This window comes from Maylandia zebra, linkage group LG14 (assembly GCF_041146795.1).
Source record: "Maylandia zebra isolate NMK-2024a linkage group LG14, Mzebra_GT3a, whole genome shotgun sequence".
NCBI classification, from domain to species: domain Eukaryota; kingdom Metazoa; phylum Chordata; class Actinopteri; order Cichliformes; family Cichlidae; genus Maylandia; species Maylandia zebra.
The window spans coordinates 16,817,261-16,889,349 of NC_135180.1; the positions used below are offsets into that span (position 1 = coordinate 16,817,261).

Genomic DNA, 72,089 nt, shown 5'->3' on the forward strand with positions numbered 1-72,089 from the left:
TGTGACTGGGAATGCCAAACTCATTCATACATGTACAGGGAGTGCAGAATTATTAGGCAAAAGAGTATTTTGTCCACATCATCCTCTTCATGCATGTTGTCTTACTCCAAGCTGTATAGGCTCGAAAGCCTACTACCAATTAAGCATATTAGGTGATGTGCATCTCTGTAATGAGAAGGGGTGTGGTCTAATGACATCAACACCCTATATCAGGTGTGCATAATTATTAGGCAACGTGCTTTCCTTTGGCGAAATGGGTCAAAAGAAGGACTTGACAGGCTCAGAAAAGTCAAAAATAGTGAGATATCTTGCAGAGGGATGCAGCAGTCTCAAAATTGCAAAGCTTCTGAAGCGTGATCATCGAACAATCAAGTGTTTCATTCAAAATAGTCAACAAGCTCAACTCCCAGTCCTACTGCCAGTTTCTGGAAGACACCTTCTTCAAGCAGTGGTACAGGAAGAAGTCTGCATCCTTCAAGAAAAACATGATTTTCATGCAGGACAATGCTCCATCACACGCGTCCAAGTACTCCACAGCGTGGCTGGCAAGAAAGGGTATAAAAGAAGAAAAACTAATGACATGGCCTCCTTGTTCACCTGATCTGAACCCCATTGAGAACCTGTGGTCCATCATCAAATGTGAGATTTACAAGGAGGGAAAACGGTACACCTCTCTGAACAGTGTCTGGGAGGCTGTGGTTGCTGCTGCACGCAATGTTGATGGTGAACAGATCAAAACACTGACAGAATCCATGGATGGCAGGCTTTTGAATGTCCTTGCAAAGAAAGGTGGCTATATTGGTCGCTGATTTGTTTTTGTTTTGTTTTTGAATGTCAGAAATGTATATTTGTGAATGTGGAGATGTTATATTGGTTTCACTGGTAAAAATAAATAATTGAAATGGGTATATATTTGTTTTTTGTTAAGTTGCCTAATAATTATGCACAGTAATAGTCACCTGCACACACAGATATCCCCCTAAAATAGCTAAAACTAAAAACTACTTCCAAAAACATTCAGCTTTGATATTAATGAGTTTTTTGGGTTCATTGAGAACATGGTTGTTGTTCAATTATAAAATTATTCCTCAAAAATACAACTTGCCTAATAATTCTGCACTCCCTGTATTCCTTTCCATTATCTAAAATCAGAACAGGTTGGTTTTTATGTATGAACTTGTACCCTGGTCACGTTTTTAAAAAAGTCCCGAAAGCAAGCATTTATATATATCACTTAAAACTTAAAACTAAAACTAAAATGTATGCTGGCATACTAATGGATTCACAAACAGACCTATGTATGTGTGTCCTGCAGTTTGAGTGTTTAAGTGAGTGTTGGAAAAACATTCAAAACAAGGTAAGGCAAAGTAAGGTGCCAACACTATCAACATTAACCCAAGACACCCACTTTCAGTCTCTCTTCCACTCTTTATTTGAAAAAAAAAGGGTTTTTTTGTGCATGCAAGACAAAATCCTAATATCAGGAAGATGGCGCCGAGTATGGCAGCCTTGTCGCGAGCTCCCCCAAGCAACAGCTTTTTTCTGTGTTTAACCCTTGTATGGTGTTCGGGTCTGTGAGACCCGTGTTCAGTTTTTTTCAAAAGAAAAATTTAACAATTAATTATTTTTTCACGTGTAAATGTGTTGTGTCTTTCCACTCACTCCACTTGATTATAACTGATTTATTTATAACATTTTATATAAAAGAAAAACGAGAAGCACATTAATTCATAAATGTGATCTAACAAAGGTAAAGGGAAAAAATTAACCATGTTTGCTGTTCATATGTCTTGTAATTGGGATGAAGTAAACATCTGTTGAGTAATTTAACATAAGATTGTTTGATAGTGTTAATTTGGAAAGCCAAAACTCTAGCGGGTCCACCAGACCCATGAACACTGGCTGAGTAACAAAAATACGAACACCACACAAGGGTTAATTTTACTTTTCCTTCATTTTTTTCGCGAGTAGCACATGTCTCCTTGTGTACGACCGACAAACCTTACTGGACATAAAAGACGGTCTTTCTTATAACTTTCCGGAGTTCAAGTTTTGCAACACGGACGCTCCGTTTGCAGACCCCCCATTCACCTCACCTGAGACGCCTTTGTTCTCTGGCCCTGGAGGCCGCAAACGCCGACGCAGAGGGAGAAGATCTGGCGTTCTGGTTCGACTGAGACGGCACACTAACAGACCACTGTTACCCAGTTTATTACTGGCTAATGTGCAGTCTCTGGAGAACAAGCTGTGCGAGCTTCGAGCACGGATCTCATTCCAGCGAGAGATGCGGGACTGCTGCGTGATCTGCCTCACAGAAACCTGGCTATCGGACAAGGTACCGGACTCCGCAATACAACTACCGGGGTTCTCCGTGCATCGCGCGGACAGGTCACAGGATCTTACTGGGAAAAGCAGAGGCGGTGGTGTGTGTTTCATGATCAACAACAGCTGGTGTGATTATGCGAACGTGCACCCGGTCAAATCCTTCTGCTCACCGGACCTGGAGTACCTGATGATTAAGTGCCGGCCATTCTGGCTACCGAGGGAATTTACAGCAGTGATTATTACGGCTGTTTACATTCCCCCACAAGCCGACACTGACCGAGCACTCAAGGAACTGTACAGCGCGATCAGCAGCGAGGAAACCGCACACCCAGAGGCAGCGTTTATCACAGCCGGAGACTTTAATAAGGGAAACCTGAAGAAAGTCTCACCCAAACTCCACCAACACATCCATTTTAACACTCGTGGAGATCGGCTACTCGACCACTGCTACACCTCTTTCCGGGATGCGTACAAAGCCCTCCCCCGCGCCCCATTCGGCCAATCAGATCACCGCTCCATCCTGCTCCTGCCCGCCTACAGGCAGAAGCTGAAACAGGAAGCTCCAACCCGGAGGGCGGTGCACTGTTGGACGGACCAATCGGAGTCTGCGCTGCGGGACTGTTTTGATCACGCGGACTGGGAAATGCTTCACGTGGCTGCTAGGGACATTGATGAATACACAGACTCAGTCTGCGGATTTATCAGGAAATGCGTGGAAGATGTCGTCCCATCCAGAACAGTTAAATCCTTCCCAAATCAAAAACCCTGGATTAACGGAGATGTTCGCGCGGCACGGAGCACCGCCTTTGCCTCCGCGAACACATCGGACTACAAACACACACACATTACCAACTCCGGAAGACTATCAAAGCAGCCAAACGTGAGTACAGGGACAGGGTGGAGCAACAGTTTGACAACCCTCGGAGTATGTGGCAGGGACTAAACACGATCACAGACTTTAGAGGGAAAACCAGCACACCGCAGACCACGGCCTCTCTGTGTGAGGATCTAAACGTATTCTACGCTAGATTCGACACAGCGAACACCATGAGACCGGACAGTGTGCGCACCGCGGATGACGTCAGTGCGCACACTGTGTCTGAGGAGGATGTGCGGAGGTGCTTCAGGAAGGTGAACGCACGCAAAGCTACTGGTCCGGACGGGATTCCCGGCCGCGTCCTCAAGTCATGCGCGGCTCAGCTGGCTGGAGTGTTCACGCACATCTTCAACCTTTCCCTCTCTCTGTCTGTAGTCCCAGCCTGCTTCAAAATGGCCACCATCGTCCCTGTACCCAAATCCTCCACCATCTCCTCATTGAACGACTGGCGACCTGTAGCCCTGACCCCCATCGTAAGCAAATGCTTCGAGAAGCTGGTCAGGGACTTCATCTGCTCTGCACTACCTGACTCACTGGACCCTCTACAGTTCGCATACCGCCACAACAGGTCCACTGATGATGCCATAGCCCTGACACTACATACTGCCCTGTCACACCTGGAGAAGAGAGACACGTATGTGAGAATGCTGTTTGTAGATTACAGCTCAGCATTCAATACCATCGTTCCCTCGAAGCTGGACAGGAAACTGCAGGATCTAGGACTGAGCAGCTCCCTCTGCAGCTGGATCCTTAGCTTCCTGTCTGACAGACGCCAGGTGGTCAGACTGGGCAGCATCACCTCATCCCCCGTCACACTGAACACTGGTGCTCCACAGAGGTGTGTACTGAGCCCTCTCCTGTACTCACTCTACACCTACGACTGCACGGCCACTAACAACTCCAACATCATTGTGAAGTTTGCGGACGACACTACAGTGGTGGGTCTTATCACCAACAGTGATGAGACAGCTTACAGGGAGGAGGTCAGCGCCCTGACCCACTGGTGTCAAGACAACCATCTCACCCTCAACGTCGCAAAGACAAAGGAGTTGATAGTGGACTTCCGGAGGTGCAGAGAAGTACACACCCCCATCACCATCAACGGCGCTGCTGTGGAGAGAGTGAGCAGCTTCCGGTTCCTTGGTGTACAGCTGGCTGAGGATCTTACGTGGTCAGTACACACAAACAAAACAGTGAAGAAGGCCCAGCAGCGCCTCTTCTTTCTCAGGAGACTGAAAGGATTCGGCATGAGCCCCCGCATCCTCAGGACCTTCTATCGCTGTGCCATTGAGAGCATCCTCACTGGATGCATCACCACCTGGTATGGCAACAGCACCGCCTACAACTGCAAAGCTCTCCAGCGAGTAGTGCGGTGCTCTGAACGGATAATTGGAGGTGAGCTTCCCTCCCTCCAAGACATCTACAGGAAGCGGTGCCTGAGGAAAGCGGGGAGGATCATCAAGGACTCCAGTCACCCCAGCCATAAACTGTTCAGACTGCTTCCATCAGGAAGGAGGTTCTGCAGCATCCGGTCCCGTACCAGCAGACTGAGAGACAGCTTTTTTCCATCAGGCCATCAGACTGCTGAACACTTCATAGACACCTCAGCTTCACTACTGGAACTTTAACATTATGCACTCCATACTGTACAGTAACGCCACTGTTTTGCACATGTCTCACTCTGTATATTTTATTTTATATATTTTATTTATTGTTTACTCTATTTAATTTGTAAAATATGTGTACACACACACACACACACACACACACACACACACACACACACACACACACACACGTAGAAAAATATTTAGTATACACATCCAGAAATGCATATACTATTATATATTGTACATATATTTATTAGTTTCAGATGTAGCCATTTTGTATTTTGCTTGTTTACATTATTGTATTTTGCACAACTCTGTTGCTTGTGAAGCTCGCACACAAGAATTTCACTCACATGTGCTGTACCAATGTACCTGCACATGTGATGTGACAATAAAAGTGATTTGATTTGATTTGATTTATCCACATTCCATTATAGTTCCTTGATCAATCTTTGGGTCTTTGTTACAGGTGCAGCAGTCAAAGTAGAGAACTGTCTCTCCCAGGCCAATTCTGCATTTCCAAGTTAGCTAAGGCATGCAGGGTTGTCATTAGGTTCGGGGTCTGCCCTAGGGCCCCCCTTCCACACCTCATTTAGGAGGCATCAGTCATCCTAGTCAGATCCCTAAACAAACTAAGCTGGCTATTTTCAATTTGGAGGAGAAGCTGCCATGCTCTGACTTTCTCCAGAATAGCCAAACTCTACACCCTATCTCTGAGAGAGAGCCCAGAAGGGTGTCTGCCATTTATCTGTGATCTCATTCTTTTGGTCACTACCCAGAGTTCATGACCATAGGCGAATGTAGAAATTGTTTTATTTTTATATCAAAGGAATCTTTTAAATTGCACTTGGTCTCTCCCTTCACCTGGGACCAATTTGCCCCGGGGATACCACCAGTGGCAAACCTAGCCCCTGGAGGAGGTGGTGATTCACGGAGGGGACAGAGTTTGTGACCTATCAGATGCACAAGACTGACAGGTAATGATATAATCTGAGTTTTGAATAAAAAACCCAAACAGAACAATCTCTCAAGGCTTTTGTCGAGGATTCAGCTGTTTGCAGAATATTTCTTCTGGTTTACTCAAACTTGCAGCATCAGGGAGCAAAAACATCCATCCACAAGTGAGTTTGTTGCATGTATTTACACACATATCGCAACAGTACTGACTACACTCGTAAAAGATTATAGAGGTGCTGAGACAGAATCAGTGAAGATATAACAACAAATTACACCATGCACATCACTATGCTGACACAGAGTCACAGTTTATCAACTAGAGTTTAATAACTGTCTGACTGGTTGGTGTATTCCTGTAACTACATTTAGGTCCACTTTCAACAAAAGGAACTTAGATTATGTCACTTACTTTAAAGAATCAGTTAAATCTACTGAAAACAGCTTTTTGAATCACTTGCATCATTTACATCGTTTAGTGGAAAGTAAAGTGAGAACAAGGGAAAAGTTGTAGTTTTGTGGTTTTAAAGATTTACTTCATCATTTTTATTTTTCAATCTTTTCTTGGATGCCAGTGGATCCCCAATGCGACCTGTTTATTTATTTATTCTTATTAAAAAGGCGCTGACAAGGACTAGATCAACATTAAAACATTAAAGATAAAAAAGCCAAAGGTTGTGACATTGAAAGATTCATTTTTGACCTTATTTTAAGAAATTTCCCCCCAAACACTGTGAACCTATATTTACAAGCAAGCAATCTGGTGAATCAATCTATACATTTTAAACATTTCCCTTAATTGAATCACAGATGAACAAGATTAAACTGAAAGCTAATAAAACATGATTCAGTCATCGCATTTTCTCGGATTCATCGTCAAGTCGATTTGGCATCTGTACTTTGAGTGGTAATTTCTGTCTCACATCCATCACCGGCTCATCCCAATCCTAGGGAACCATCAAGGGAGTGTTTTAATTCACTGGTCTAATTAAAAGATAATGGTCAGCATTCACAGATGTCAATGAAGTTCATGTGCACACCTTAATCACAAGATAACTACTCTGATGTAGTGGAAGACAGTGAAAAAGCTACTTCTTGTTCGTTCTCTGCTTGCTGCCCAATAAGGAGCGAACAATGATGAACAGTGAAAGCTTCATGTTAACGAAAAAAACACTGACTACTCTTTATCCATTAGGATAGATTTTATCCATTAGGATAAAGATGTTTTGTTTGTTTGTTTTTTTAATAGAGAGAATAGGACTGTGCGCTATACTGTTAAGTACATACTAGTACAGTTTTGTATTTTTTCCATATTTCTTCAGTATTTTTTCATGTGTGATTGGACACATATTTTCCTCACTTGATCAGCTTCCAGATTTTCCAGCTTAAAAACAAAAACAACAATAACAAAAAAGATACAGACTGCCTTACATACCCATTAATTACACAAATATTCATGTAACATGAATTATGCACTAGGAATTAACAGTGTCTTTTCCTTTTCTTCATATGATTTGTTTTGTTTCTCACTGGCCAACACTTCGACTGTAAATTGTGCAAGACTCTTTTGATGTCCAAGTGAGGTGACCATTAGCCTAAGGCTTTCTTTCATTCACTGAGAAATTTGTATTGTGTTGCATGAACTTTGCAGAAAAAAAGTAGAAAATTGCTTGAAAATGTCACCTATTGCACAACACTGTGTCTTGGACTGAAAAGTTTGACAATGGCCATATGCTATTTCAGACATGTCACAGACATCAGGCCTCACCTCCAGCAGCTTTTCAATAAGCAATCACACCGTTTCTCCAGGCAACTGTTTTCCTCTTCTCTGTTTCTTTGATAGCTCTGTCAGTCATTCAAGCAGCGAGGGTAAGATGATTTTCCACATGCTTTTCCCCTGTGGGTCAAATGCAAGGGTCATTCAAAAGTCCAGAAATGGAAAATGTAGCACATCATTATTTTTTTTCTAGCAGGACCCAAATGAACTTAAATTATTTTGAGTCAACCACTGTCACAAACTAATAAAAGCTAGGCTATATAACATAAGTAGAAAGCTAACAACAAGCATAATATTGATAAAATCCACAAATAATTCACTGGCAATGAGTTTTAAAAGGTTTTAATTTACTGCCATATTTCACTTATCCATCATTCAATCTGATAATAGTACACTGTATTATATTTTTTAACCATTTTTCCAATGCTACTACTACTATTGATAATAATAACGAGCATATATTATATGATACAAATAGAAAATAAAGTACATATTGAAGACTCTCCCTTTGAAACTTGCTTCTAATTTACTTTTTTTTTTATATGTTACACCAAATATTTAAAAAGAATGGAAGAAAAGGCAAAAATTCCTCAAGTTTAAAGGCACAACAAAGTAACCATGTTTATTAAGTATGAAGCAGTGATGCACTGTCATGGCAAGCAATGCAAACAGTGCTTGTCCACAGAAATCTAAAAATAGGTATTCAATTTAAGTGAAGCTTCAGCTTTCTCTGTCCACTCCAAGATACATAATTGCGATGCAGATTCTCTGAGGTTGTTCCTCATAAAATATAAAATGTGTCTTGTAAAAGAAGTTAAAGCATCTCCTTTCATCTCAAGCAGCATTTTGCTGTAAAGCTTTTGGCTCACTTTCATCCATTCTTTAAATTATTACCACGCTGTGGCTGCAGTAGGCTATTGTTTCTGGAAGAAGTCCAGAGACAATAGCCAGCTGCTTGCCTCCAATTCCACTGAAATCTGTAGCATTTGTCAAGCCTCATGAACATGACTTTTTCACTTGATTTCTTTTCTGTAATATTGTGGGGTCTTTACACTAAAAGACTCATGTTGTATAAATATATCTGCTACCTATAATATTGGGAGCGGCAGAGAATATGTTTTGACTTTTAAAATATTGATCAATATAACACCGATGGAGTGTTATTTTTTCAGAAAACTGTATTTTCTCAATTTGTCAATGATATAGTTTCACATGTTCTAAGGTTTTTTTATAGCAGGCTATTGCTAATTTTACTTTTAAATTTTCTCCAGCATTCATCATTGTCAACGAATGCTAATTACTTTGATGACAAGTGAAAATGACCATGCAGAGTGGAACAAGATGCAAGACAGCCATCACAAAATCACAAAACCCGTAAGTTGTAATCTGATCCAATTTCTTGTTGTCAGGTTGTCATTGTATCTGCTTGTCATTCTGTAAAAGTCATAGCATGGAACCATTTTGAAAAGTTGCATTATGATGTAATCCTTAGAGCTGGCGATCAGAAGACCTCAGTGGTCACTCCCTCTGAAATTAGCTGCTGGAGTGAATCACAGACTCATTAATGAAGAGTGTTATCACATTCTTGCAGATCAAGATTAATGAGTTGTAATAATGATGCATACCAGTAAAGTGACATTCACTTCAAGGATATTTAATGAAGCTTCATCCTTCTCTGTCCACTGCGAAATACATAATTGGGATGCAGATTGTCTGGGATTGTTCCTCATAAAATATAAGATGTGTCTTGTAAAAGAAATCATATAAGCTAATAACAGTACGCTAGCACTAAATATTAATGTGATTTGCATTAATCTCCACTGCATTACCGAGTTGATGATAAAGGGGTTTGTATCAGAGAAAACGATCACCCACTAAAATCAAAGGCCTTTATGTATTGTTAATGTGATATTGGACTGAAATATTATTATGCTCTTATCATATATCAGCTCCCCCAAATGTAGCAGAAATACAATATATACTGGTGTTACTCAAAGTAAAAAATGTTGGGACTTACAATACATGACAGCTGGTTCTGTCATGCACGGGGTCCAATCTTTCCATGCTAATTAGCATATCACACAGGCTACTTATCTGAGCACACACACCCATATATATATATATATATATATATATATATATATATATATATATATATAAAAAACACCCAGCACGCCCCTGCGGGCGGTTTATCCTTCAAGCTCGGGTCCTCTACCAGAGGCCTGGGAGCTTGAGGGTCCTGCGCAGTATCTTAGCTGTTCCCAGGACTGCGCTCTTCTGGACAGAGATCTCCGATGTTGTTCCCGGGATCTGCTGGAGCCACTCGCCTATCTTGGGAGTCACCGCACCTAGTGCTCCGATTACCACGGGGACCACCGTTACCTTCACCCTCCACATCCTCTCGAGCTCTTCTCTGAGCCCTTGGTATTTCTCCAGCTTCTCGTGTTCCTTCTTCCTGATATTGCTGTCATTCGGAACCGCTACATCGATCACTACGGCCGTCTTCTTCTGTTTGTCTACCACCACTATGTCCGGTTGGTTAGCCACCACCATTTTGTCCGTCTGTATCTGGAAGTCCCACAGGATCTTAGCTCGGTCATTCTCCACCACCCTTGGGGGCATCTCCCATTTTGACCTCGGGACTTCCAGGTTATACTCCGCACAGATGTTCCTGTACACTATGCCGGCCACTTGGTTATGGCGTTCCATGTATGCCTTGCCTGCTAGCATCTTGCACCCTGCTGTTATGTGCTGGATTGTCTCTGGGGCATCTTTACACAGCCTGCACCTGGGGTCTTGCCTGGTGTGATAGACCCCAGCCTCTATGGATCTTGTGCTCAGAGCTTGTTCTTGTGCTGCCATGATTAGTGCCTCTGTGCTGTCTTTCAGTCCAGCTTTGTCCAGCCACTGGTAGGATTTCTGGATATCAGCCACCTCCTCTATCTGCCGGTGGTACATACCGTGCAGGGGCCTGTCCTTCCATGCTGGTTCCTCGTCTCCCTCCTCTTTCTTGGGTTTCTGCTGCCTGAGGTATTCACTGAGCACTCGGTCAGTTGGGGCCATCTTCCCAATGTATTCTTGGATGTTCGTTGTCTCATCCTGGACTGTGGTGCTGACACTCACCAGTCCCCGGCCCCCTTCCTTCCGCTTAGCGTACAGCCTCAGGGTGCTGGACTTGGGGTGAAACCCTCCATGCATGGTAAGGAGCTTTCTTGTCTTTATGTCAGTGGCTTCTATCTCCTCCTTTGGCCAGCCTATTACCCCAGCAGGGTACCTGATCACGGGCAGGGCGTACGTGTTGATGGCCCGGATCTTGTTCTTACCATTCAGCTGACTCCTCAGGACTTGCCTGACCCTCTGCAGGTACTTGGTGGTTGCAGCTTTTCTAGCGGCCTCTTCATGGTTCCCATTTGCCTGCGGGATCCCCAAGTACTTGTAACTGTCCTCTATGTCTGCAATGTTGCCTTCTGGTAGTTCAATCCCGTCAGTTCTGACTACCTTCCCTCTCTTTGTTACCATCCGACTACACTTCTCCAGTCCGAACGACATTCCAATGTCATTGCTGTATAGCCTGGTAGTGTGGATCAGTGAATCGATGTCTCGTTCACTCTTGGCATACAGCTTGATGTCATCCATGTACAGGAGGTGGCTGACAACTGCTCCGTTCCGTAGTCGGTATCCGTAGCCAGTCTTGTTAATGATCTCACTGAGGGGGTTCAGGCCTATGCAGAACAGCAGTGGGGACAGAGCATCTCCTTGGTAGATCCCGCACTTGATGGTGACTTGTGCTATGGGCTTGGAGTTGGCCTCTAGTGTTGTACGCCACATCCCCATTGAGTTCCTGATGAAGGCTCTTAGGGTCCCATTGATCTTGTACAATTCTAGGCATTCCAGTATCCAGCTGTGGGGCATTGAGTCATAGGCCTTCTTGTAATCAATCCAGGCAGTGCACAGGTTGGTCAGTCTGGTCTTGCAGTCTCGGCTGATTGTTCTGTCTACCAGTAGCTGGTGTTTTGCGCCTCTGGTATTCTTGCCAATTCCTTTCTGTGTCCCGCTCATGTATTGACCCATGTGCCTGTTCATCTTAGCCGATATGATGCCTGACAGGAGCTTCCATGTAGTACTGAGGCAGGTTATTGGTCGGTAGTTGGAGGGGACCGGTCCCTTCTTGGGGTCCTTGGGGATCAGGACCGTCCGGCCTTCAGTTAGCCATTCCGGGTGTCTCTCGTTAACTAGCAGCTGGTTCATTTGTGCTGCCAGACGCTCGTGGAGTGCAGTTAGCTTCTTCAGCCAGTAGGCGTGAACCATGTCGGGCCCTGGTGCTGTCCAACTCTTGATACTGGAGACCCTTTCTTGGATATCTGCCACTGTGATGGTTACTGGACCCTGTTCAGGGAGGTCGCTGTGGTCTGCCCTCAGATCCTCTAGCCACTGAGCATTGCCGTTATGGGTTGCATCCTTCTCCCATATGCTCTTCCAGTATTGCTCCGTCTCCAGCCTTGGTGGTGCTGTTCTCTTATTGTTCCCTTGCCACTGAGAGTACACCTTTGCCGGTTCTGTGGAGGTTTCAAGCTTGGCCATGATCCTATTTTTCAGGTCAGTTCCTCTCGCACTCAACGATCCTTCTCCTATCGCACTTGGGGCTACGTACCCAATCTCGGGTGGGGGTGATGATATCTCCCCCCTGACCTGGCGTCCTGACTCCTCCTTGCCGTAGCATTTGTGTTGTGTTAACAGAGCTTGAGAGGATCAGCAGGAAGGAATGACATACACTACCCATAGTCAGATGTAAGAAGTTCAATTCAGTTCAGTTTTTTTAATATAGTGCCAAATCACAACAGCAGTTGCCTTAAGCCATTTTATTTTGTAAGGTAAAAACCTTACAGTAATACAAAGAAAACAGAGAAAACCCCAACACTCATATGACCCCCAAGGAGTAAGCACTTTGGTGACAGTGGGAAGGAAAAACTCCCTTTTAACAGAAAGAAGACACCTCCAGCAGAAGCAGGCTCAGGTCATCTGCCATGACCGCTTGGGGGAAGTTTGTGTAGATATACCTAAAAGGCTTCAAATACATGAATGTTTCCAAAGAGGCTCTATGAGCTCTGCATTGAATGGGGGGAGGGGGGGGATCTATGTGTAAATGGACTATATTAATAATAAACTAATAAACTATTTTCAGCAAGAAAAAAGCATTTTTACAAATCATATTTGTACCAGTAGCACTCTTCAAGTAATGTGTTTCCAGCACTGACTGTGTTGTATTATTTGAAAATGAATTTGAATCCTTTCATGTAATTCTTTCATTTGGTTGACTGAACACTACATACTGCAGATTACACTGCACAACTCTAAAGTTGATTTCTCAGTTAACATTTGGTTTTATTTTATTTTATTTTTTTATTTATTATTTGTTTTTTAAATATAAAAAAAATATTAACTTTTCTATATCTTTTTTTTTTCAATTTTGATTTGATTGTTTTTTTGTTGTTGAGTCTACTATGTTATTTTGGCAACCTCTTGCATATTTGTGTTCTTTCCTGCAGGTGTGGTCAGACTTGACTTTGAGTTTCTCCTTAGTAATAAGTAAAACCATCTGTCTGTCAACCAGAGGGCAATAGCCTCTGGCAGTTATGTCTTAAGCAGGGCCGGACTGGATTTTCTAATTATATCACAGCCTCACATTTGATAATCTTCCATCACTCCAAGGACCTACAAAACCAGTTCCAGCTTTATTTTTGTATCAGGTAATGAGATATGATTATTATAACTTAGATTATGGTCTGAGGGAGTACCTGATTATACTGTAACTGGCTGTAGAGTGTCCCTTAAATCCTGAGGACAACTACAAAGTACTTCCATAAAAACTGACTGTTTATTGCTTTAAAGTAAGTTGCTTGCTCAGCCTGCATCAAAAGTAGGTAACCATAGCTACAGGGACATAGAAAAAAACTGTTCACACCCTAATGCAGAACATTAACAAGCTAACATCTTGCAAAACTTGTGACTAAGTGACTTTATATTAGGGCTGCATGATTATAGACAAAATGGTAATTACTATTATTTTGTGTAATATTGAGATCATGATTCCTAAAATTTAGTGACAAAAAATATTTTATTCCAGTGTGATGTAAACAGTGCAATAGTTTCAGGCTTTCACACCTTGACATCTGTTCAGATCTTCAGAATGAAATCGGTCCTGCTTATTCACTTTAATCCAGTTTCTTAGAAGAAATCATCAAGGCACTGCATTAATTTTTACATTGTGCTAGTTCATCTTTATAAATTAGTCTCTGCAGAGAAGTAATCTAATGTCTCTCACTTCATTCATACCTGATGATGGATGTGAATAAAACGTGTCGCAAAGCTACAAATTGCAAGGGGAAAATCTATCTATTGTTCAGCATGTTGATGATTTTTCAGAAACATTTGTAACTCACTGTGTTTCTTGGACACATCTTTGGTCAAATAATATGTGATCTCTATGGTCATTTGATGGTCGCATTTCAGTGCGATACAAGACCAAACAAGCTGTACGGGTTCACTTTTATGGATGTTTAAGTTCATGTTGAAGGATTCAAGTTAGCAACTATTGCATTGTTTTTCTTGGCCTTCATGTATTAAATATACTGCAGTTTGTGGTGTGGTTTCAGCAGTGTTGGGTAAGTTACTTTAAATTAGTAACTTAGTCACATTACTAGTTACTTCTATCAAAAGTAACTCAGTTACTTCAAGTTACTCGTTACTTTCAAAGTAATTAGTTACTAGGGAAAGTAACTTTGGTTTTACTCAGAATTCTCTTGTTAACGTGTTGCTTCCGTAACTGGATACCCAGCAAGATTGCCAGTCTTCTAGCTTGCTTACTTGCCACAAGTGCACTGTGCCACCTACCAATAGAAAGGAAAAGATAATGTGCATATTTCCACGAGAGAAATTCCACGCCTGGACCGTCGTTGACCGCCACCATGATTCTAGCCTGCTTTTTACATCCAACGCAAAACCTGCAGTCGTGGTGCTTTCGATTGTACTCAGAACTCGGAAATTCTGCCTTCTGAATAGGAAGATGTAGGTAACACCAGACTGCAGATGAGCTGCATACAGGGCTGGACTGGGACAAAAAATCGTCCCGGGCATTTTGACTAGAGACTGCCCACCATTATAGGAAAAATCATAAAGCCTTTGAATGAAAACAAACACTGTTGTGACAGTGATGTACACTGTCTTGATGGTATATATGTATCAATCTATCAATCGTTTGTTGTAAGACTCAGATAATTATTTTTTAAAAGCTAGACATTTGAAATGAGAATAAGAAAGAAAAGTATTTCTTTGTGCCCCCCTTTCCCTGTTAATGCCCTACCTGGCCCCCTGACAACACTTTGCTAGACCCGCCCCTGCACAGTTACCAGCTGTCAGCTCTGATGATTCAGTAAGGACATCTCCTGGTTTCATCCTCATGTTTCCCTCTCACCGGATAACCAAACCGACATAATGACCAGCAGCTTTTACAGCTGTGGCTCCAGCAAACATCAGCTGATAGTAGAAATTAATATTAAATAAATTCTAACAACAGCTGATCAAGCTTAAACGTGCTGCTGTTGTTTAACGCGACATCCGCTGGTTTCTGGCGCAAAGTGGGCGATAAACAAACAAGAGAGAAAAGCCGATCAGCTGATCATTGATCAGTTTAATGATTGAAGTAGAAACAGGAGAGGGAGGGTGAGAGAATGAGAAAAGAAGAGGCAGCTGTGCAGCAAAGACACAGAATAACTCCAGCTTTGTGTCTTTTTCATTGTAGCTGAAGTCCGGGACAAACTGTTCCTTTTCACCTCAATACCAAACGCGAAATATTTTCTCTGAATACAAGACGATTCCGTTTTTTAGGGCATGGTTGGAAACTCTACTAACTAACCTTATGAACAAAATAAAGTTCAACATCAGTAACATAGCACCCACCCAGCTGTATAGAAACTCCATCATGCTAGCTAGTACGCAGTACGAAAAAGTCAGCACAACGAAAATAAACTCCACCTAAACTTGGTTTATATCTGACCCAGATAGACTGCAGGTCATAACTTCTTACCTGAAGTTCAGTTCACCTGACACTCGGACCAGCGGCCACTTCGGGTCTCTCCTCTTGCCTCCCCTTTCCCTCATCCACCTGCTGGCCTCCACCACTTGCTAATGTTATTGAATCTATGGAAGCTGCGCGATAGCCACCACACGAAGTAACGAATAACGAGCCTATCTAAATCCCAGTAACGAGTAACGCGTTCCTGGTTTTGACATAAGAACTAGTTACCGTGCTCGTTACCACAATAATAACTTAGTTACTGTAACGCGTTACTTAATAACGTGTTAGTCCCAACACTGGGTTTCAGGCATTTGAACAGATTACTTGTGTTGATTTGAAGTGTAACTACAGCACTCTTTGCATATTATTTCTTTTTGGTTAACATCGTTTATGCTAAATTTGTGGTCATCTAGAGGAAACCTAAAGCAAGAGACAGCTGTAACTGGATCATAGTGAGGTGCTAATTTAGAGAGTGCTTGATTTGCTTTTCCTTTGCGTTTTAAATAGTGGTGCATTTTAAATATCGCTTGATCAGGCTCATTTAATTGTGAGAAGCCCAAGTTGCTGGGAGAGGTGCTGGTGAGCCAGGGAATTGATGAAGTTGTAACTATGGTAACCTGAGTAAAACTGGTAAACAAATTTTGCCAGTGTTGATGATTAAAGCATCTAAGTTTTGGTCGCTTGTCTGGCGTCAGCTGGCCAGAGTCTCTATCAGACTCAGACTCTGGTTTATTGTCAGTCTGTCTTTGTAGGCCATGTGACACAGACCATCAGCGGCTGATTGTGGCAAAGAGCATAAAAAGAGCAGAGCTGGAAAGTTTTCCCTTCCCCACAAACACACACACAGATATATGGCTCAGATATCCAAGTACACACCACATGACTTATTTCCTTGCAACTTCCCTGCAACATTTAAAGCAAAAAATAAAAAAATAAAAAAATCAGTAAACTTGTAATGTTCTTGTTCCTTTTCTGTTGCAAGTTTGAGCCATGGGAAATTATCACAAAAACAATCATCACACATCACATCCCTTTCACTATTCTGCTCGCTTTAGTACACATCTCTCATCAGCCGTTGGTGACAGTCATGAAATTGATTTGTCGGGGAAATGCCAATCTTCTTAAAATCCTGTTTAATTTCATTCATTGTTCGTCAACCAACCAGTGTTAGTGGCTTTGAATCTTGCTAGCATAACAGGATCTTTCTGGTGCATAGCTGAGCTGCAGAACTCTGTGCGCTCAGCAGATGTGGATACACGTCCCCAGGTTCACACTATTTACTGAGCCGTGTTTTCATTACATTATAATCTTATGACATGGCAATACTTGTTCCAGGTATTTGTGACAACACTCACAGGTGTCGCTAGGTTATGGTTTGTCCTGTTTTGATAGCAATTTTCATGGAAATATGCAAATCATCCCTGTTTGATATCCTGTTGGCTCATTAATCTCTAATAACGTGCACCTCATGGGACATTATTCCTTTGTTAACAAACCTAATTTTAAACTCGTTATTGCAAACTCATTATTATAATATTGTGATGTACAGGGTTTGTTATATGGGTATGTTACTAATATATGCATGTAGGACCCAGCTGAAACTCATATTATCTGAATTAGGAGATAATATGAAAGTCCTGATCTCAGCCACACATTTCCACATTTCAGGGATTTAATATATAATCTTCTACTAAATTGTAGGGAATGAAGGAAATATAAGGTAACAAATAGGACAGTATTTAGCATACCATTTTCATACTACCACTACTACAACTAAAAATAATAATAACCATAATATATAGAGCCAGATAGGAAATACAGATACCTAGTCTTTAAGTAATTTTAGGAATCCACAAAATTAATCAAAATATTGGTGAAAATATTGGCTAAAAATATATATGTCTATATATGTACATGCATGTATATTCTCATGTCTTTGATGTTTGATTCCACACCAGCAGCACAGTTGTTTACACCACGTTCCTAAAACTGAGTGAGTGTAAAAGAAATCCCAGAAAACAAGTTATTGTTAAAAAAGTGTATGCCCATATGAGGAAATTACAGAAATAAATGACTACATTCTTTTGATATTTAAGTTCCTCTAAAATGCCCGATTGTTTTTATGCCGGTCCTTGTTTATTTCCACTGTGCTTCAATCTTCAATTTCAGGTATCAAAAATAAATGCCAGTCTCTATGTTCTTGGTCCCCGACTGAACAGCAAAATTACAGTGTAAATTGTGGACCTGCGTCTTACAGCATTATAGTGTCCTCCAACCAAACTAGGTTCCTGATAATGATTGCACCTGCTTATGCAACAGCCCACATGAGTCAGATTCTCATCTGTTGAACCAGAAGAGAGAATACAGCTTCTCTAAACAGGAGCTCTAAGCATTTTAGATGTGTTCCACTCTGGTTTTCCATCTCTATACTGTGGGAGTTTAATCTCATTCCAACTGACATATCCCCAGGAACAGTTTTTTTCAGAAAAAAAGGAAACAAAAAAATTAGGACAGATTGAAGATTTTTCTCTCATTCAGGAGCACCAGGGTATTTGGGTATCTGTCTCTGCCTAACTGTCTGACAGTCCCTCTCCCTGTCTCTCAGACCACTTTTACAGAGATTATTTTATCTTATTTGTGGGGGTTGTGGCCATGCTGGCCACAGGGCTGAGGGGGCTTTTATGGAATAATCCCCCACAAAGCCAGTAATAACCTGTCAGTTCATCCCCAGCCAACCTCTTACCCCAGCACCTCCTAGTACATCCCCTCCCTCTCCATCAAAGTTCAACTAACCAACCACAAAGATATCAGAAAGGCACGGGTGGGTGGGGGTAATGCCAAGCTTGAGGCACAGGTCCACGCATCCCAACTGAACCGTAAACTTTTATTTTTTATTTTTTTTACAGGAAATGGACAGATATCTCTCCACAATGAAGCATGACAGCAGAGAGCAGGTCTTCAAACGAGCACTCTTTCTGATGTTGGTTTTCTGCCTACAGTCTGGTGAGATGATAAGAACTCATGGAAGAGAGAAGAGACATGGGCGGAGCTCTATATTTGGGTTCTCAAAAGAACAGCTTCACGGGACCACAAAAGCAATCAGGATTAACACGTTTAAAGATATGTGTGAAAGACAAGCAGCTTTCAAAAAGGAAAAAAAAGAATTTTCCACTGTAAGATTCAGTTCATGCAATCTTAAAATAAACTTTGCTATATTGGTTTTCTTAAAATGGTTCTCAGTTACATTTGATGGCAGTTACATTTGATGGCATTTGATGGCCATTACCTTTTCTGCTTTAAATAACAAAAATAGGCGATTTTTTTATAACCAAAAAAAGGAAGCCATAATTGTGAGACTGTCTTTGATCCCCCTCAAAATGAAAGATTAGATATTAATCCGGGCTGCTTTATGAAAATGCCATTCATATGTCCCTCCAACATGATGATATTGTTTGAGCTGATGGAAAAAGCTGTGAAAAGTCACATGTATGGCACTATTAGTTCTCTGAATTGACAAGTGGATTAGCTTTTGCTACACATGTCATGTATATTATTCGAATAGGCGTCACTGTTGGGATAACATTTTCATTGAACTTTATTCTGTCTGAATAAAACAAAACAAATTAATAAAGTTCCTTTGCTCATTCTAGGCTGGTGTACAGTTCTGCTTCAATGGCAGCCGACTACCATGCTTGCATGCTTTCATGTTGTCTTTCTGCGACACCTTCTCTGTTGGTTATTTTTAAACTCCCTTCCTTTGCTCTCATTTTGGGCCAGATGGAGTCTACCCTGAAGCATGTGTTTGGGGCTAAGGCGCACTCCTGGTTAGCCTCGCTCACTAGTGGAATGAGGCCTGTCAGAAGGCATCAGGGTGACTCATCTCAGGAGGATGTGCTAACACATCATTGCCCCAGACTTTTCAGCAAGGGTTGATCGTCCATGAACAATGCAGTTCCCGTCACATGCTCACACTTGGCCAATTCATCATCTAGCCTTCAACGTAGGGCAGGAATGGAGAGAGTGAGAGAGGAATAAGTTTTAATTCATGAATTGAGAAATATTTGGTTTGGTTTGCCCCCAGAGACAGACAGCAGCACTCAATTTGAACTGAGTCTTTTTCTGCTTGTTGCAACTATACAGCATGACCTTTCAGTTTATATTTAGTTTTTACTTATCTATAGGAGTAGGTAAATATGCATCCTTTTCTTCAGCAAAGCATTGTTTTACATACAAAGTATAAGCTCAGCTATGCTTCATGTGGCCTCAGTGGGGGTTGTGCATATTTGTTGGGGCACCTGTGGCTTTTGCAGTGAATTTTATGCCAGTTTCTGGTTTACCTCCTCCCCAATCTATTACACTGATGAGATTGTGTGATTGTGATTTGTACAGTCTCTGTGTCCCTGCAGAGTTTCAATTTAGCGCCGCTGCAGAGAGGCCAGAGCGGACCCTGATGAAAGCATTGCAAAATCTCTGTGCTTTCCACTCAAACACTCCAAACCACATGTCAGGTATATGTTGCTACATAGCCTTGATCTTATTTGGAAACAGATACACTTAACCTATACTTACTAATTGAGAGTCGATTGTCACAAGGCTTTGCTAACCAAATACAAATACTATTGCATTTTATACAGTGGCTTGCAAAAGTATTCGGCCCCCTTTAACTTTTCCACATTTTGTCACATTACAGCCACAAACATGAATCAATTTTATTGTAATTCCACGTGAAAGACCAACACAAAGTGGTGTACACGTGAGAAGTGGAACGAAAATCATACATGATTCCAAACATTTTTTACAAATAAATAACTGAAAAATGGGGTGTGCGTAATTATTCAGCCTCCTGAGTCAATACTTTGTAGAACCACCTTTTTCTGCAATTCCAGCTGCCAGTCTTTTAGGGTATGTCTCTACCAGCTTTGCACATCTAGAGACTGAAATCCTTGCCCATTCTTCTTTGCAAAACAGCTCCAGCTCAGTCAGATTAGATGGACAGCGTTTGTGAACAGCAGTTTTCAGATCTTGCCACAGATTCTCGATTGGATTTAGACACCAGACAGGTCAGGGATAAAGTTATTGAGAAATTTAAAGCAGGCTTAGGCTACAAAAAGATTTCTCAAGCCTTGAACATCCCACGGAGCACTGTTCAAGCGATCATTCAGAAATGGAAGGAGTATGGCACAACTGTAGACCTACCAAGACAAGGCCTTCCACCTAAACTCACAGGCTGAACAAGGAGAGCGCTGATCAGAAATGCAGCCAAGAGGCCCATGGTGACTCTGGACGAGCTGCAGAGATCTACAGCTCAGGTGGGGGAATCTGTCCATAGGACAACTATTAGCCATTGTTAACAGAAAACCATAAGAAGTCCCGTTTGCAGTTTGCCACAAGCCATGTCGGGGACACAGCAAACATATGGAAGAAGATGCTCTGGTCAGATGAAACCAAAATGGAACTTTTTTGCCAAAATTCAGTTATTTATTTGTAAATAAATGTTTGGAATCATGTATGATTTTCGTTCCACTTCTCACGTGCACACTACTTTGTATTGGTCTTTCATGTGGAAATCCAATAAAATTGATTCATATTTGTGGCTGTAATGTGACAAAATGTGGAAAAGTTCAAGGGGGCCGAATATTTTTGCAGGCCACTGTATATATGTATATAAATGGCATGAATTTACAATTTATATTTACAATTTAAATTGCATTATGTAAGAATCTTTTAGGTTTTATGCACCAGGACATGAAATTTCAACATCCCATCATGACATTTCAGTCTGAAGTCTGGACTGAGTGGGCCATTATCATGATTTCTTCTTTTTTTTCAGTCATTTGATTTTGTGCATATGATAATTATCCTCTTGCATGATGCAATTTGGCCCAAAATCTGTCAGATGGCCTCACAATTGATTTGAAAACAGTCTGGTGCACAGAGCAGTTCACGGTCAGTTCAATGACAGCAAGGTGCCCAGGTCCTGTGGATGCAAAACAAGCCCAAATCATTACCCCACCATCACCATGCGTGACAGTTTATGTGAGCTGTCTGTGATGATATGCTGTGTTTGTTTTGTTGTGATACATCACATCTGTGGATTATGGCTAAACACGTCCACTTTGATACCATCTGTCCGACAGACATTCTACGAGAAGTCTTGTTGTTTGTTCAGATTTGAATCTACGTCTTGCTGTCATGTTATTTTTACAGAGAAGAGGCTTTCTCCTGGCAATACAAACAAGCCATATTGTTCAGTCTTTTTTCTAATTTTATCGTCATGAACTTTAACATTTAACATGCCAACTGCAGTCTACATAGTTTCTCTTGCACAGACTGACCTTGGGGTGAATTTGTTGGAACATCTACTCCATGGCATTTTATTAACACACACTTGAATATTTCCAGCAGACTTCTTCAACTTCTTTGATTGAGATGTTTACATGTGCTTACGGTCAATTAATCAAGTGTATTTGATTAGCAGCACCTGGCTGCTACTTACCCTCTTAATTTCTCTGAATTATTAGGGATATACTTATTTTTGAGACAATTTTGCTCTTTGTTTAAAAGATAATGCCACAGCGTAAATCACGGTACATCATGGTTCAACTGACATTTCATTTGCCTAATTTTAAGACCTGATAAGGACCAGATAATTTTTTATTATACCCTGATACAGAAATTATTTGATTTGAAAGGGAGTATATTTTCTTTTTTACAACACTATGTATGTTTGTATGCAATTTCGCATGTAGTGTTTCATATTTCATGTTTTATTCTATTCAATTTTATTTCTTACTTGTTTGTTTGTTTTGTTTTGTTTTTTCCTTCAAGGCTAAGAAGACTTTTTTTTGTGTTATTTCTTTATGAAATATGTATATTATTATGTCTTTCCCCTTAGCTGTGTCAGGAATCATAAAATATGAGACGGTAGTCATGCTGTGCTTATGAAGTTAAGGCCTTTCTGCTCTTGTGTTTTTTGAACTGCAAGCCACTCTCATTACGCCTTATAGCACTGTAGCCATGGCTCTGCATGTAGTTGCTATTGGTACGGTAAATAAATGTTGATTAGCATGTAAACTACCAAAGATGCTCATAATCTGCACACCCTACAAATATCATAATAGTGTGATAACATAGAACTAGTTGTTTTTGTTTTAATTCGTTCAGTTATCGTCTGTCATTAATCAGTTGTTTACACAATTTGAATAATGATTTTCCTAACAGCATCTTCTTGCTGTGATAAAGCAAACCCCTACAGTATTGTAGGTTTTAAATTGTTGTGGGCATTTCCTCATTTAGGACCATCCTTCAGATAATTTTTTTTCATTGCTTGGAGGAAATTCATATTTTACTCTGTTTGAAACTATTGCATTGATAAAAATATATTTACTTTGAGGAAACACACAACACACAGTATGCCTTGGAGACATGTTCGTGTAATGGAATGATTATTCCAAAATAATCAGTACTGAAGCTTGCATATGAAATCCACTGCCTCAAGCCACAAATCAAAAATTCACAACATTTGTTACAAATGTACATCTACACCAAGTCAGGAATGAACAAGGGCTTGCAACAGGGTTAATTGGAGAGGGGGGGTGGGTTAAAATCACTTGACAATTTGTTCCTATGTGTTACAAATAATGTTCTTTGACAGAAACATAGACATGTTCACATATTTGAATATTTGCAATCAGATATCCAGTGAGGTCCACATGCATACGTAGAGCAGAAGCTTTATCCTTTGACAGCGATGTTGTGTAGATGAACCTAGAGCAAAATAGATCAGTTTTCTTCTCCACTGCATTGTCAATTTCTTCCCCAGAGAGCTGACGCTGTGAATTTCATGACCTCCGTGAAATTCTCTGTACCCGACGCCAAATAAACAAAATAGTGTACTGTAATATCAATGCCATAGAACGGTATTTTAAACACACTTTTTAAAACTCAAAATATATGGTAAATCTCCAGTATTAGAAATGTACATTTCACACATTCTCAACAGATGTTTTCACAGTACTATTAGTGTTTATTGTTTCTTGATAATGCATTATGTGAGCTGCTTTTGACTTTCAAAACATCAGAGGAGTAAATGATTCGAACTACCACAAAGTGTATATCTTAATTTTAACGATAACTATGTTGGTCTCTATATTTGAAAAGGTATTATTGGAACTTTGGGGGCATTTGGGGAATATTATTTACTTGTTGCAAGTACATCAGTGATGTGTCGAAGTACCTAGACTTACAAGATGAAAATGTACACACACTCATAAATGATGCTAAAAAATGACTGTCTCATCTGGGTACTGCTGTCGCTCTCAGTAAAAATATGAGACGTGTCATGATGCAATTTTCTATTCCACAGCACTGCGAGCACTTGACATGTGTCTTCACTCACCATACAACTGATTTATAAAGCAGGCTAACCAGCCTGAAGGAACAATATCCTGTACTGCTCCTCACTTCTGTCTGCCCCTCATTACAGCCAAGATTGGCTCGGACATCCCAGGAGATATTAAGAACCAAAAATACCAATGGTCTCCTGTCTCAAAGATGACAGCTCGTTGTCAGAGGTTATAATCTAGCAGTGATCTCAACCAATCTAATGAATGAAATCACCGTCATTCACCGTTCTCCAAGTCCATCTCTTTTGGCATAGACTGTCTGCTCTGTCCTCGAGCTGGGAGAACTGAAGGGAGTCAGACAGAAAGAGAGATTGTGGTTTTTGGAGGATGGTAGGAGAGAAGGAAAGAAAGACAGCATGCATTTTTCCTTGTCTTTTATGAAGGAGGGTGATACTGAGATACAGTTCTCCTCTAAGTTCATTTTAGTTCACTCAGATGCAAATCTGTCAGTCCAGAGACTCTCAACCACATTAAAAATACGAGACCTGCCATATAATGTTGTTTTCATTCCACGTAGGAAAATTACAACTCAAATTGCTGGATCTTCTGGCAAATCCTCTGTTTTTTTGACAAACTGGGACAGCTTTATGCAGATGTGTGCTGAAGCATGCAATGTAATTGGAAAGCCTGCATTCCATAAAGGTCCTATTAGTTCTAGTGATGCTTATTGGCTGTGTTACGTAGTGCCTCTCCTGACCCGTATCCAAAGGTCATATATTGACTCTAATATGTCTCCATTATCCCACTCATTAACCTCGTGATAGCCTACTCAGAGTTTGAGAATGTGATCAGCGGCAGAGAGGGAGACACTAGCCACAGGAGGCTGTCACTGGGTGGACAGTGGTACAGTGGACTGGGGAGTTAGCCAGTCAGACAGCTATTGATCTATGTGGATTAGGAGGCCCTTGTCTGTAGGGGTATCTCCTTCAGCTGACAGATTATTACAGGCTTTGCTGGGATTTGAACCTTGAAAAGACTCCCAGCACAATAACTTTGTATGGCAGAGACATATCTAATAAGATACCAATAAGCTCAGAGAGAGAGAAAGGGAGAGCGAGAGGGAGAGGAAAGAGAGGGAAAAAAAGAAAGGGTTTTTGGAAAGCTTCTGGCAATTGAAGGCAATCTTATTTCTTTCTTCCCCTTCTTGCTTTTTTTTTCTTCATTCCTCCACTCTAATTTTCCTTTAATTCTAAAATTGCACAAGTGGGATTTACAAAACAGATTGACTCCCTTTATTAGTTCAGTATGTCATTATAGATGCATAGCCTTTGAAGCTGTAGAGAGATTTTTCTACTGTATGTGGAGGTATGCGCTGTGCAGGGACTGCGAACATCCACAGCAATGACCTCAAATTTCTCTCATCAGGATTGATTGGAGACCATCAAGGCCCAAGTCCAAACTGCATCCACACTGCATCCAGTACTCAATCTGCACGCACAGCACAGGGAGTCGGCCAAATACGGCAGAAGGAGATGAGAATTCTGTGCCAGCCATGACTTAGTACATAATTAAGGCCTTGGCTCAGAAATGGCAAATCAACTTGCCGCATTTCCCAAAGGAGTTATGAGGTGAAGTTAGGAAGGATAAAGGCAACCAAGGTACTCATTTTCAGATGCTATCTGCCATAAAACACAGAAAGATATGGTTTTGTGTACCAGTTAAGTAGTTGTCGGAGATTGGTGCCAGAAGTTACTCAGCAATCGATGACTGGTATGATGAGAGACCAAGGAGCCGTTTGCCTTTGAGCTATAGTTCAAATCAAAACACTGTGGTCCAAACATGGACGCCTTTTGGAAATGCTGTGCCTTCTCTGGTACGCTGTGTAAAGAATTTTCTCTTTCATTTTTTCCCTCTCTCTCTCTTTCTCTTTCTCCTTCTCTTCACCCTCTCTTTTTCCTCAGACTTCAGCCTCCACTGATGATGCCCTGAAGGAGAGCCTGTGTGGGTTGCATACCAAGCAGCGCAAGTCTGCTTTAAAAGCAATCGGCCAAAGAAGTCGAGAGGGGTATCAAACGCGCTGCTGAATATGCATATATAAATGACCTGTTCAGTAATCACGAACAACCGCACAGCAGCGTGTCTGGGGGCTGTTTTGACACAGCTGGGCCACAGCCCCATTAGTCCCACAAATATGTCTTTCAAATCAGTGGTTTGAAGGCATTTCTCTACACATACAAAAGAAACTCAAATTGTGTTCTGTGAGCAAAATGTTTTAATTCCTGCACAGGCATGAAGTAGAGTTTGTTTCTTCAAAGGGTCACCAACTCTGATTACAACTTAATATTCTGCCTGTGCAGTAGTTCAGCCATGGTGCCTATAGCATTTAGCATGCTAGGTTTGATTGGTTGCCTGGTTGTTTGCTCTGCAGTGAGGTTAAAAAAATGTGTTTTTCTATGATAATGGTGTTGGTTCTTTTTCAACCACGCATAATGAAAGAGATTTCTGTAGAGAATATAGCATAAGAGGGCATATGGTATGCATGTATTTTCAGTATTATAAAAGATGGCAAATAATGGCCAGTAATGGAACTCTGTTTTGCTATGCATACTGTCAAACCAGGACAGAAACTTTTAGAAATATGTGCTCCAAAAAAAGAATTAAGTATTCCTGGGATGGGGCAATAAACTGTCAGTTCAACTACTGACATCATTGTAGCACTGTCGCTGCGGCCTCTGAGTGTGGATGTGAAAAAGCTTTCTAAAGAGCCACTACTTTTATTATCATTACATCTCTACATTTCTTTGTTTCCTCAGTACCTTTTTTCCCCCCTTTTTGTCTTTCTTTTTTTATCAACTCAATATTTCTACTGTTGATTATGCTACCCGAGTACGTTTAATATTAAAGCAAAGGTGCAAAGGTGCTCAAAGCTAAAGATGTGAAAAAAATAGATGAAAATAATTGCAGGAGAGTTTAAGTATTTGCACTTTTGTCTTTCTGTCCATGCATTATTTTTATCTGACCTCACAATCATCCAAGATAATATCAGTGGCTGATGAGTCACAGAGACTGAAAAATTAAAGATGAGAAAGATGAGCAAGTATGAAAAATATCCACTGCATTTAATACTTTTTTTTCTTAGTTAATGAATCCTGCCAAGGGCATATGAGGCAGTGTATTCTAATTTTTGATTTTCACAGTCAATAGTGTAAATAAATAAATAAATCATGCACACTTTCACATACTCATGTGCGTGAACACACACCTCCTAATGTTCTGTTACTAAAGGCCACTTTAAATAGCAATTGTAGAGGGACAACACGATATCTCCTCAATTGGCTACCTCAGGCCCCTGCGCTTTTGTTCCGCGGGCTGTATCACTTTTGCTCTACTGGGGTCACAGAGGGTGGTGAGTACTCAAATAATCTCCACTGTCAGGCCATGTACAACCCTCTCTTGAACTTAACTGTGGACCCTTCTGTCACTCATGATGACACATCAATAGTCTCCAAATGTCCTGTTCTGTGGGAGACTTTGCACGTTCTCACTCTCACCCACTCCCCATGTGGCCAGCTATCTCCTGCCAGTGCTGACAGTCAAGCCCGTGTACTGGAAGACCCTAGCAGAGTGCACTCACCATAGGAAGGCTGTTTAGATGCAGATAGAGTCTTGCTCTCTTGCTCTCTCTCTCTCCCTCTCTGGATTTTGCTGTATTTAAAACCCAGCATTCTGTTTACTGTAGGATTACTGCTTTTGTATGTTTCAAATTTGACAGCTGCTTCATTCAACTCCCCAGTGTGGAGGCTGCACGATAAGGCCGATATGGGTTTCTAATCTTTTCCCTGCCTAAATCCTTTCCAAATCTTCTATTTCTTTCTCTCTCCCCATCATTCCTTGCTGTAAGATTAGAGCATTTTCCAGCACAACTCTTGGCTTTTGGTGCAGAGCTGCTGGAACACTCTGGAAGGACTGCTAATGAAGGGAGCTGCTCCTTTGACAGCTGTTGCATCTGACGCAAAGGTTCCTGTATTAAGGCCGCAATCAAACACCCCTCCACAACCCTGTCTCCTGGTACGTGGGTGTGTGTAGCACACATTGACAGCATGCTAAAAATAATTGGGTGACTGGTAAATATCACTCAGAGAAGGCGAGTTTGATCTCTCTGGGAAACTGTTTTATGGAGAGCTTTTTGGAGGATATGTTTTACCGAGATATAGCCAAGGCATTAAAATGTACTGACAAAAAGAAAGGCAATGTTCCTTAATGTGCTTTGTCTGCTCGGGGCCCCTCCTAAACCGGGATGACTGTTCATTCACAGATTGTACCAGCTGATTAATTCAGCGTAGAACCCGCAGCTTGCCTGTTGTGATTCCTCTGAGGGCCCTCAAAGCCTTGCACTGCATTACACACAATCTCCTGTCTAGAATTTCCATTTAGGCAAGGCTTCAGGGAAACTGATGGATTAATATTGGTACAGTGGCAGCATTTAGCAAACAAGCATTCATCACAATTTTTACAAAGTATAACTAATGTTGGATTGTATAAGGCATTAGCCACAGCAAACGCTTAGCAGTTGAGGTATTGTTTTCCACTATGAGAAGCCAATTTCCAATTAAACACACATTAAAGTCCAAAGTTATCACCAGAACTCATTACTGATAGCAGCCATATTGCCCTGTCTACCTTTCACTGTCTGTAGAAGATGAAAGATTACTATTTATTAAATGACACTGTGGCATTTAAGACTTATTTATTGTGCATAGTCACCTCTATATCCATATGCAATTTTTGTAATAGCTGAACATTATTATGTCGCTTTTAGAAAAATGGCTTTACCTCTTGTTTGCTTACTGTTACCCTTCTAGTGTTTGCTGAGCCGAGGAGTCTAATCTCCCGCATACAGGTATGCTCTTTGTGTGACTTGTCAACACATCCCATGGCTGTGCCGCTGAAGCACTTCAACTCTTTGGAGACAGCTTCAAAACATGGAGAATGAACTCCTTCACAAATGAAAATAGACTTTGTAGAATTCAGGCTTGTGACAAGAGTCGGGCGTCTCTGCACAAATGTCATTTGGGTGATTTACAAGCATAACCCAAGGCTAACGGCTTCTTTGTTGAAAAAGAAAAAAAAAAGACAATACATATCAGAAAAGCTGTACTCTATCTAGATTTTGAAGGCTGTATTTTTGGAAAATGTTAAAATGCCACTGTATGAATAACAGTGAGCTTTTTTTTTTCCTTCTCCAAACATTTCTCTTAGTTAATGAACTAGTTAGTGCAAATTGTCATGTTCCTTATTATTGGTAGAGGATTATGAAATCACATCCTTCACATCAAATTTGAAATAGTAAATAGCTAGAAGCTTTAAACAGCAATGACTAAAAGGATCTTTGGAATGAATAATTACATTTCAAATTGTCATTGTGGCCATTTTTTAGTTATTCTCACATTGTTTTTACTTGTTTTTATAAACACGAAAAAAAATTGCTGAGGAGAAAACAGAAAGGGACGGGAGACCAAGAGAAAGAAGAAGAAAGAAAAAAACTCGCTTCAATAAATTTCACCTGGAGAAACTGAAACTGCAGATAATGGGCTCAGGCTGAAAAGGCTCTTGAGAAAAATGCGCTTTGTGCTGTCGCAGTTAAAAGCACTTTGGTCAATGCCTTCACATTCCAAAGGTAGCAATGTAGCAGTTGCGTCTTACATGAAAAATGTGGTACAAAGTGGACCACTAAATCTTCTCAGTGTACATATAAGATCTGAGCATGACAGCGCCGAGCAGATTTACGCTATGTGATGACAACCCATAAAATATTGAGCCTCTTAATCAGTAAAATGGAAGAGCTCTTGACTGCCAATTCGGGACTTTGGGTTAATAGATAGGTATTTACCACCGTAATATCCTTAAACCTGTCCATCCCGAACCCCAGGCTCATCTCACCATTTGTCTTGCGCTGCAGCTGAATGAGAGCATGAGCTCTTCATGGTTCAAGAGCTTCACCTTTATATAATTCTTTTTGTCTTCTTCTTCTTCTTCTTTTAGCTAAAGTCACCACTGTGGCTCATCTGCCTCCATCTAACCTTAGCATCCTCTTCAGTTCCACCAACCTTCTGCATGTCCTCCACTACATCCATGTCTCTCTATCTACCCACACACACTGGCCACTTTATTAGTTACACTCTGCTAATACTAAGTGCGTTATTTCTTTGTGGTGTAGATTCATACATAGAAATGAAAAGTTTTTCCAATCTTCTATTGTCCAGTCGTGAACTGTAGCCTCAGTTTCCTGTTCTTAGTTGGCAGGAGTGTGACTTTGTCTTCTGCTTCAGTGTTGGACTCTTTAGTGGGCAGGTTGTTGCATATCAATAACTATGGCACGTTCAAAGTCATTTGACTAATATTTAGTAATGTACAACTAAACATATGTACCGGAGGGAGGATGGAGCATGTTATACTAAATATAAAATGAATAATTTATACATCCATTATAAATTAATAGTAAATTAAACTTAGTATCTATTCTATTAATGTTAACAAACACTGGAATCATAGTTAATGTAGTTAAGTCTCTAGTGTAAGTCGAAGTCTTTAAGTTTCTTGAAGACGTTTCACCTCTCATCTGTGAAGCTTCTTCAGTTCTAAGAGATTTTAAGCCCTATGGGAGTGTCCCCAAGAGGGTCATGGACCCTCTATTGATCCTCTACCTAATCTCACAAGCTAAGGTGTGAAAACAGGCTTGGGTCACAATCAGTCAAGGTTTTGGGTGAACCGACTGCGAAACCTTGCCCACCCTATCATGTGATTTTCTGAGGTTAAATGGCCCAGATGTGAGTGGGCGTTAAGGCGTCTGGGAAGGGATCTCAAAAACTGATGTCGTAAACCACCGCCTCTGTTCAAAGATGGTCGTTCACAGTGAGCATAGATAGCTCCTTTCACTCCTCTTTCAAATCATCTGTCTTACCGTCCTCAAAAGAGTGACCTTTGTCCTTTAGATGCAGAAGGACAGCCGAGCCTTGTCCCGTCCAGGTGGCTCTTCTGTGTTGTGCCATGCGTTTATGAAGTGGCTGTTTGGTCTCTCCAAGGTCTTAGAGGTCTGAGCATTCCCGGCTACACTGTACAGCATACACTACATTGTTAAGTTTTGTCTTTGGGATGAACCAATTTTTGTCTGAGTGTGTGGGTGGGTCTGAAGTACACTGGGATGTCGTGCTTGGAGAAGACTTTCTGAGTTTCTCTCATAAACCTGCTACATAGGGATGACAATACTGTTGTGTTTGTCAAATGCAACAATATTGTCATTTGTATTTGTTAGTGATGGCCAAATGTCTTTGTGGTTTCGTAATTACTTATCAGTGTACCAGTTCTCATTACCAGGACAGCAAATCAAGCTGTTAAGTGAAAGATGTAGAGTTACATACAAGGTGGTATTTAGTTTTGGTGCGTTGCCTTGTGTATGAATTAAGGGAACAGGGAAACTTACCTATCATATTTTAACCCAAACTACTGTACAGTCTTATTGTTAACCTGGTTTAAATGAGGCAGTTAAATCTAAACAAACACACAGCAAAAGTAAAAAAATTAACAGTGAATAAGTTAGGACAGAAACTGTGTCGTTAGGTTCACAGACCTGTGATTTATTCCATTAATGTTTGACCAGCATAACTTTTGTACTTGAAAATAGGTATAGTTAATATTTTCAAAACTTTATAACACCCATTAAAATATTCGCTGAACATGCACCAAACACAATTTATTTACTGTTTACCAATTTGAAAACCATTAGCAACTTTAAAATAACCATCCAGATAACTTTCAAGGATAGTTTACCTGTCAATGTATGGGCTATAGTTGTTGTAAAGAGTTGTGTTTCTTTTTTTAATCATCTTTCCTTGAAGAATAATACTTTTACTGTACATCCCTAATCAGTTTAAATGACACAAACCGCATTGCAGTGGTTGCCATTGTTTCCGCTTAGTAGTTATTTTTGTCCCTTCTTAGCATCATATTGAAACTATGTGATTTATATGTTGGTGGCTATTGCATAAACTGAATATGGAACTTGCTCATTTTGTATGGTCAGCTGGGAAATTAGACCACCAGTTCTCACAACATAATAATAGAAATAATATACAGTGTGACCAAAAGGTTTGGAAACACTTTTCTAAAAGAACAAATTACATTAAAAGTTTATTGCCAGCCTTGAATTCTTCTATCAAATGTGCCGACTGCAGCGAGAAGCCCCAGAAGCTTTCATAATGAGAATCACATTCCAAACAATAACGTGTTAATGTAGAGCTATGCCCTTGTCAGTGGTGTGGACATTCTGACTCTCATGCACGGACAGACATGACAGCCTGCTCAGATTCAGCAAAAGGTCAAAATAACTTCAGTCAGTTGCAGTTTGTTCTAACATCATCCTGCTCTCTTTCTGAAGATCACTGTTAGCCAAAATGAGGCAACAGCAGTTTGCTATTACAGTGCCACATCAACCCTGTCACTTTTCCTCATGATGAAAATTAATTATAATGAAGGCTATTAAGTGAGGTAGCATTACCATCATTTAAAGAAAACCTTTGAAGCCATAAAGTACCACACTCAGAAATTAATGTCTACTATATTTAATCTATACTGACACAGCACCGGGTTATAAAAGTGCCCAAAACGACAAAAGCTAATGAAAAGTTCAATTTTCTGTCACTGCTAATCTAAATATGACCATCTACGGGAGACACACAAGATGTCAAATTAGTAAAATAGCTCCACACTTTGAAGCTCAACTTTAAAATCTATTCTTTTGTTCACTTACAAACATTCACAGTCATCTTGTTGTTGATATTTAAGTCCAGACTTAGTGCTGTTTTGGTGTATTTTGGGGTTTCTGATCTGTGCTGTAGGATATGTCCTGTATATTTGACTCACATTCTGCCCCTCTCCTTCTCATCTGAGAGGGCAAAGGAGATCATATCCATCTCCATCTCCTGCAGCCAGCCCCCACTCTACTAAAATACTCTGTGCCATAAAGGTGAATTGCTCATGGATGCCGTTCAGTTTCATTGCAGTTTTGGAGAAAGTCCGCTGCACTGAAAACAAGTAAAATCACCTCATACTACTAGCACTTTTTCATTAGTAGACAGGGAGTTAGTGCTGACTGTACATTTTTCTGCAGTGTATACTTTCTTTCCTGTTTCGCCCTCTCGTCTCCTTTCCACACCCTGTCACTTTTGCTCTCTGCCAATCTTGTCTAAACCTCCCCACCCCTCCACCGCCACCTTTGTCAGCCCTGCCCACCCTCCTCCTCACTCACCTTCACTCCCGCAACCCCTACCGTGGTGTGCTGCTCTCTCCCTGCAACATTTGTCTCTCATTTGAAATGAAGAGGAAATGCCTCCCTGTGGGCTCACAAGTGGCCCATCCCGAGGGCTGCCTGAGATTGATGCCTGTGATCCAGCTGTGCTGATTTACTCCCCGCACCCACAGGGGAGCGGGAGATTACACCGTGCTCTGCTGGAGAGGACGAAAAGCAGACAGACAAAATGAAGCAGAGGGAGCGATGGTAAGATAGTGAGTTAAGGAAAGAGGGAGGGAGAGAGAGATGTCATGAGAAAGATGAACCCATCAGAGTCGTCTCCTACCATTCTGTCCTCTTGTCGAGAACCACGCCTTTCATTACCAAACTGTCTAATTGTGAAACCAAAGCTCTGTTTGATGGTCACTATTTACTTTTCTGTAATTGCTGAGGTGGCAGAACGTGCCCTACCGCAAGTTCTATTCATGATATACACACAGGGCTTGTTGTGTCAAAGTGAAAATCATTATCAGTGTCCCAAGTTGAGAGAACAGGGAGGAAACTAAACAATGTCTTAGTCACAATTCAAGCTTTTGCATTGGCATTCGATAAGGTAAAAGCATGTCTCGGCTGACCATTCCCCCTGTGGTAGCAGAGACAATCTATAACTGTTGTCTCAACATTGATTCCAACATTATCCTCTTGAGGTCATCTGTATTCAGCCAACAGGAAAGAGTGTCCTAAATTTACCTCGTCGTGGCATTAGTTCACTGGCCCCTCCCCTGTCATCAGCTTCAAATTGAATGTGGTGATTGATTACCGGGTCATGGACGAATGATAACACTTTATCATTTCAGCTGACATCATAGTGGAAGTAATCTATTACAGCATGGCACCCAGAAAAGTTCACACATAATGCTTAAATGTACAGTATACCCTCAAATTAAATGTCCCTTGACTGCAACAGCCACTGGAAGCATAAGAGCATCGGCTTTAACACAAGAGAAAACTTGACTTATCTACTGCAAATGATTTAAAATTGAATCTAGTGCCTCTGTCATGTTTATTTATTTATTTACTTGGCAATACCTGTATGAATATTAAATGTAAATTAATGTTTCCACTTTTGCAGTAAAAGACGGGGAAGAAAAGGCTTTGTTGAACATTTATTGACACTTTAAACCTTGCTGTCTGACTGCAAAGAAAATGTACTTTTCCTTTTTGAGAGTTTTACTCCAGTGAGTTTTATGCACTGAATTTATGGTTTCTGAAAAATAAGTTGACAGCACACTGCCTGCTCTGCCCATTTCACCTTTAAGAAGATAGATGCTGGCACTGATATAGTTCCTTGGAGGCAAGATTGCACACAAATACTCAGTTGTGTGTTTGCATGTACACTGCATGCGTGGTTACATGTGCATTATATGCCTGTCTGTGTGCATACAGGGAATCCAACTTATGTGGCAAAATGAATGACATTGATCTTTAACTCAGTAAACACAGAAATTTGTAAAGGCTTTCGTGACCTTTTAGGAGGAACCCATTTGTTTATCTGTGGCTCAGGAGGCATTGATTAGGTGGCAAAAGGAGCAAATGACTTACTGCGACTTGTTGCTCTGTGTCCTCACAAGACAAACACTCCTTCTCCCTCCTGCTTCCCATGGTGTACAGTTGACAGCATCTCTTCTATGTCCCTAGTGCACCTCGGTGGGGTGGTTGTGCCAAAGTCTGATGAGATGAAGCTGTATTGAACTGCTTACCCAAGGCTTTGTCCAAGAACATAGCACAATAAACAGCCTTTTACGTATCACTGTTAGGCGTTTTATCACAAAGTATTTGTGCATGATGTGTGCAGTAGCTACCCAAACAAATAAATCTCAAGAAAGCTCTACCATGTTCTAATGCCCACATTTACAGACACAAAGATCCTGCTCCACTCAGCCCCACAAAACCACACACACACACATACATGCATCACTACCGTCGCTGCCTGTTTTTTCCCCCACTGATATCCAAAGCCACTAGGTGTGAATGTGCGAGTGAATGTGAGTGTGAATGGTTGTCTGTCCCTATGTGTTAGCCCTGCGACAGACTGGCGACCTGTCCAGGGTGTACCCCGCCTTTCGCCCTATGACAGCTGGGATAGGCTCCAGCGCCCCCCGCGACCCTGAAAAGGATAAGCGGAAGCGAATGGATGGATGGATGATATCCAAAGAACTGACAGAGTCAAGATCTTATTTACTTGCACACATAAAGCACATTTATCGTAAATAAAGATAAATGCAAGGCAAAAATGAGGAGAAAATGGTATTCAGTGCATTTGTAAAAAAGCAGCACACTGAATTGTTTTACCAGACTGGCTTTGCCGTTATAAAGAATTTTTCAATCCCCATGCTAAATTTCTCAGGCCGGACCAAGAAGTAGAAAAATCTGTTATTATGACCCATTGGGAACAAAGTACAAAATAAATAGCTTTTTTATATTCACTGTAGGAATGGATCAGAAAGACTAAAGACAATTGTATGTTTTATACACTTGAGAACTCAACACACATGCAGTGGATTATAGTGTTTTTTCTAAGCATATCAGCACTCAAGGTCTTGAACGGATGTGTTGATTAATAATTGCTTCATTACTTTTTTTAAATCATTACATTAAATAAATGTCCTTCTCCTCAGAATAAAAGACAAACAAAAAATGCAGTATGTATTTCTGTCAAAATACATAAATGACATTCTCTGTATTATCAGTTTTTTGTGTGTGTCTTTTTAATTAAAGTAAGATAGTTAAAGTGATTGTAATTAACCACTGAAAGAGTGTAATTATCCATGCATGTGGGAAACTCCAGACACCATAAAAGACTGGCAGGTGAGCCCAAAGTTTTGCCTTATTTTGGGAATTACACAGACGTAGAAATTAGTCTCCCTTTATTTTAATGCGAGTACTACCGGTTGGAGGTGCACAACAGAAGACGAATAGAAATAGAAATAGAAAAGTAGGAAAATGGTTACGCCTATTCCATCAAATGAGCCAGTGGCCACATATATTGGCACTTCTTCCACTGACAACTATACTGTGTAAATCTCTCATAAGGGACTGCACACACTAAACCATCACCTGCTAATCAGAAGGTCGGTGGTTCGATTCCCTTCTGTGCCAGTCTGCGTGTCAAATATCCTTGGACAAGATACTAACCCCACGTTGCTCTTAATGCATTCATCAGAGGGTGAAGTCAGATAGATGCACTCATCATTAGATAGATGAGTGCTCAGCTGGAGTAGAAAAGAGTTACATAAGAACCTTTTTATTTACCTAGAACACCAAGCTGAAATGTTTTGTTTTTCGCACATTTAGAAAGAGCCCTACTTACATACGTAGCTGTATTATATAATAATCTACCAAATGTGTGTTAATCAGAGATGGGCAGTAACGCGATACTGTAATCCGATTACTTTTTTTCAAGTAACAAGTAAAGTAAGGGATTACTATTGCAAAAATGGTAATTAGATTACCGTTACTTTCCCGTAGGAACGCTGCGTTACTAAAACCGTGATTTTTTTGCGAGAATGTCTCATGACAGTGACGTAAGCGAGTGCGACGTTCATGACAACAGCTGTGTGCGGATCAAAAATGGATAATATATCGAGTGCAGGAGAGAGTATGAGCGTGCAGCGTTTAAAGCGTGGAAGCACTGACCTTACTTTGAGTTTGATTCCATAAAAAGTGACAAAAACATTAGCATCCGTTGTGCGTGGGAAGAAAACTTCTTTTTACAGCGAAAAAAAACCCCTAAACTTCCAAGCAAGCACCGAGTGCGCTACCACGTAATGGGAAATTCACAGAGAAACTCGCGGATTCTTCCACTGACCGCTGCGGCACACCTGCAACAGGGTAAACCTCCGCCTACCCCACTCCTGCTTTACAGGTGAAAATAGAGCAAAAGGACCGCTAGTCTTTGATTTTATTTATTTTCTGCTGTGTTTAACTTGCATCTATTTGAAAGAGAGAGTGTAAACACACACAAGAAAATTTATTTTATGTGCTGGAATGTGCAGAAAATAGGTTTAAATATTAAACAAATTTCTTCAAGTCAGAGAATGTTGCATATAAAATTGAATTACATTTTTTCTTGATGCATAAAGTTAAAAGGTTAAAACTAATAAAACAAGTTTTAAAAAGGGACTTTTCCATTTGATTACATTTTGTATGATAGATTATGTAGGAAAAGTAGAACTGGGCTGAAAGATCTTTCGCTTTATCATCTAATCAGGTTGTAAATTGTGTTTATAAAAAGTAACTAAGTAACTAAGTAATTCATTACTTTTGAAAATAAGTAATCAGTAATGTAAAGGGATTACTTTTGGGGGGAAGTAATCAGTAATTAGTTACTGATTACTTTTTTCAAGTACCTTGACCAACACTGGTTTTAATTGTGTTCTTTATTATTTCTCAAGAAATAATGTGATGTTTGATCAAGCATACGTTGTTGTTTTTTTTTCTACTGAACTGAGTAAGCGTCTAGAGCAGCAGTGTCAAAACATAAGGCTCAGGGGTCATGCTTTTGGAATATGTGAAAAAGTAGATAGATTTTGGACTATGGAAGCATTTCTTGATCATGTGGAAAAACTGAGACATGCAGTTGAATTATTGTTGATTAAATGTGTTGTTAAACTTCACTCGAATGACCCACATGAGATCAAACTGGGCTGTATGTGGCCCATGATGAAAAGGGAGTTTAACATCTCTGCTCAAGAGTATAGGATCAAATGTGGTACCGTGTCTGAGACGTGTCTGAGCCCAGCGGAGGGCATTAGTAGGTCAATGGATTTCAGACTAATTGCAGCGGGATGCTGAAACACAAATTAATTTGCAAGACTGGAACAATGGCCAAATGGACAAATGTCATCATCTGACAGTCCAACTCTGAAATGATATATAGTGGTAACTCTTATAACGATAATATACCATTCTAGTCCGGATTGTTGTGCATTGACACCCTATCTAGTAGCATTTCATTTCTTCAAGAGATTTGTTAAACTGTATGAAATTGTCTTTTCATTTCATAAATTCAAGTAATTGTTTTTATTAAAAAGATCAGTTGGGGGACTGTTGATAAATAATGCAATTTAAAGTTTAACTCAGTTGAATATCCAGTCTATTTTAATTACATTTTGAAGTAATATTAGTTGTGTTATTTCTTGTAATTATTAAACACACACGTACACACTCACACACACATCTTCTGTGACAGAGGAAGCATAGCAGAAGATGCAGACGTGAAGGCAGTGATATCCTGTGGAGTTTAAAATGAGTTTACAACAGAGATCCATTAGGAGGGCTGTAAACATGTCTTTTAGTTATGGATCCATTCATATCCACATAACTCTTCCCCAAACCCTTTTCCTGGCCATTAATGGACTTCTTGACATGCAATTTAGGCTGCTTAGCCACTCTTTAATCCGCTTGTGCCACCCCAAGTTTATGGGGCAAAGAAAATCAAATAAACAGATGGTAATCTAACTAAATTAGAGCACAGGCGATGCTTCCAAGTACTAAGTACTGCATTATCTATCACATGGTTGAGTTGTTTTTCCTTCATGCTACTTAATAATTTATAGTTTGTTGAAAGAAAGGTCTTTTTGTTGTTCAGTATTTCTGTTTAATCCTAAATGTGTAATAAAGGTGTGGAATCCATTTCAAAGTTAAGTGTATTGCACAGGTTTTGCGTCATCCAAATACAAGTGTGAGTGCATGCGTAAGTTTTTCTACATGTTTTAAGGTAATGTAGTGTACATCCATCTGTGCATGTGATGCATCCATGTCTTTCTATGTGTGCTTGTGTGACAGTCGGAGGATGTTTGCTGTTATTTTTTCCGGCTTTTAGAGCAAATATCAGTGTGTCCCAGCTGAGAAGGCATTACAGGCTGTTGATTTGAGCAGCTCTCGGGACTCAGTACCATAATCTGCGTCTGTTCTTAGGTGCGTTGTACAGGTGGCTGTTCAGGAGAGGAAGGCTGGGGAATTTGGTTAATTAAGCAAGGTAAACAGCAGATAACTGCAAGCCATCCTGCTGGGACCACAAAAGCACCAGACCTTAGACATCGCCTAAATACCTTAGTAACCATAGTATGTATTTTATTCTTTTCTTGTGCTTTTGTCACATGAAAATCTTTGGCTGGAAGTGTATTTACAAATTGCAGCTATTGGGGTTAATGGTTCCTCGGAGATCCATTGTGAACAAGCAAGTTGGCATCCATTCTTGGAGTGGAGGAGATGGTGGTTTTGTTAACGATAATGATAATGCATGCCACGCAGATGGCATAAATTATTTTGTGCAACAAGGGTGTAATACAAAATGGGCCAAAAACAGCACTGGTGATACAGTAATTTGTTCAAATTCAAATTCAAATTCAAATTTTATTTGTCACGTACACAGTCATACACAGTACGATATGCAGTGAAATGCTTAGACAACTGCTCGTGACCTAAAGAAAAAAAAGGAAAAGGCTATGGATAAGATAGGAGTAAAATATATAAATTAAAGTTGAAAATAAAATAACTGTACAACCAAATACACAATACACAATATAGAACTATATAAGAATGTATGAAGAAATATAAATAAATAAATAAATATATACACAATAACAGCAGCTGTACAAGTATTAACTGGAAATGAAGAATATAGTGACCAGTGTTGTGCAGTCCACATTATGTCTTGTGTAGTGCAAATATGCTTAAAGTGATTTAAGTGATGAAGTGAAAACAATGTCCAGAATGTCCAGTGTGTGTGTGTAAGAACTATATGTGTGGGTCAGTACTGTGTGGTGGTGTGATTGAGAGACCGTATCGCCTGCGGGAAGAAGCTCCTCCTCAGTCTCTCTGTGTTGGTCTTCAGGGAGCGGAATCGCTTTCCTGACCTCAACAGAGAGAACAGTCTGTTGTTGGGATGGCTGAGGTCCTTCACGATCTTCCTGGCCTTGGTCCAGCACCGCCTGCTGTAGATTGAGTGCAGGTCAGGGAGCTCGGAGCGGATGGTGCGCTCAGCTGACCGCACAACCCTCTGTAGAGCTCGTCTGTCCTGCATGGTGCTGTTCCCGAACCAGGTTAAGATGTTTCCCGTCAGGATGCTCTCTATGGTGCACGAGTAAAAGTTCCTGAGCACCATGGAGGGCAGTTGGAAGTCTCTCAAGCGTCTGAGGTGGTAGAGACGCTGACGGGCCTTTTTCACCACGGTGTTGATATGACAGGACCATGACAGGTCCTGCGTGATGTGAACTCCGAGGTATTTGAAGCTGTCCACTCTCTCCACTGGGCACTCGTTGATGACGGAGGTCTGGTAGTTCCTCTCCTGCTTAGTGCTGAAGTCCACTATCAGCTCCTTTGTCTTACTGACGTTTAGAAGGAGGTTGTTCCTCTGGCACCAGTTCTCCAGATTCCTAATCTCCTTCAGGTAGGCCGTCTCGTTGTTATCAGAGATCAGGCCCACCACGACGGTGTTGTCAGCAAACTTGATGATGGTGGTGGAGCTGGTAGTGGCCACACAGTCATATGTGTACAAAGAGTACAGCAGGGGGCTCAGAACACACCCCTGGGGGGCTCCAGTGCTGAGAGTGGTGGAGGCTGAGACATGTCCGCCCATCCTTACTGCCTGTGGTCTGCCAGTTAGGAAGTTGGAGATCCACTGACACATAGATGAGCTGAGTCCCAGATGCTCCAGCTTGGTGGTGAGTGTGGAGGGAATTATGGTGTTAAATGCAGAGCTGAAGTCTATGAAGAGCATTTTAACATAATTCCCCCTTCTAGTGTCCAAGTGAGTAAGTGATGTGTGGAGGAGATGAGAGATGGCATCCATCGTCTGTGGAACGATTTGGATGGTAAGCGAACTGTAGTTGGGTCAGTGTGTCTGGTAGTGAAGAAATGATGAAGTCTCTGACCAGGCGTTCAAAGCACTTCATCACTACTGAGGTGAGGGCTACAGGGCGATAGTCATTGAGAGAAGCAGGGTGGGGTTTCTTTGGGACAGGAACAATGATGGACTCTTTGAAGCATGTGGGGATCACCGACTGAGATAAAGAGATGTTGAATATCTCAGTGAACACAGGAGCTAGCTGGTATGCGCAGTCTCTGAGGATACGACCTGGGATGCCGTCTGGTCCTGCTGCTTTCCTGGTGTTCACTCTTTTGAAGGCTCTCCTTACTTCATGCTCGGAGATGACGAGCACATTTCCGGTGCTGGCAGTATCTTCCTGTCTGCAGCCGTTTGCGCCGCTAGCACTAGCATCATTGGAGTCCTTAGCTGCAGCCTGGAAGCGAGCATAGAAAGTGTTCAGCTCGTCTGCCAGAGTCACGGCCGCGTTCGTCATACCGGTTGTTGGTGCTTTATAGTCCGTTATTGTCCTTAGTCCCCGCCACAGGCTCCTAGAGTCACTCTGTTGGAGTTGTGACTCTAGTTTCCTCCCGTAGCGCTGCTTCGCCTCTTTCACCGCCCTCCGCACGTTATATGACGCGGCTTTGTACGGGTCCATGTCCCCCGTCGTGAGTCCCGTGTTGTAGGCAGCGGTGCGGGATCTCAGAGCGTCGCGGATGGTTTTATCCACCCACGGCTTCTGGTTGGGAAACGTTGTGATAGTCTTTGTCTCCACGGTATCATCTGCTAGTTTCCCGATGAATCCCACGTTGACATTATCATCGGAGCTGTTTCTGAACATGTCCCAGTCTGCGTCATCGAGTGCGTCCTGTAACGCGGCACCGATTGATCCGTCCAGCACGCGACCTTCCTCTGAACCGGAACTTCCTGTTTCAGCCTTTGTTTGTATTTTGGCATGAGGAAGATGGCGGCGTGATCGGATTTACCAAACGGAGGGCGAGATTGTGCCTTGTAGCGGTCCTTGACCGTAGTGTAGCAGTGGTCCAGTGTCCTTTCACCTCTGGTGGGGCAGGTGATGTGTTGATAAAAGTTCGGCATTTTTGTTTTAGTTACGGTACATAAAAACAGTTTGTTAATATAGTAGTGGCTCACAGTCTGTTCTCCAGTAACTCGTTCTAATCTTTGTATTTCTTGATTCAGGATTATTCAGGTAGTACTCATTTATAATTCCTCATTTATTATTCAGCAATTAGTCGCACGTATTTCTTTTGTACTTTACAATTTTGAAATCAAAGTAGCCTCCCCGGCCAGGTCTAGTGAAAGTACTCAGTGAGTTATGAACTTTTCTCTCTGCAGCCTTTAGAATTGCTGAAAGGTCAGCTAAAGGATCACTACATTTGGTCTTTTATGATGAAACAGTGACTAAATTTCTTCATTAGTAGTACAAAACTGAACCCCGTTACTACTATTAATTTGGACAGTAAATGTATTTTCCATTGTGTTACGTCTTCGGTACTTACAAATGCTGCCTGCCTGACTTATTAATAGTGCCACTTCGTGTAGGGTCATTCCATTTCAAATTAATGTGGGCCTTCTGCACAACTGTCTCAGATTTGCATAACGTTTATATGATCCAGAGTTTAAACACATAGAATGATTGCTATGAAATTTTAGCTTCATACATCGAATCTTTTTCAAGATATAACTTTTTGAAAAATGGCCAGTTGACCCACTTTCAGGCCTTTTTTTCCACACATTGAAATCTGAGACAATGTTTGAAAAAGAATATCACAAAAGCTATTAAAGATAAAAGCCTGATTCACTGGCCTCTGCTCAGGACTTGTGAATCTGAAACATACGTGTCAAAAAATGTTCTTGGCTATATAAACAGTTTAATATTGACTAGTTAAAATATGAAAAAAAGAGTCCCATATTTGATCACTCACTAATGAAAATCGTCACATTGCAAAATACAATTAATGCTGGTTTGAGCAAATACCACAAGCTGTACAACAAAAACAAAAATATCAGTAGATGGTCTAAACTGAATAGAAGAAAATTCTTCACGGTACTCTAATTCAGCGGTCCCCAACCTTTTTTGCGCCACGGACCGGTTTATGTCCGACAATATTTTCATGGACCGGCCTTTAAGGTGTCACGGATAAATAGAACAAAATAAAACTAGTACCGGTACCGAAAAAAAGAAGATTTATTCATAACACACATGAAAAGACCCAGGAAAACTGAGTTAACTATAAAAACGATAACAAAATAACTTCTCATACTCAAACATAATAATTTCTCATGGTTGAGACCCACTCTGCTTTCCATTTAGAGACCTACTGCTGCCTTGGTAGTTTTACAATTTAGGTCAAATTCTAAAAATATTAAGAGGCATTATAAACCCAACAAGTTCATCATGTGATGTTTATCTTTCCGCCCAGCAGCTCAATCGCCCAAGCAAGTGAATGAAGTGTGTCCTTACATTTTAGATTGTAACACAAATCTGAGTTTGAACTCTGTGTAGAGCTTGCATGTATTCCCTGTGTTCCCATGTTGTTTCTCTCTGTGTTAATCCTATAGTCCAAAGACATGCTTGGCTGTAGGTGTAAACTCCTGAAGTTCCATTATTTATGTTTCAGTATTTGTGACATAATCCATCCTGCTTGCATTGCCTTTGGAATTTTTTAACTCTTCCCATTGGAAGCTAATTATTTGCCATGCTTCGCATTACAATACAATGGCAGTTTTCATTCCAAACCTCTAAAAGCATCGGCTAGTAACGGCCTCTTGATACATTAACATTTATACTCAAGTTTAACACAAAGAATGATAACTGCTGCTGTGATATGATAATGTTGTGGTCAGTGGTTCAGACCAAATTATGCTCGCCATGCTGTCAGGTGCCCAGGTTGGAGCTGACCTCCTCTGATCTTTTATCCCGTCCTTATCAAGACACCTGTGAATGTGCTCGCCAGGCTGTGAAATGAAATGATACCCTCTCAGCAATAAGAGCAGCCTTCCATTGTCTTCTTTGCCCCATCCATAATCATACTGAAAGCCGTAAAATAAAACAGTTCTTCTGTATCATCTAGGTTGAAACACCCCCATAATTGCATTAAAACAATCATAGGGTTTTTTTATCATTTTTTTTTTTTTAACTTGGTCTATTTTGTTTCCCCCGTGGTGGACATTGATGCATTAGCTTATACCATAGTGGTAATGAGAGGACCTTGGTCTCCTCTGAGGTGACACAGTGACCCAAATTAACAAATACAGGGAGTGGGATGTGTAACTCTGTGTGTGTATGTAGGTGGGAATGGGGTTGAATTTGTGTATAGCTGTTTTTCAGCAGGACTATACTAATGGAGACAGTGCAGCATTTTTTAACTTTTACACATATTTTTTTAACTTAACAATTAATCTGAATTATAGAGTTATCGTAACACTTCAGAAGCGATAGACATGCCAATATCCGGAAGAATGGAACCAAAATTTGACTTATATGGAATGCCAGTTTTGTGTTTGCTGCTTACACACGTGTGTGTTGAATCTACTGAGATCTGAATTTTTGTTTTTCTGGCTGTGCAAAGAAAGTGGCAGTCTTCCAACGCAATGTGGCCAAGGTTGATAACTGTAACGCGGCCCAGGTTACGCTCTGACCACACAGTCAGGCTATGAGATTGGTGGGATTACTGGGGAAGAAATGTTGCCGTGGGAACAGTGGAATGAGAGCAGGGCAGGGCCTGTAAAACATGCAGTCAGAGTTTCATATAGATTAGACATACATGACCACTGTCAGCAATGCCAAAGCATTTATGGACATTTTGAAAGAGGATTAGAAAGTGAATCCCTTTGCTCAGTTTCTGCTGAAGGATTTCTCAGGGAAATTACTTTTCGTTCATTTTCTGCTGCACATTACAATGTTGTTATGGGGACATGAAACTTGTAAACAGGCTTATAGATGGCTTAGACTGCCTTAGTGTTTATTCCATGGTGTTTAATTCAAGAAAAAGGGGATTTATTGCTGTGATAATACGAAATTATCTGCTTGGCACTTACTTGGAGTGTAAAACTTAACTTGGACTATATATGTGTGTGTGTATATATATATATATATATATATATATATATATATATACATACATATATATATATATATATATATATATATATATATATATATATATATATATATATATATATATATATATTAGGGGTGCAACGATACACAAAATTCACGGTTCGGTTCGGTTCGATACTTTGGTGTCACGGTTCGATATTTTTTCGATACAAAAAAATGTTCATGCATTTTTAATTTGTCATTTATTAAAATTATAAATATATATTTTAACTCAAAAGTACAGTTTTTAAATTTAACCCTAACCCTTGTGCGTGTTTTTATTTTGACAGCGAATGCGCACCTGCGGACCACTTATGTGCAGCCCTGGTTATTTAGCTCATCATATCGCAGCCACAGAAATTCTTTTGTCCATGAAACCATAAAGCTTATATATAACTTCTCCGTTTTGTGGTAAGCTTTTCTTTGGCTGTCACTTCTTCACCCTGACCTGTCTTATTTGGCTCAGCAGAACTGAAATGCTTTTACACACTCACTCACATAAGCTCAGCGATTCTCTGCGCGATCAACCTCTCACATGTTTAAGCTTGCTGCGGGAGATTTCACTTGTCATGTTTGCATAGTAAGCTAACGATTAATAAGACGATGTCAGAGGAATTGGTGCACAAATTATCATCACTCACAGATCAGTGCTGTCGCTCTCTATACACAGTTTGCACGATTGCAAAGTGAAAGCAAAAAAACAAGCGCAAATTCAAACGCGACTTCAATATGTCACATATTGACAGTGGCTCACCGATGCCAATGACATAATTACCCAGCTACATTTCCGAAAGAATGCAAAAGCATTGACATATATTTTTCCTTCCTACAATAGCCCGATGGGCAGGGCAGAGATAGATTTTGGTAGCCCGACTGAAAAAATCGCTAGCTCCGGGACGTCGGGCTAGCGATATTGCAAGCCCTGTATCTGATTGAGGAATCACTCATCTTTGGAAAAGAGAGTTTATTACAGAGAAATGTCTCTTTCCAAAATAAAAGCTATACTATCCGCTTCTTCTGGGCTATATTCTCAGCAGCATAAGGAGAATCATGTGCTAACAGCTGTCTAAATGACTCGGCTAAAGTTAGTAGCATGCTTGCTTTTTTTTGTCTGCTTCCACTTGTCTTTGCACTAGGATGATGTCGGCGTAAATGTGCAGTCATATTCGTTGTGTTCCCGCTAGTGCTTTCAGGTTAATCTCGTTGAAATGACCTTAACGCCACAACACGGCAAATCTCCGTTAACGAGCTACCGCCGATCGCTCCGTGCATGGGGCTAGACGGCCAACACGTTAACGAGCTAACTGCGCTAACACACTAGTTCACACCAATGTAATTGAGCATTGCATGGCACATTCAACATACTGTTTTACTTTAGTCCATGACTCGCTTACCTTCAGGGTCATACGTCACATGAAAACCAAAATAATTCCAAACGCCAGATCTGAATGACGTTCAATTTGCCTGTTGTAAGGAGAGCTTAACTTCTGTCTCGCTAGCTTGCCCTGCGCTCTTCCTTCTGACTATGCTGTCTGTGTTGAGCGCTCAGTGTATCTGCGCTCGACAGTGCAGCCTAGGCGGAGTAGTCGAACACAGATTCACTGAGCGCTCAACACAGACAGCATCGTCAGAAGGAAAATTGATAAAATAAATTACAAATGTTGTATTGTTCGATACATATGCGTACCGAACCGAAAGCACTGTATCGAACGGTTCAATATCGATACGAATATCGTTGCACCCCTAATATATATATATATATATATATATATATATATATATATATATATATATATATCATATATCATATATGTATATACATAATTACATAGTGACAGACACTTAACAGACTCAATGAGTGTGGCATGAGGTCGAGATGTCATTTAGTGAGCACAGCCCAGCACTGAGAATGCTGCCAGAGACCATCATGGATTCCACCGTGCTGGATGATGTTGTAGGGAGCATAACATTTGTCACAGTGTATCCAGATTCTTTCATGTCTGTCACAGGTTCTTAGTCTGAACCAGCTCTTATATGTGAAGGGAACATGGTGCCAGTTGGTGGACTTGAAAGTTCTGGTGTTCTTGAGCACTTTTGTAGCTGTTGTTAGGTTTAAAAACCTTTTGTAGCTTTAATATATCTCAACCATACTTTCTTCCCATGAGTGAAAACATTAAAATGATGTGAAGACAATAATGGCAGACACATTTCCACCCACAAGCAACATCAGATCTTTTCTGTTTTGATCACATTTTGGAGGTTGTTGTCACATCTCTTATTAGTCTTAACACAGCAGAGCCTTTCTGAATTGCTGGCTTTACTCTGTTATCCAGCATAATTGCTTTTGCATAAGAAAATGCAAATAGGAAAAGTGTGTGCAACCTGTGACAACAGACAGTAAATAAACTGAAAAGTCCACAGTTCAACAAAAGCTATGTCATCAGGTGCATGAATATTATAAATATTCTTTTTTTTTTCAGTTTCTGCTGATCAGTAACCAAAATTCGAAATTGTGTTTTTTTTTCTTCTTTTTTGATTATTTAGAGCAGCAATGTAAATACCATAAGTAATGCATGCAGTTTTACTTACTCCTTATTCTTTACTTACTTATTCTAATTTAATTGTGTTCCCTTTTTTTCATCTTGCTATTTCAAAGATTTCCATAAAACATGCATCTAAAATGTTCTCCCCGTGTCTGCGTGGGTTCCCTCCGGGTACTCCGGCTTCCTCCCACCGTCCAAAGACATGCAACTTGTGGGGATAGGTTAATTGGATAATCCAAATTGTCACTAGGTGTGAATGTGCGAGTGAATGTGAGTGTGAATGGTTGTCTGTCCCTGTGTGTTAGCCCTGCGACAGACTGGCGACCTGTCCAGGGTGTACCCCGCCTCTCGCCCTATGACAGCTGGGATAGGCTCCAGCGCCCCCCGCGACCCTGAAAAAGGATAAGCGGAAGCGAATGGATGGATGGATGGATGCATCTAAAATTTTATGATATTACTTGATATATAATCATATTTGATAATAATGAAAAATAAATATATGAAAAAATCCTCGCCTGCCTTACCTTGAGACTGGCATTGCATTAATATTTTATACTGTACTCTGAAAAGTTAAGAATCCCATTTCAATGAACTTTTTATGATGGATGTAAAGTGAGAAAATAAACAGATTCTTTTCACATATTATCAAAGGCTTTAGTATGATGAAGCTTTAAAAGCAGAAGGAAATGTTTGAATATACAACAACATGTGTATAATGAGGCTGTATTGAAAAAAAAACCCTTTGTTGTGATCAAAGGAAAGTCCATGTTCTTTGTATCCGACAAGAAACCGGCTGTTCTGTGGCATTGTAATAAATACAAAATACATAGGATTAGGAAAATAGAAAGAAATTGTTTCGGTTTACCGAAAAGATTCGTTTTAAGGTCCTAGAAAACAGAATAGAAATCTGGTGTCTAACTTCACATGCCCACGACTTCTTCTAACTATGTTAATCACAAAGCATTATTTATTAGCCTTTTTGGAGAGAAACATCAATCAAAATGCCTGATCATTTTGAATGCAGAAACTGTCGTCTATATTTCATTCTAAAATTTGGTTTGGTTTTGTGAATGAAGGTCACATTACATCCTGCAAAATGCTGGTCAAGCCTTGCTGGGTATGTGCATGGATAATGCATTAGAAGATTCTATATTGTGTGAGTATCATCAGATATAAATATTCTGCTACTTCTACTTCAGGTCAGTAACAAAAAACTGAAATGTCAACAAGAATTTTTAAGTCCTGTATAGAATCACAATTTTATTTCACTTACTTTCTATTGGTTAAGCCATACAATAGCATCACAGTAACAGGAGATCTTACTTCATCTGACAGCAAGAGGAAAAGAGCTAAACAACTTTTTGAGTCCTTGGTTTCTTTTTTCTGTAACGTTCATTCAGTTTAGATTGTGCATAATATTATAGTTTGCTTTTTCGAATTCCGTGGACGAAATGAAAATGATCAGTGCTAATACTCGGAAAAAAATCACTGTACAATTATAGATGCTAACCAGCGTAGGTCATCCTTGAAAATTTATGCAGCCTTGAAATAATCTGAATCATAGAGTACATGTGTATATCCTGGATAGCACATATTGGCATTACCTACATATAGACACAACAAGTAAGACAAACGTGTTGACACCTCCTCCAGAAGAGCATTCATTATGCACACACAAAAACCATCAATGACAGGATGCAAGAGGGATGCAAAGGCAACATGGGCCTTGGGTCCCCACTGTAATCTCATTCAGAATGGCAGCAGTGACAGAATGAGTTTTCTCCCCACTGAATAGCAAGACGGCTCTTTGTGTCTTTTTGATTTTCTTTCTTTTCAGATGATGTGTAGGGAAGGAAAGATCCCCTTTGTGTCAAGCCACAAGTCTTAAAAGCAAAGTTGGATCTGGACGCATTTGGGGTGTGTGTGTGTGTGTGTGTGTGTGTGTGTGTGTGTGTGTGTGTGTGTGTGTGTGTGTGTGTGTGTGTGAGACAAAGCGAGAGAAAGAAGGATGAGTACACAATGCACAAACAGCCTGGATCCATGTTTTTCTATGATATCCCGCACAAACAATGTTTCTTGAGAAAAATAGCATCACTGCAGCTAAGTTTGTTGACAGTTTGTTGAAAATATCGAAGACCAAACAAGAAAATGACAAGATTATTTTTCCTCTTATTGAGTTTGTTCTGTAGTGCACACTCCTTCGCCTGTACATAAACAGCAACTGCTGCATTTAAACACTGTTTTGAAAAGGCTGCTGAATGTAGAATTTATTATTTAGCTCCTTTGAAGTGGTGATGCGAAAGCAAATAAAGTCTCCATATCACCAACAATGAAATTGCTGCCCCCATTTAATTTCATTCTCTTCAGGGAAAGATGCTAAATTAGGATTATGGAAAATAACTGGATTGTGTTGTAAACCACCAGCATTCAGTTTAAATGCAGCTAAGTTTCTAGGTCTATAGACTATAGAGGTCATAATGTTTTTAATTTTGCCTCTGTACACTACTACAGTGGCTCTTAAACCTAAGAGTCAAGATAACATTGAAGTGCAGACCTTTAACTTTAATTCAAGGGGTTTCATGAAAGTGCTGATGAGCAAAACTGATACACTGGCATGCATAAAGACATTTATTGTTGGTTTCTTTGGATGTTAGACTGTAGCTGAGTCACATGGGCACAACAGCGACTCAGCATTATTCCACTTGGCTGGTGGCCTGTGAATTAGAAACAAACGTATTGTATGACTTACTGTTTGCTAGATGTTTGTCCAGTAAAAAGATTCATGCTAATATAATGGAAAGCAGAAAAATATGATCCATCAAGTGCACAAACTTACCTCTGCCTGTTCTCCATTCTCCCAAAGTATTTGTGCAAAATAATTGGGGTGCAAGTGCCTTCTATTTGTTCTAGGAGCATCAGGGTTCTGAGTAATATTAAGTGGGTAATAGGTAGTAGGGTGTATGGGTTTACTTCTTAGATACATTTACTTCTTTATGGGTTTTCACTGATATTTATTAGGCATTTTGCTTGCTTGTAAATAGTTTCGAAAATGGTTTTATGTAAAAATTTATTTTTGTGTGACAAAGAAACTCTTTTTAATGAAGGTTTCATTATTATGCAGCAGACGGCATTTAAACAGTGCCCAAGTCTTTCTATGGGAAGGCGCTGGATGAACCTTGTTTTTAGAGTGGAAAAATAAATCTACTTCATGTTTCAAATTTGCTCTAGGTCTTGTGAACTCATTGCATCTTTCGAGCTTGATGAAGCTCATACTGGAATACATCTTAACATCAATGAATATATACTGGCCACCTCAGAAACACCAAGAGGCCTGGAAGACCTTCCTTACAGACCTGAAGTCTGTAAGGAAAATCACTTAAAACCAGTCAAGCCAAGTCAAGACATTCTCAGGGAGGTCGGTACACTGACAGATGACACCAAAATGAACTTGTATGGTACGGGCATGTATGAATACCACTGGAACTGGGCCACTGCTTCGTACTGATCATGTGACTGCTGACAGATGGAGCAAGATTTGTTCAAGATTTGTTGATACACTTTTTTCACACTGAAAAAAGTGTATCAAGCAATATCTATAAAATTATTTTATAGTTCTTTTTATATTGTTTCTTTTTTTAAGTTTGTTATTGGTTGATTTGGCTGTTGTTGTTTTTTAATAACACCAATAATGCGAATACAATGTGGCTAAGGGCTAACATGTGAAGCAGCTTTAATGTTGGTCCTCTTTACAATATATTGCTTTACGATTTGTTTGAGTTAGCAGTGTACTCAAGAGAAAGATAATGCAGGTGAATGTCATTGTTTTCTGGTCCTTTGGTCACCAGAAGTTTAAGCAAAGCTGATGATGATGCTATTTGAAATGTCAGGGTATCACTATCATTTACAGGTCAATCTGAGGGTGGCATGATTGGCTGCAACAATTGATAGGAATTTTTTCAAAATCCTAAATGTCATTCTGATGCTACGGGAAAAGTCAAAAGACCCCTGAGGTCAGAAGGGTTAATCCTTTGGATGTTTGCATAACATTTTGTGTCGATCAGTGATGATGAACAAACTAAGACCCAAATGCCCACCTTACTTTTCTATTTAAAATTTTAAAAAGAGAAGAAACCCAATAAAACTTTAAAAGCTAGCCAGAATACCAATTTAAATGCATTTGGACACGAGACATTTCAGCATTTTATCAGATAAGCAACCCACAACACAACAGACTTAACCCTTTAAGACCTACCATAGAACCAAGTTCGCCAGAGCTTATATTATATTTTTACATGCTGTGGAGCCATTTTTGGGAGCATTTCAAGTTGCTATACATCAATACAACCATTATAGCCCAAACTTTAATAATATGTCTGCATTAGGTGCATAGTAATTACATAAATTGCAAAAAAGTGCAATAAACTACAAAAAAATTGAAAATCGTTTTTGTTTTTTTAACATATATTTCTAGTTAGAGAAATTTAAGAGGCTTATCCCTCAAAACTGTAAATACAAAAAAGTTACACAAACTAGTTTCCCACCACAGGAAATTTATTTTGAGTCTCTTCATAGTTTTATTTTTGAAATACACCAATTTTTATATACTGCAGGAAAAACGAAAATAAATATTATAGTGCAAATTTGCAAAATAACAGCATATGCATCAAAATAAACTATTTCCAGCAGTGCAATATGAGTCTTAAGCATCCCAGAAACGACACAGAAAGTCATAAAGTCAAACATAACTTTTTAAAACACATAACAAGTAAAACACAAGCTCATAAGGCCCCGATCGTAAAAAACTACATTTCCGCAAAATGACGTCACTTCCGGTTTCGGGCAGGTCATGCGGTCATGTGATAGTTCGCGCTGATGGACGTAGGAAGTGTTACAAACAGCTGATGGATCGGCGAAGCGTGTTTCTGGAATATCATGTTTTTGTTGCTGCAAGTGATTTTTATGCAGTTTTTGCAAAGCTATATGTGGAAGGAAACTGTGACCTAGGACAAGCTGATGGCATAAGATGTAAGTACAACTCCTCCAGTTTCATATGCAAAAAAAATTATTGCGCTAGCTTACTTGGTTTCAGAGCTACCGGGATTTAAAAATAGTTACGCAAAACAGAGCGTGCCCGCTCCGATCGGCTGTAAAGGGTTAACCTGCTCCTGAAAAAGAACGACTGCAAAAAAAGACAATATTCCACTTTGTTGGATATTAAATATATATATTTGTAGACTTATGTTTTGTGTATCTTATTTCCTTCATAAATGTTTAATTAGTACTTATGTAAAAACAAAAACAGGCATCTTTTTCAGTTGCTAGGAAATCCAGCGAACAACACAGTTGCGGACTTCTTTGGCTTGCTTTCACAAATGTTTTCTAATTATTCTGACATCTGAAGCTGCTGTAAGTAGGACATGTTTGTGAGTCACAGCATTTGAAAGAGTTTAGTGGAAATAGTCCCTCAAAAAAAAAGAAAAATACTTGTTGCAAATATCTCGCCATGGATCCATGTTTTATTTATTCCTTAATGTTTAGTGCTCACTTTTATACCAAAAAGTATCTACAGAGGAAATCCCATTTTCAAAAGGTACTTTCATGGTAAAGACATTTGAGTTGACGAAGAAGATGAATGACAATCACTACTGTCGACGTTATATTAATACAAAGATTATTAAAATATCACATAATGCATAAAAATATTGTAACCCCAATATCCACAGAGTTTCCTTCTGAACACTTTTGAATAGCAATCAATAGGAATAAAGTAGTCCCAAGTGCACTTAGTGGGATGTATTAACCTCAAAAACACATTGAATCTCAGGAGTTGCTAAATCTGCCAAGTTTCATGTAAATGAACTCCCAGGGGAATTTCTCTTGAGAGTGCATGAAGAACAGAGGATGATTATATTTAACAATGGAAAAAGTTCCTCTGTGTAAGCCAGTCTTCACACTCTCTGTCTGCTATTGTTCTGTTCTACTGCATTTGTTTTATACCTGTTATTGCCTGTCATCCACTCAATCACTGAACTAGAACTTCATATGCCTGCAAGTCACTGTTTGTTCCTTCTTAAAGGCAAAGAACTGAAAGGAAAAGGAGCTGTAGAAGTGCAATGGAGGTAACTGATACCAGGGTTTGCACGCCAGTGACACTGTCTTTCAGGACATTACGGAAATAAAACTGCAAGTCTTTGTACAGATTAACAAATAGGCAACCAAAATAGAAACACAACAGCACTGCTGCTCTTAAACAAGACTTGTTTGTGCCTGCTGACTTGGGATGTGAAGATGTATAGTTGTTTCTTTGCAAACATAAGGCGTAACAGAAGGTGCATACGAATGTTGTTACTCTCACCAGGATTTTTTTTTGTCTTATTAAAAACAGAAATACAAAAATGTTCAAAGCGTAACATCTTTCCCGTGTCAATCAAACTTTGAGCAGTGTTTCCGATTAACTCAAACATAAACATGGCATAATTTGTGGCATAACCCCAAATTTTTATGAGGAACAATTTCAAACAAAGAAGAAGGCGCAGGATTACGGTTTGAAAAAAGTAAAATGTATTGTTATTTCATTAATGCTCTGCCTGATGTTTGTCAGCTTGTTTATTGCTAATAGCCCCAGGTAATCATGCATTAAATTGTTTTATTTGGAGTTAAAAAGAGTGCACAGCTATGCTAAGGACTTCTGGACATCACAAAGGCTAAGCTAGATCTGGATGGATAGATGTGAAGCATTTGCCATTGTTCTTTCAGAAGCACCAGACAAAGCACTGGTGAGTAAGAAACAGTCAAGAGAAATGAATAATCGGCCACGTAACACACTACTTTGATGAGTAGTAAGTGATGTCATTTTTTTCAGTGAGTACTGAGGAATTACTATCATCTTTTATCTACATGCTATACATACCTTCAGAGTAATATTGATTGTTGTACATCTGTGTCATCAGCTTGTTCATCTTTTCTTTCATCTTTTTGTGGAGTGACCTTTATTCGCTCCACACCAGACTACTCCAGGCTGCTGAGGTGCTGCCATCTGGGATTCTCCTCAGGGTTCCACAAGCAACACAATATCTCTGTGAAAGTTTAGTCCTTTAGGATTCTAAGCAGCCTTCCAATGGAAACCGAAGACTTCACCTCTCATATTTTCTAAAATAATTTTATGTTTTGTCAACTGATATCTGCACCGTCTGAACTGTGGGTGTGCCAAAAGACAGTTTGCAGGGTTAGTGTTAGGATTCTTATTCTTTTTCTTCTCCACTCCTGCCCACCTCACTCCCACTTGGAAGCACCAGAGGAGCAGATGGCTTGGCATCACCCTGACAGCCCAGTGTCAGCCTGTCTCTTTGGTTTGTCATCCAATCCAAGACTTGCTGTTAGCCCTGAATAAACACAGAAAGTGGCACACCAAAATTAGACATGAACAATTTGAGGGCACCATAAACTGGAATATGAAAACCCACCAAGATATGCCTCAATCAGGAAACAGGTTCGCACGGCACGGCTCCCCCTCGAGGGACAGACACCATTAAAATGTGACGGAAAAAATAAAAAAACAAACAAACACATTTGCTTTGCACAGTTGGTGTGAAATTCCTTTATTTATTTTATATCAACTCTAGGTGAGCTCAGGATGTTCAGAGTGTTTCTCTGTGATAATTTTAATTTTTCTTCATAGAAAAAAAAAGGGAAAAAGCAGTGGGCTGCTGATAAGAGTGCAGGTGCCAAGAGAAGAGGGACCACATCAGCTGCTCTGCAGCTGTTTAATCTTTCTCCTGAATTGTTGGAAATATGAGAATCTGCCAAAATCGATTGAGTCTAAATTTACTTTATCCACAGCTGCAGTAGAACCTTCTCTGATGCCACAACACATCTGTTTTGTTTTTTATACTCAAAAGGAAAATCTCTATTTTGCATCTATGCCCTTCAGCCCTGAAGGAAACGGCGGGAGGCACTGACAAAGACACTTATGTTCTCACATATGCAGTGTGCACAGACTAGCTATTATCTCACCCCGTGCCTCCCAGCAGGGTTGGCAAAGTCAGATTCAGAGTTTGTATGAACTGGCGTCCGATATTACCTTTATTTGTATTTTATTTTATTTAACAACAAAGAAAAAGTCAAACTTGTGTAATGCACTGGCAGTGTTACCAAGTTGAGAGACATATTTTTGATCAGCAATTTATATATACATTTATGGGTAAAAGTCAAAAATTGTGTATCTCATTATAATTCCAATGCAGCTGTGAGAGCTGATCGCATTCACACAAGAGAATCAGAGAATGCTTGCATTTCCAATCGCCCCAGGAGCAGCTTTTCACTCAACTAATGCTTAAAACAGGGATGGGACTGTTTTTTATGGGCGTCATTTTAACCTGCGCTGAAGTCAGACAGACAAACGGCATAAAGAATTCAGTCAATTTTTGGCATAAAAGAATCAAATTCAAATTCAAATTCAAATTTTATTTGTCACGTACACAGTCATACACAGTACGATATGTAGTGAAATGCTTGGACAACTGCTCGTGACCTAAAGAAAACAAAAAAGGAAAAGGCTATGAATAAGATAGGAAATAAATATGAAAAATTAAAAAGGGTAAATTTAACTAGGAAGGAATAAAATATAAATTAAGGTTAAAAATGAAATAACTGTACAACACAAATTAGAATGAAGGGTAAATTTAACTGGGAGAATAAGATAAAATATATAAATTAAAGTTGAAAATAAAATAACTGTACAACAAAATACACAATATAGAACTATATAAGAATGTATGAAGAAATATAAATAAATATATACACAATAACAGCAGCATATACACAATAACAGCAGCGTGATTTAAGTAATGAAGTGAAACAATGTCCAGAATGTCCAGTGTGTGTAAGAACTGTATGTGTGGGTCAGTACTGTGTGGTGGTGTGATTGAGAGACCGTATCGCCTGCGGGAAGAAGCTCCTCCTCAGTCTCTCTGTGTTGGTCTGTGTGTGAATCAGTGCAGACTAAGCCCTCTGCATCTGAAAAACTCCCAGTGTGATTTGAAGCTGTAGTAAAAACAGACCAAAACTGCATTGGAGATAACTTCACAAGCATGCACCTTCACAAGCATGCACCTGCACCCTGTAGGGTGCAGGTGCATCAGTATGTTTTGCTCAGAAGCTGATGCTGCCTCATGGCCTGATGTGCAGCTGAAATTTAAGTTAGTGAAATATTCTTTGATTCTATTAATTATGGATTTTCAAGGTTAAACTAATTATCTATTAAGTCTTAACTGTAAGGTTGGCAGAATTTACTTAAAGGGTCAGAAAATATTTTTTAGTGATGACTTGTAAAGTTATATTAAAGATTTCTGGGACTGGGCCCTAGCTGTATTGATTTACTAGTAGGTTATTATGTTGCACAGTTTTCATGTTCGCAAGTTAGTAATAGGAATTTCAACGGCATCGCTAACCGAGCTCTAAGTTATAGAGTAAAATTGCCTGAACCGGTTATTAGATTAACTCCACTCGGGGAGTATTCTTAATATTTGTTACGATGGTCAAAATGCATATTAGTAAAGTATGAGGTTGCAGCAAAGCACATCTCCAGTAAGCAGCCCCAGGCTCAAAACCAGGGCCTCCACCCCCTAATGCTGTGCAATCTCTGAAACTGAGTGAGAGAAACTCAGCTAAAGTCATCACACAGTCATCATCTGGATTAACAAGCTTCAAGTAAAGTATTCAGGAACTAAGACAATCCTGATGAGATGCAGGCTGCAGAATGAGGACATGGACCATGACTCAGATTACAGAACTGATTCCTCCTGTAACAGTTAAATGCAACATATATGAGAACTGTGGATGACCAGAGGACCAATAGTGACTACATTAACTAAGAAGCAGCAGGTCCCCCACTACTTAATAAAGGAAAACTACTATCACAAGTTCAAGAAAATCGTTTCAGTCCCCACACACGTGACCATGTGGTGAAACAAGACTGAAAAAAGAAAACCACAAACACCTTTTCTTAATTTCGTTCTGAATTACACCTCACTTCAGAACAGGGACATCATGAAAATTTAAATATAGAATAGTTTTTGGCATTTCTCTTTCTTGACCTTAGCTATACCTGTGTCACAGACTCATACTAACATTCCATTCCCCCTTCTCTCTTGTATCCCTAGTTATGGTATATCCCTATGAAAAATATATATTCTCTCCCTCTTACACCTCTCCCTTGCATTCTATCCTCCCCCTCACCTTGTGCCTACCTTTCAGCTAAAGTGTGACTTCCTGGGGTGTATGCAATTGTCACCTGACACACCTGCAACTGAAGCTCCGGTAACCTTACAGTCCTAGAGTAAGCTCTGAATATTCTCCCACTCTTTAGTTACATTGTTACATCTACTTTTTTGGAGGTAATGCTCGGGCTTCTCAGTTTTGATCTATGTACCTTGTTTTGACCCACAATGTTGTACAAAAGTCTTGAACTACAACTCATTTCAGTATGCTTTGCTCAGAAAATGGGAGAGCAATTTATAGAAATATGGAAATACAGTACTGTATCACAAAATAAAGGCTGAACAGCTTCTTGACATTATCTATCTATCTATCTATCTATCTATCTATCTATCTATCTATCTATCATGAAGAGAGCAATGGGAAGAGGAGTCAAATTTCTGGTTGTGTGGCCAAATAAAGATCCTTCTGATCGTGTTTCTCATATGACAAGTTTTCAGCTAAGAGCTCTTCACTAATCACTTAGTTGTTGCAAAACTAATATTTTGTGCCTGTCAAACTGTTATCTTTGGAATTTTTATTTATATTCATCTTAAAACTTAAGAAACAAACAGAGTGCCAAAAAATATCATTTAAATTGATTCTTTGCAAAGTCATCTCTTATGTGTAGACATAATACTACTTCATCTTTTGAATAAAAAGCCTGTTTTGTGTTTAAATGATTCATAGCTCAGGGTTCAGTGGCTTAACAATCAAAATTTGAAAAAAGCTCTCAAAAGAGTCAGGTACGAGGACTATACTGAAAATCAGAGTAAAAAAAGCCAATGTCCAACCCCCTCAATTTTCTGAACTTTAAAATACTTTGTTGTTAAATGCAATCCCAAACTCACCACTGCAATCATCAACAGCTTTTGATGTGTCAGTTACCGCTTATTCTGATATTGCATAATTACACGCAAGTCCTGGTTTGTAGACATTCATTTATCACCTTCATCTATCGTTAAATTGTGTTTTTGTTATGTTATTGTCCCACACACAGTCCCCAAAACGTGCTCAAGAGTTTGCCTTTATATAAAAACATGTATCAATCCTTCAGCTGCCTAACTGATTTGTTTTTGATCTTGTTTCCAAAAAAGACATATGTGAGTGCAAGAATTCTGCTAACCAAACAGACTACGCACTGCTCATATTTGGCCCTCTAAATAGTGCTGCTCTTTGTACATTGCATTGGTCACTGTTGAACTGAACAGTCTAACTGTGTTCATAGGGTGGCCCATTGTTAGTATCTCCTGCAGAACATTTCACTACCAATGGTATGTTTTTGTGATAGCCATTCTTAGTAAATCTGGTACTGAGATGGAACTGATAACATTCATTTCATTTCATTTCATTCATTTCTTTATTTATTTCACACATGGTCCAACAGTGTTTCGTTTCCTACATACAGAACCTCCTTCCCATTAATATAACACTGCACCCATGGGTGAAAAGGAGCAGGAAGAAGAATAAATTCTTGTTAGCACCTGCCCCCTATCTACAATCCAAATATTCTTACAAGAGGGTGCCAATAACCCCCCAAAAACCCTCTAACATCTATTTTTATGTAACAATGCAAAACTGAACAACAAATCAATATAATCAGCAATATACAGCACTAAATGGCAATGGATTTTTTTTCTTCCACATTTAGCCTAAATTACTTTCATGTTCTTCATATTGATTTATCCTTTTAAGTATGTAACACTTTTTAAAACGGTGCATGTTTGTACAACTCTTGAAATTATCTTGAAGAGAATTCTATATTCTTATACCTTTAACTGTCGGACACATTAGCCTTTGTGTAGTCCTAGCAAACTGGTGCTTAAAGTCAAACTTCCTTCTACTGTCCCCACTTCCTGAACACAATACAAATAAACTTTGTAACTTAACAGGTAATGTATTATTTCTTGCCTTGCACATGAATAATAATGTCTGTAATTTCACTAAGTCTTCAAATTTCGACAATTTCGATTTTATAAACAGATTATTTGTATGTTCTCTATATTTAACATTATGAACCATTATAGAGGATTTATATAAGTCGCATATGAATTCCCCTACACCTCAGCACAATAACTGAGATAGAGGAAAATTAGTGAGAAATATAAAATACGCATTGCCTTATAATCTAATATATCTCTAACATTACCCAGAATATAAATATTTTAAACCATCTTTTTTCTAACATGTTCAGTATGAGATTTCCATTTTAATTTATCATCCAATACTACCCCCCAAAAATGGAGTTCAGTAACTCTCTCAATCGGAACTCCATCAATGGACAAAATTACTTCATCCTCTTTTACCTGTATAGGAATTTCTTTTACTTATGTATTAATCACATTAGTTTATTGTATAATGCCTTGGTGCCACTGGATTTTAACAAGTCTCACACTCATACATTAAGACAAATGGTGGGGGTGTAGTAAGGAAGTTGGGGGAGGCAGACAGCTCCACAGGAAGAATCTTTTGTCTCTTTGAGGACTCTGGGAGGGAGTGTGAACCTTATGTGTGAAACAGCTGTGTACTGCCTTTTGTTCCTGAAGAAGGTATTTAACTGAGAGTCATGCTAGGCTCAGGGAGACTCTGCTGACCGTCTTCCCCGCAGTCATGTAGGCTCTCCACAAGCTTGGTTTTCTGTTCTTTGTGTGTTTGGATTAAAGAATGTTAGCTCCGCTCACCGCTCGTCTGCAGGCTTTATTTAATGGAAAACTTCCACAACATACCCAATTTCCAAAAATCATAAATTTCGTTTTTGTCAAGTTCAAAGATAATTTGTTTACATCAAACCATTTTTTTAGTTTTTCCATTTCAGAAACCATTAATTCAGCCAATTCTTTCAATTTATCCCCAGCACAATAAAATTTTGTATCATCTGCAAACAAAATGGAACTTAACATTTTGGACACATCACAAATATCATTTATATATAAATTAAAAAGGTTTGGTCCCAAAACAGACCCTTGAGGAACCCCACATTCAGTTTTCAGTCTTTCAGAGGAAATGCCTAAATAATGCACATACTGAGTCCTATTTTCTAGATAACTACTTAACCAGTTTAATGCAATTCCTCTCACCCCATAAGTATTAAGCTTAGAAATCAAAATAGAATGTTGCAGCGTATCAAAAGCTTTTTTAAGTCAATAAATACTCCTATTGTATATTTATTATTATCTGTTGCACATGAAATATCGTCAATAGTAGTCGTCAGTGCTAATGCCGTTGATTTATTTTTCCGAAAACCATATTGATTTTCACTTAGTAATTGATGTTTTTCAATAAAGCTATCAAGTCTTTCCACAAAAGGTTTTTCAAGAACTTTAGAAAACTGTGACAGAAGTGACACTGGCCTATAATTATTAAAACTATGTTTATCTCCCTTTTTATACAGAGGTATCACTTTTGCCACTTTCATTCTGTCAGGAAATACGCCAGTATGGAATGAAAGATTGAAAATATAACAAAGAGGAGTAATTATACAGTCTAATGTCTTTTTTAACTACAACCATATCTAAACCATCGCAATCAGTAGATGTCTTATTTTTAGTCTTATTTAAAATTGCTGCAATTTCGTTTTCAGTGATATCAGCTAAAAATATAGACTTAACTACTCTGCTTTCACCTTTCCAATCATTCTTTTGTTCTAACTTATCATGTTTTCGAATTCGATTTGCCAAATTATGGCCAATATTTACAAAAAAGGAACTGAATTCATTTACCACTTCATTCATGTCTTTATAATATTATTTTCCTTATAAAAATACTTATGCAAATCTAAGGCAACATTCTTATTGCCTAATATCTCTCTGAAAATATTCCAAATACCCTTTATATTATTTTTCTTTTCTTGAAATAGTTTGTTATAGTATTCTTTCTTGGCCTTCCTCAATATTAATACTAGCCTATTTTTATAGACTTTATATTTCATTTCAGCGGTCTTTGTTCTGAGTTTTATATAATCGCTGTATAGTTTGTTCTTCTTTTTGCACGCGTTTACTAGCCCCTTAGTTATCCATGGTTTAAAATTAGTTTTCTTCTTCTTAAACTTAAGCGGTACCAGTGGACAATGTTTTCCATACAAGGCCAAATAAGTATTTAAAAACGCATCATATGCGACATTAACATCATTTACATAAACGTCCTTCCAATCCTCTTCTATGAGATCATGTCTAAATTTATTTATTGCATCCTCATTTCTTATCCTTATACATCTGTCCAATTGCTCTTCCTCCTCCTCCTTATGATTTCTCATATTGTAATCTAAAGTAAAAAAAACAGGTAAATGATCACTTATATCATTTATGATGAGGCCACTTTTAATATTATTCCCTAAACCAGCGGTCCCCAAACCCCGGGCCTCGGACCGGTACCGGTCCATGAGTCGTTTGGTACCGGGCCACGAGAGTTGAGGCTCAGGTGTGAAATGTATGGTTTTCAGGGTTATTTTGTTATCGTTTTTATCGTTAACTCGGTTTTCCTGGGTCTTTTCACGTGTGTTATGAATAAATCTTTTTTTCGGTACCGGTACTAGTTTTATTTTGTTGTATTGATCCGTGACACCTTAAAGGCCGGTCCATGAAAATATTGTCGGGCATAAACCGGTCCGTGGCGCAAAAAAGGTTGGTGATCGCTGCCCTAAACTATTAATAAAAATATGATCAATTAATGTTGCTGATGTATCCGTTATTCTACTTGGCTTTGAAATCAGAGGGTATAATCCATTTCCAAGTAGTAATTCTAATAAGTCTGATGCCATGTGATTAGTCTCTTTTAGAAAATCAATATTATAATCCCCACACAAACAGAAAGTCTTATTTCCCTTAGCCCTACTTAATAAATCTTCCACTACACCTATACATTTTTCTGTCAGTGTTCCAGGTTTTCTATATATACACACCTAACAATTATATTACTTCTTCTTTCCATTTCTAATTCTACTGTAACAGTCTCCATTAAGTCGTCAATAACCATAGACATATCTTTAAGTTGTTTACATTTCAGATCACAGTTAACAAAAAGTGCCACCCCTCCTGCCTTCTTATTAGATCTATTTATGTAATATAACTCATACCCATCAATATAAAAATCACAGCCCCTTTTCTCATCTAGCCATGTTTCAGATAACGCAATTACTTTAAACTTGCCTCTCAAACTATGCAAAAAATCATTAATCGGAGCAATATTTTTATAGAGGCTTCTTCAATTAAAATGAATTAAAGAAAATATATTACTTATATCAACGTTATCTCTAAATTGCTCCTCCGTATAATATTCACATGTCTCATTAATTGTGTTAAGCATATTCCCTTCTAGATCAATATTGGCTTCAAAATCATATGATTTATAATCTAAATCATCGCTCCTTATAAATGAGTATTCTTTAAATGACTATTATTCTCACAAAAAACCCCCCCCAAAAAACAAAAAACGAAACAACATTAGCAATCGTGCATTTGTCTACCAACATATAGAGAAAATCCAGCGATCTTATCACAGTCCTATGCCCAAATTACAACCTGACTCTGGTCCTCTTCCATACAGTCAACTCCAGTAGTATTATCACTTATATATATCCAATTCCTCGAGATCCTTAATCGTGATCACCTTAGCCTCTTCTGGTGTTCCATTAAGCTTTATCATCACTTTATAGTTTCTCGTCCAAGTTGCTACCTCCTGCTTAAAACCTACCTACGTCATGAACTCAATGACGTTGTGGAAAACAAGACTAGAAGCCAACTGCACAGAGATCAGCCAGAGCACTGGTTGGTCAGCTAGCCAGAGAAATAAATACAGCTCAAAACAATAGGAATAATACTGAATCCATTAAGATGCATGTGCTGCCAGTCATCAGTTACACAGCTGGAAAAGCAAGCTGGCCATAGGAGAAGAATGATGTCAGTGATGTAATGATGCAAAAACTCTCCTTATTGCAGTCTGCTTGCTTTGTGAACCACCTCACCAGGTTCTATAGCAATGTGACTGGGATGATTTTGAAATATCCAAATTAAAATGACTAGCAAAAACAAAGGGATAAGGATCCCTAGACTAGGCATGCAGGTGAACATTTTCACCAGCTTTGTGATAGCCTGTTTCTGACTTTTAGCTAATCAACACTTTGTATAATACCAGAACTCTGATCTGTATATACCATATGTAATTGTTGTGGTGAATAAACAACAGAATAATATTTCTAAGTTCCTACACATTTTTCTATAAAACTATGTAGATACTGAAACAGCCAAATATTGAATAGTTTGAAGTTGTCATAAACTACATAAAACTGATGCTCATTAACTTTACAAATAGCTTAGATTAAACCCATACAAGGAGCATGCCACCTGAAAACTGAAAGAAATTAGCATTTCTGATTAATGTTTTCCGGGTGCACCTTGTGATTACAAGTGCCCTCTTGCTGATTTTGTATATAAAAATGTCTTAGCTTTTATGATAAAATAATCAAAGCGAAAAAAAAAAAAATTACAGTGCAAGACTAGATTACCTATTTTAACCATCAACAAATTGCAATTTTCTGCAGCAAATGTGAATTATAATTAGACTGGACTGATTCATGATTAATGATCACACAGTCTCAAATCTTGTGTCATGGACCTCCTGCTTAAAACTGTAAACAAGAGACTGAAAAAAAACAAAGCAATATTGGTACAATATTTGTTGTGTCCGCAATTAGGTGTCTGTGTGAGACACAAAGAGAAATGTGTGAATGAGAGATTAAAGAAAGAAAGAGAGAGAAGGAGGAATGGAGCATTAGAACAATCATATTAGGGAATTGGGGTGTATCAGTGTTGTTACGTGAAATGAGGTGCCCCACTCCAGGTTGGTTCTAGGCAGTGAATTGATAGATGAAAAGAAGAAACAACGGTAGTCAATTATAGCAGTGCATGATTAACCTAAACTAATTAAGACCTTTGGGTAATGGAAGGAAAGGAAACACTAGCCATCCTTTCCTTTTCACAGTGCAAACTCCCAGCACAGAATGCGGAGGCCTCCTTTGTTCTCTGTGTCCCAGTACTCAACCCAGCTGAACGACTGCCATTTCTACTGTAACTCCCTGACAGTGCTTCTCTCCAGTTTGCAATATATTTCAGCCTGTATGTTTGGATGTGTTACTGCGCATGCAAAGCATTGTTATCTTTGTTAGCCAGAAACACTCCTGGCTGGCTCTCTGAAGGAAAGTACGGAAAGTCCATAGATTTAGCTGTGCACACGTTCCTTTGAAAGCGGTATTTTGAAATAAATTACTCACAGGTCACTTCCTGTCCAGTAACTGTCATGGAGCTTTAAAAGAATAATTTGACAATCGGAAGTTTGTTGATGTGATTAATTGCAAAGAGTTCAATGAGAAGATTGATAGGATTTTCATTTCTGTAATGTAAATGTGTGGGTTTAGTCAGAGAATCACCACATCTTAAGTTCACTAATTACTACCTTAAGTTACATATATAAAAACATGTATTAAATAAAATACTCACACTATATTCCATTTGCCTTCACACACATGTAACATCTCTATCAACAGGGTTTAATATGATGCCGGCTCACCTTTTGCATTTGTAACAGTTGTAACTCCTCTGGAAAGGCTTTCCACAATGTTTAGGAGTGTGTTCAGTGGGATTTTTGGGAAGTTTCCACTCTAATTCATTCCAAAGGTGTTCTACCAGGTTGAGGTCAGGACTCTGTGCAGGCCGATCAAATTCTTCCACACCAAACTCTCTCATCCATGTAATTATGGACCTTACTTTGTGTGTTGGTTTACTGTCATGTTGAAACAGGAAAAAACCCCGTACCAAAAACGCCCCCTCCACCAAACTATATGCTTGGCACAGTGCAGTCAGACAAGTACCGTTCTTGTGGCAACCGTGATACCCAGATTCATCCATCGGAGTGCCAAACGAAGAAGCGTGACTCGCCCACTTCTATAGAGTCCAGTGTTGGCATGCTTTACACCATTGCATCTGGTGCTTTGATGATCTAAGGCTTGAATGGAGCTGGTAGGCCATGGAAACCCATTCCATGAAGCTCTCTCTTAAGAGATTTGCTCTCTTGAGCTAATCTGTCTTTGTAGAAAGTTGGTGACCTCTGTGCACTATGCGCCTCAACATCAGCTGGCCCTGCTCTGTGATTTTCCATGGCCTACCTCTTAGTGGCTGAGTTGCTGTTATTCCCCCTCTCTTTGTTAAATTACCCACTTTGTTATAATACCATGAACAGTTGACTGTGGAATATTTAGTGGTGAGGAAATTTCACGGCTGGACTTGTTGCACAGCTGACATCCTATCACGGTACCACACTGGAATTCACTGAGCTCCTGAGAGCGACCCATTCTTTGGCAAATGTTTGTAGAAGCAGTCTGCATGCCTAGATGCTTAATTTTAAACACCTGTGACCATTGAAGTGGTTGGAACACCTGAATGCAATTATTTGGATGGGTGAGTGAATACTTTTTGCAATATACTTTATGTCCATGTGCAATCTTTCCTGTCATCTTGGCTTATTGCCTACTAGCAGCCAGTTATCAAGTCTTCTAAATTGTGAATAAGAACATTTCTAAAGTCAAACGAATATTTGCAGCATTGCTGCGATTAGATTGATTTTTATGGCTAATATATCATAATTTACAATTTAAATTCCCCAAACAACAAACATTTATAACAAACATTTACTAATTCTCCCTGAAAAGCCAAAATGTTGGAGTGTACTGACTGGCACTAGAAAGAGAGAAAATTGGATTTAAAATCCATCTCCTCACATATTTGAGCTTGAATAATCAGCCCCCATCTTATCTTAAGGACCCCATAGTATTGTATAATCCCAATAGAGCACTTTGATGAGGCTGGTTCTGCTTCCTTTTAAATGGAAGTTTTTCCTCCCTACTCTCACCAAGTACTTGCTCAGTGGGGGTCGAGTTTTCAATTATTCTAGGGTCTTTACATTACTATGTAAAGCACCTTAAGGCAGCGGTCCCCAACCTTTTTTGCGCCATGGACCGGTTTATGCCCAACAATATTTTCACGGACCGGCCTTTAAGGTGTCGCGGATAAGTACAACAAAATAAAACTAGTACCAGTACCGAAACAAAGATTTATTCATATCACACGTGAAAAGACCCAGGAAAACCGAGTTAACAATAAAAACGATAACAAAATAACGCTGAAAACCGATAAAAACCCTGAAAACCATACATTTCACACCTGAGCCTCAACTCTCGCGGCCCGGTACCAAATGACTCACAGACCGGTACCGGTCCGAGGCTCGGGGTTGGGGACCGCTGCCTTAAGGTGACTGCTGTTTTAATTTGGTGCTATATAAATAAAATTTAATTGAAACTGAAAGTGAAGTGATTAAGTTTTCAGTCGTTAATAGTCATACTCTACAGAATTGACAGAGTTTGAGCATTTTTTTCTAATATCAATTAGAAAAACTTAATTGAGTAGAAGTGACAGTGAAATCCACATAAAAAATACACTGACAAGCTGTAAATGAAAATAAATAAACCAAGCAGGACATGTCTGTGAGATCTATCTCTGATGCAGAATTCCAACAGATGGGAATGCTGTGTTTATTTTAAAAGATCAAATTGATGGCGGAAGAAACAGATGACGGGGGACGGGGGGGGGGTGGTCTTAAAAGTTCTGTCTTCTCTAAAGCTAAAGAATGAAACATCCTCCCATGCTAATTGCATGACTGCACTTTTCTGCTATTCAACCATCTTAACAACTTCTACCGCTGTGTATCAGTCAAAGAATGTCAGCAATCCAACTACTTGTGTTGGAAAGGAAAATGAGAGGAAAACTACATGCCTCTTGGTCCACTGCTTACTTGATGGATTACGAGACACTCAAAACCAGACAAGCATCACAGCAAATACTGTATATTTGCATCAACTATGCAAAACAAGAAATCAAAGACTGTTGGGCCTGGGATTTGCAAATTTAGAAAACAAAGCGGTGCCTAATTGAGGCAGTTGTTCTTATATGTTAGAAATCAGTGGATGATTGGCTGGTTTTATTTCTGAGTAAGACCATCATTTTTATTTTGGTATTTTTTCTTAATATTATACTGCATCATTGACTGAGTGGATGTGGATCAATGCAGGTTCATCTTTAACCAGGACACATTAATTCAGCTGACCTGGATCCGCACAGCTTTGAAGTTGTCAGTGATCTCCACTAGTCATCAATTTGCAAGAGCTCATCATTTAGAAAACTCCCCTTGCTCCATCACTTTGCATCCTGGGAATTAAAAGAAGCTTTTTCCAATTTCTGCTTTGGGTAGGCATAGTGCTGCTTAAAAGCCTACAGGAAGCAGAAGCAATGTGCTGACATCAGGCAAGCTGTTTGGAATTTTGTAATGTGTTTTCTTAGTGTATGTGCACCACATATATAAAGATATTTCACACTCAGACTTACCCTAATTAGCTTATGCCTCCCAGTTGTTGTTGCTGTCTTGATCATTCTCAGTGTCACAGGTCAACCAAATAAAATATTCAATATTTTTAATTAAAGATAAAGTTATGCTTCAGCCCATGGGGTTACTGGCAGATAAGGACTTTTATTGGAACCTACTTCAGGTGCTCCTCTTGAACACAACTTTTGTCACATTATAACACTGTTTCTGTCAGTCAGATTATAGTGGAAAGTGAAGCTTAGACAGGATATCACCATATTTCCACTAATGATAGGGATTTTCTGACATTACATTATCTAAGCTGATTTTAGCTCTCCAAAAAAGCATGTCTCATACAGAGCACTTCTTTGACTTTCCTAATGAACTTACTTCCTATTCAGGTTCAGTCTGCTCAAAATGCCACCTTTTCTACCATCTAATGTCACATTTCCATGTTCAAACGTCAATGTTTAGAATTCAGTTTTTACATGATAATAATCTTTGAAGACCAATTAAAGAGAGGCCAGATGTCATGCTATATTTTGTTATGCATCAACTCGTCTAACCCTTAATATTAAAATTAGCGAGGATGAGATCAGAATGTGAATAATAGATTTGACATTAGCTGACCAGGGTTGTTATTATTGAACATAATTTAGCATAATGCGGTTGATTCCCTTTAATTATGCACACAGGAATATAACATTATTTTGTTTGCATGGACAAAACCCCACTGGTAACCATCTGTTATGTACTGCTGGCGAGCAGCAGTTCTTGTTTGAATGAAAGCTGTATACAACAGGCCGTTTCGGTCAGCGTATTGTTTGCATAAATAGACCCCTTAACCAATGCTGCAACCTTAATGTGAATTATGCTCTGATGATAATAAAACACATCCATAAATTTTAAAATAAATACAATAGCTTGCACATGCCCCAGTGGAATATAATATACCATTTCGCTATAAACCAGGTTCACTTACAATCTTCTCATTGGACTTTGATCTGAACTACAAGCAGTTTATTTAAAGAAGCAACATAGGATCAAAGTAGCTCTGTCACAGAGATGTAAAACATGCAATAATAAACTAAAAGAATGTGTGTTCATCATGTTTTTGGATTTATGATTCTGTGATTTCATATATTATTAGAAGTCTGTTTAATTCTGTGGTATAAAAAGAATGATATATCTAGTTCACATACTGTTCCTAGAAATTCAAGAGCAGGTTCTACAATGAGTGTGAAGGAATCGTTTGTTTAAACATAATAAGTTTGAAGAAGGACTAACATACTTATCAGACTTAACTTTAAAAATTACTTAAAAGTTCTCTTTAAAAATTTAGTTTTTTTGTGAGTCACCCTATATTAGGTGAAGTGTTGGGATCGTTACTCAAGAAAAGTCATGTACACATTACTCATTACTTTTCTTAAAAGTATTGCAGTATGTTACTTAATTACTCACCAGGAGAAAGTAATTTTTTTTACACTATTCATTACATTACTTTCTTGTTACTCTGTTAAATTGATCTGAAATGCATTGACTCACAATTACCAGTTAAAGTTATAAACCTCTGGATACTTCACACACCGCAATACAAATTCACATCCTAATGAGGATGCACATAGAAATTTTCTTTTAGTATTTAAATGTGAGCACAAAGCCGCCAACACAAAGCAAAGATGAATGTCAGCCTAAACAGACTTCACTGATTATGTTATAAAAACATCAACAGGTAGAAACAGGGGCTGCGAGCCTGACTGCTTATCTCTGCCTATGTTAACTGTTAAAGATAAGGCTCTGGCTGCTGAACTAGAGGTCAGCATACACTCAGCTTCTATGGGGTATGGGGTGGCTGTAGCTCAGGTGGCAGAGCAGGTCAGCCACTTATCAGAAGGTTGGTGGTTCGATCCCAGGCTGCCTCCTGGCTGCATGCCAAATATCCTTGGGCAAGATACTAACCCCATGTTTGCCTACTGGTGGTGGTCAGAGGGCCCGGTGGTGCCAGTGTCCGGCAGCCTCGCCTCTGTCAGTGCGCCCCAGGGTGGCTGTGGCTACAATGTAGCTTGCCATCACCAGTGTGTGAATGTGTGGGTGGATGACTGGATGTAGTGTGAAGCGCTTTGGGGTCCTTAGGGACTAGAAAAGCGCCATACAAATGCAGGCCATTTACCATTCTAGCTGTGTGTTAGCATTTCCTGCACCTTTATGCTGTTACTTCAACATCATGCTGTTTGTTCTTTTGTTCAGTAAATGTAGTTGCCATATTACCACCAGAGATGGGCAGTAACTGTAAGCCGATTACTTTTAGGAAGTAACGAGTAAAGTAAGGGATTACTATTGCAAAAAAGGTAATTAGATTACTGCTAGTTTCCCGTAAGCACGCTGCGTTACGGCGTTACTAAAGCCGCGATTTTTTTTGCGAGAGTGTATCATGACAATGACGTAAGCGAGTGCGAAATTCGTGGCAACAGCTGTGTGCAGATCAACAATGGATAATATATCGAGTGTGGGAGAGAGTATGAGCGTGCAGCGTTTAACGCGTGGAAGTACTGACCTTACTTTGAGTTTGAGTCCGTGAAAGGTGACAAAAACATTAGTGTCTGCTGTTCACTGTGTGGGAAGAAAACTTTTTACAACGAAAAAACCCCTTAAAGCACTGAGTACGCTGCCACGTAATGGGAAATTCACAGAGAAACTTCCACTGTCCACTGCGGCACACCTGCACCAGGAAGAAACAGATGACGGAAGGGGGGGGCTACCCCACTCCTGCTATACAGGTGAAAATAGAGCAAAAGGACCACTGAGTCTTTGATTTTTATTTTCTGCTGTTTCACTTGCATTTATTTGAAAAACTGAGTGTAAACACAAAAACCTATTTTATTTTAATGCACTGGAATGTGCAGAAAATAGGTTTAAATGTTAAACAAATTTCTTCAAGTCAGAGAACGTTGCATATAATTAAATTTTTGCTTGATGCATAAAGTTAAAAGGTTAAAACTAATAAAACAAGTTTTAAAAAGAGACTTTTCCATTTGATTACATTTTATATGATGGATTATGCAGAAAAAGTAGAATTGGGCTGAAAGATCTATCGCTTTATTACCTATTTAGGGGATAAATCATGTTTTTAAAAAGTAACTAAGTAACTAATTACTTTTGAAAATAAGTAATCAGTAAAGTAATGGGATTACAGATGATTTTTGCGCAAGTTTTTGTATGTTTTTTTTCCCTATCTACCCAGCATGCAGAAAACTGAAGAACCTTTGTAACACAAGTAACAATATAATTGCAGCTGTAATGTAAATACTAAATTTAGACAGAAACAGATTTTTTACTGTAAAAAATATATCACCCAACACCGACATTTGTAGTCAAGCCTTGTGAAATGTTTAGTGTGTTGATATCCATGGCCCTTGCTGCTTGTACAGGGTTCTCTCTATTTTAGTCATGCTAAGGAATTTAATTAATCACGCTGTTCAGCTGCATGACTTTAGTTCTAAAGATAAAGCAAGAAAATGACAATAAAATAAGAGTGCAAGTTATTCCTACTTTTCTTTTGTCTGGAAATTTGTTATCATACTTATGTGCTTCTGGTTGACCCTTCCACTTGGTCTAAAAAGTGTAGTTATTTTTTATTTAGGTCACAC

General features: G+C 39.5%; 1 long non-coding RNA gene across 2 annotated transcripts; it reads right to left on the reverse strand.

The window, feature by feature from the left end:
* Nucleotides 1-6,543: 6,543 nt before the first annotated feature.
* On the reverse strand, nucleotides 6,544-46,745 carry LOC143421938 (uncharacterized). Of its 2 annotated transcripts, XR_013101539.1 has the most exons (4): nucleotides 46,636-46,745; nucleotides 34,851-34,976; nucleotides 7,535-7,663; nucleotides 6,544-6,713 (listed from the first exon to the last, which is right to left on the reverse strand). It is a non-coding gene; the product is annotated as an uncharacterized LOC143421938 (long non-coding RNA). The 2 variants fall into 2 exon arrangements; XR_013101540.1 differs by lacking the exons at nucleotides 6,544-6,713; nucleotides 7,535-7,663 and adding an exon at nucleotides 33,305-33,466.
* Nucleotides 46,746-72,089: the final 25,344 nt, after the last annotated feature.